The sequence below is a fragment of the Cynocephalus volans genome, chromosome 3, assembly GCF_027409185.1.
Source record: "Cynocephalus volans isolate mCynVol1 chromosome 3, mCynVol1.pri, whole genome shotgun sequence".
Taxonomy (NCBI): Eukaryota; Metazoa; Chordata; class Mammalia; order Dermoptera; family Cynocephalidae; genus Cynocephalus; species Cynocephalus volans.
The window spans coordinates 142,886,716-142,958,804 of NC_084462.1; the positions used below are offsets into that span (position 1 = coordinate 142,886,716).

A 72,089-nucleotide genomic window follows, 5' to 3' on the forward strand; every position below is an offset into this window, starting at 1 on the left:
AGCTTTCAGTTTTTCCCCATTCAGGATGTTATTGGTAGCAGGCTTGTCATAGATGGCTTTTATTGTGTTAAGATAATTTTCTTCTATACCCAATTTTCTGAGAGTCTTTATCATGAAGAGATGTGGAATTTTGTCAAATGCTTCTTCTACATCTATTGAGATAATTGTACAGTTTTTGTCCTTGATTTTGTTGATGTGATGTTTCACATTTTTTTATTTGTGTATGTTGAACCATCCTTGCATTTCTGGGATGAATCCCTCTTGATCATGGTGTATAATTTTTTTTATGTGTTGCTGTATTCTGATTGCTAGTATATTACTGAGGATTTTTGCATCTATGTTCATCCCAGAGATATTGACCTGTAATCTTTTTTGTTGTATTTTTGTCTGGTTTTGGTATCACGGTGATGCTGGCTTCACAGAATGAGTTTGGGAGGGTGGCCTCTGTTTCAATTTTTTGGAATAATTTGAAGAGAATTGATATTAATTTCTCTTTAAAGGTTTGGTAGAATTCAGCAGTAAAGCCATCTAGTCCTGAGCTTTTCTTTGTTGGAGACATCTGATTTCTACTTCAATCTCTTGCTTGTTATTGGTGTGTTCAGGTTTTCTATTTCTTCTTGGCTCAGTCTTGGTAGTTTGTATGCGTCCAGAAATTTGTCCATTTCCTTGAGGTTTTCAAATTTGTTGGTGTAGACTTGTTTATAATAGTCTCTAATGATTTTTTGTATTTCTGTGGAATCAGTTGTACTGTCTCCTTTTTCATTTCTGATTTTTGTTATCTAATTCTTCTCCTCCCACTTTTTTAAACCTAGCTAATGGTTTGTCTATTTTGTTTATCTTCTCAAGAAATCAACTTTTTGTTTCATTGATTTTTTGAATTGTTTTTGTGTCTCTATATCATTTAGTTATACTCTAATCTTATTTCTTTACATCTGCTAACTTTGGGATTGGTTTGTTCTTATTGATGTAAGCATTTATTGCTATCAACTTCCCTCTTAGTACTGCTTTCGCAGTATCCCACAAGTTTTGATATGATTTGTCTTTATCTTTGTTGTTTTCTAGAAATTTTTTTATTTTCTTTTAAATTTCTTCTTGGACCCATAGGTCATTCAGGAACCTGTTGTTTAATTCCTATGTATTTGTATAGAGTCCTGGGTTTTGCTTGTTATTAATTTCTAGTTTTAATCCATTGTAGTCTGAAAAGATGGTTGAGCTAATTTTGATTTTTTAAAAGTTATTGAGACTTGATTTGTGACCTAACATGTGGTGTGCTTTGGAGAATGTTCTGTGTGCTGATGAGAAAAATGTATATGCTGTAGTTGTTGGATGAAGTGTTCTGTAGATATCTGTCAGGTCCAATTGTTCTAAAATGTAGTTTAAATCCTATGTTTCTCTGTTGATTTGTTGCCTGGATGATGTGTCAAATGATGAAAGGGGGATGTTCATGTCCCCCACTATTATTGTATTGGGATCTGTCTCTTTCTTTAGTTCTAATTGTGTTTGCTTTATATATCTGGGTGTTCCAGTGTTGCATGCATATGTATTTAAAATTCTTATGTCTTCTTGCTGGATCAATCCCTGTATCATTATATAGTGGCCTTCTTTGTCTCTTTTTATGGTTTTTGGTTTAAAGTCTATTTTACCTGATATAAGAATAGCTACTCCTGTTCATTTTTGGTTTCCATTTATGTGGTATATCTTTCTATCCCTTCACTATTAGTCTGTATACATCTTTACTAGTGAGATGAGTCTCTTGAAGACAGCATAGAGCTGGTCTTGCTTTTTGATCCAATCCATCAGTCTGTATCTTTTGAGTGGGGAGTATAATCCATTTACATTTAGGATTGTTATTGAGAGGAACTGTCTTATTCCCAGCATTTCATGGCTTTTTGTTTAGGTGATCTGAGCATCATTTGTTCCTTTCTTCTCCTTTGATTATTGGTCTTCAATGTTGTAGGGATTTTTGAGGTGGTAATTTTTAGTTTCTTGTCTTTCTCATTTGCATTTGTGTTTTACTAGTGGGTTTTATTCTTACTTGTGTATGCATGGTATGAGTATTGTTTTTCAGATTCCAGATGCAGGACTCCCTTGGAAATGTGGTGATGAACTCCCACAGTTTTGTTTGTCTGGAAAGTACACTATTTCTCCCTCATGTCTGAAGGATAGCTTTGCTGGGTACAGTATTCTTGGCTGGCAGTTTTTTTCTTTTAGTATTTTGAATGTGTCATTCCATTTTCTTCTCACCTGTAGAGTCAGCTGAGAAGTCTTCTGTTAGTCTAATGGGGTCTCCCTTATAAGTGACTTGACACTTTTGTTGCTTTTAGTATTCTCTCTTTGTCTTTGAGCTTGGCCAGTTTGATATAATGTGTTTCAGAGAGGATCATGTTGGAATGAAACTGTTTGAGCTTCCCGTATCTTTGAGCTTCCCATATCTGAAGATCTGTATCTCTCCCTATACCTGGGAAGTTTTCCATTATTGTTTCATTGAATAGATTTTTGATGCCTTTAAATTTCTCCTCCCCTTCAGGAACTCCCATGATTCAGATGTTTATGTTCTTAATGTTGTCTGCTAGCTCTCTTACAGGTTCTTCATTTTTAAAATTTTTCTTTCTTTCTTTTTTTTTTTTTTTGGTTTGCCTGGGTTATTTCATAAAGACCATCTTTGAGTTCAGAAATTCTTTCTTCTGCTTGTTGTAATCTGCTGCTTAAGCTCTTGGTTCTATTTTTTATTTCACTGAATGTGTCTTTCAGTTCCAGGCATTCTGCTACATTCTTTTTTAAGGTATTAATCTCCTTGTAAATTTCATCCTTCATATCCTGGATATTTTTTCTCATTTCACTGTGTTGTCTTACAAAGTCCTCTCTTATCTCATTGAGTTTCCTCAAGATAGTTATTTGGAATTCCTTTTTAGTCATTTTAAGGGTTCCCTGTTCTGTTCTGTAGGGTCTGTACTTGAGAGTTACTGAATTCCTTTGATGGTGTCATATATTCTGATGTTTCTGTATTTCTAGTATGTTTCATATTTCTATGTTGATTTTTGGCCATCTAATAGATCAGTTGCTTCTTCTGTTATTCTGGAGTGGACTTTGAGGAGAAAGACACCTTCCTCTTTTTCTAAGCTCTTCCAATGACTCTCCTTGAGTCAATGAAGACAAATATGTTCTGGGCCACCTGCATGGTGGTCATGGATACTACTAAGGCACCAAGCCGTCCTTGTAAAAATATTAGCTATGGTGGTGGCTGTTGTGGACCACCTCCGTGGAAGCTGTGTTAATCCTTATGGCAGTGGCATTGCAAGGAGATTCCAGCCTTCTGCACAGGTGGGGCAAGGCTGGGCAGGTGGTTGGCCTGCTTGGTTGCCTTCCCCATTGGCAGTGGCATAGAGTGGCATTATGCCTTCTGTGTGGGTGGGGTGTGGGTCTCAGTGGTTGGCAGGCCTGTTCTGCCTGCCTTGGTTCCTTCCACATCAGCAGTGGTGTGGTGTGGGGGTCTGGGAGTGTGGCTGGCCTGTTCTTCTGACTACCTGGGTGCCTCCCCCATTGGTATTGGAGCAGCACAGGGTCTACCAAACATTTAAAGGAGAATTTACACCAATTATTCTCAAACTCTTCGAAAAAAATGAAGATGAAGATATACCTACAAACTCATTCTATGAGGCCAGCACTACCCTCATACCAAAACCAGAAAAAGTCACAGCAAAAAAAGAAAACTGCAGACCAATATCCCTAATGAACACGTACATGTAGATCCTCAACAAAATACTAACAAATAGAAAACAGGAACACATTTAAAAGATCATACACCATGATCAAGTGGGATTCATCCCAGGGATGCAAGGATAGTTCAGTATATGCAAATCTATAAACATGATACATCAAATCAACAGAATGAAGGAAAAAAACCATATGATCATTACAATAGATGCAGAAAAAGCATTTGATAAAATCCAACAGCCCTTCATGATAAAAACACTCAACAAATTAGGTATAAAAGAAATGTACCTCCACACACTAAAGGCCACTTATGACAAACCCACAGCTAATATCATACTGAGTGGACAAAAATTGAAGGCTTTTCCTCTAAGATCTGAAACAAGACAAGGATGCTCATTTTCCTCACTATTATTCAACATAGTACTGGAAGTTCTAGCCTGTGCAATAAGGCAAGGGAAAGCAATAAAGGGCATCCAAATAGGAAAGGAGGAATTTAAATGTATTCATCTGTTTGTGTTGCTTATAACAGAACACACAGAACTGGGTGATTTATAAAGAAAAACGTTTCTGAGGCTGGGAAATTCAAAGTTCATCTGGTGGTGGTGACAGTTACCCAGGGGTTTCACATTGCAAGATGCTAGAAGCAGAAAGAGCAGAGAGCAGAGAGACAGACTCTCCCTTTCTTTTAAAGCCCTCAGAACCACGCACCTTACCACCATTTTTAATCCATTCACTACTGCATGGTCCTACAATCCAATCACCTCTTCAAGCCTCCACCTTTCAATTACTATAATAAGATTTCCCACCCTCTTAACAGTCACAGTGGGGGCTAAGTTTCTAATACATAAAACTTGAGGGACACAATTCAAGCTTCAGGGAGTTTTGGAGGGACACAATTCAATCCACTACATCAAACTATCCCTATTTGCAGATGGCATGGTCCTATAAATAAAAAACTCTAAATACTCTAGCAGAAAATTACAAGAATTAATAAATGAATTCAGTATATGGTAGGATACAAAATAAACACACAAAAATAGATAGTCTTTCTACACACCAATGTTAACACAGCCAAAGAAGAAATCAAGAAAGCAATCCCATTCACAATAGCTACTAAAAAGAGGAAATACCAAAGAGTAGTTTGACAAAGGAGGTGAATGATCTCTACAATGAAAACTATAAAACACTGTTGAAAAAAACTGAAGGGGACACAAATAAATGGGAATATATCCCATGTTCATAGGTTGGAAGAATTAACATCATCAAAATGCTCATACTTCCCAAAGCAATCTATATCCTAATGCAATCCTTATTAAAATATTAATGACATTCTTCACAGAAATATAAAAGATGATCATAACATTTGTATGGAACTACAAAAGACCCTGTATAGCTAAAGCAATCTTGAACAAAAAGAACAAAGTTGGAGGCATCACACTTCCTGACTTCAAAATATACTATAAAGCTACAGTAACCAAAACAGTATAGATTTGCATAAAAACAGACAAACTGACCAATGGAATACAATAGGGAGCTCTGAAATTAACCCACACACTTACTGCCAACTGATTTTAGACAAAACTGCCAAAAATATACAATGGGGAAAGGACAGCCTCTTCAACAAATGGTGCTGGGAAAACTGAATGTTCACATGCAGAAGATTGGAATCAGACCCCTATCTCTCACCATACACCAAAATCAATTCAAAATGAATCAAACACCTAAATTTAAGACCCAAAACTATAAAACTACTAGAAGAAAACATAGGAGAAATGCTACATGAAATGAGAGTGGGCAGTGCCTTTTTGAGCCAGACTACAAAAGCACAGGTAACTAAAGCAAAAATATATAAATGGAACTACATCAAACTAAAAAGCTTCTGCACAGCAAGTGACACTGTCAATGAAGTGAACAGAGAACTTATAGAATGGGCAAGTGTTGCCAACCACATATAAGACAAGGAGCTAATATCCAGAATATATAATGAACTTAAGGCCTGCTGCCAAAAAAAAAGTGTGTGTGTGTGTGTGTGTGTGTGTGTGTGTGTGTGTATTTATTATCATTATGAACTTAAATGACTCAACAGCAAAAAAACAAATAACCCAATTTTAAAAAATGGACAAAGGACTTGAACAGACATTTCTTAAAAGAAGACATACAAATGGCCAACAGGCACAAGAAAAAATGTTCATCACCACTAGTCTTCAGGGAAATGTAAATTAAAACCACAATAAGATATCTTACTCCATAACGGCTATTATCAACAAGAGAAAAAATAACAAATGCTGGGGAGAATGAGGAGAAAAAGGAACTCTCCTACATTGCCAGTGGCAGTGTAAATTGGTACAGCCACTGTGGAAAACAGTGTGAAGGTTCCCCAGAGAACTAAAAATAGATCTTCCCTATGAGCCAGCTATCCCAATACTGGGTATATACCCAGAGGAAATGAAATCAATATATCAAAAAGACACCTGTACTCTAATATTCATCACAGCACTACTCACAATAGCCAAGAGATGGAATCAACCTAAATGTCAATCAAGGGATGAATGGATTTTTAAAAAACCTGGTATATATACACAATGGAATACTACCTGGCTATTTGAAAAAATGATATCCTATCATTTGCAGCAATACAGATGGAACTGGAAACCATCATGCTAAGTGAAGCAAGTCAGGAACAAGAAGACAAATATCACATGATATCACTCATGTGTGGAATCTAAAAAAAAGGAAGAAAAAGTTGCTCTCCTAGAAGTAGAGAGTAGAATAATGGTTATGGGAGGCAGAGCAGAGAAAGGGGGTAGGGAGGAGGAGGAAAAATGGTGGATTTATGGGTACAAAACTATGCTCTCTACCCTAAATGAATCATTTTGCAGCATATGTATGTATTGAAATAATACACTGTACCCCACAAATATGTACAAATAAATGTTAAAATATTTTGAATTAAAAATAAGAAAACTACAGACCAATATCCCTCATAAACACTGATGCAAAAAATCCTGAACAAAATAATAGCAAATTAAATTTAGGAGCATATTAAAAAGATTATACATCATAACCAAGTGGTATTTATTCCTGGAATATAAAGATGGTACAACATGTGAAAATCAATCAATGTAACATACCACATTAACAGAATGAAGAACAAAAACCTCATGATCATCTCCATTGATGCAAAAAAAAAGTGACAAAATTCAACACTCTATGATTTAAAAAACACTCAACAAACTAGAAATAGAATGAGACTACCTCAAAATAATAAGAGAGGTGAAAAGCCCACAAGGAACATCATACTCAGATGTGAAAGATTGAAAGTTTCTCCTCAAAGATCAGGAATAAGGCAAGGATGCCTGCTTTCACCAATTCTGTTCAGCAAAGTACTGGAAGTTCTAGCCAGAGCAATTAGGCAAGAAAAAGAAATAAAAGTCAACCAACTTGGAAAGGAAGAAGTAAAACTATTTCTGTTTGCAGATGACATGATCTTATGTGTAGAAAAGCACTAAAAATTTCACAAGAAAAAGAAAACTGTTAGGACTAATAAACGAATTCAGCAAAGTAGCAGGATATAAAGTCAACACATAAAAATGCACAAATCAGTTGCATTTTTAATAAAATAACAATGAACAATCTGAAAAGAAAATTTAAAAAACAATTTCATTTGCAATAGCATCAAAAAGAATAAAATACTTAGGAATAAACCTAACCAAGGAGGTTATACTGAAGACTTGTACATTGAAAACTACAAAACATTGCTGAAAAAAATTATAGAAGACATAAATAAATGGAAACATCCTACATTCATGGATTAAAGACACATGTTTAAGATGTCAGTACTATTCAAAATGATCTACAGATTCAATGCAATCCCTATCAATATCCCAATGACTTTTTGCAAAAATAGAAAAACCTACCATAAAATTCATATGGAATCTCAAGGGATCCCAAACGACCAAAACAACGCAGAAAAAGAACAAAACTGGAGGATTCACACTTCCTGATTTCAAAACTTACTACGAAGCTACAGTAATCAAGCTACAGCAACCAAGAAGTAGAAACAACCCAGGTGTCCTTCAGGATGAATGGATCAGCAAAACATGGCATATACATAAAATAGAATATTATTCAGCCCTAGAAAGGAAGGAAATTCTGATATATGCTACAACATGGACTAACCTTGAGGATGTATTACTAAGTGAAATAAGCCAGTCACAAGAAGACAAATACTGGAGGATTCCACTTATATGAGTTACTTAGAGTAGTCAAAATCGGAGAGACAGAAAGTAGAAAAGTGGCTGCCAGAGGCTGGGGGGAGAGTGGAATGGGGAGCCATTGTTTAATGGGTATAGAGTTTCAGTTTTACAAGATAAAGAGTTATGGAGATAGATGGTGGTGATGGTTGCACAACATTATGAATTTAATACCATGGAACTGTACATTTAAAATAGTTAAAATGGTCACATTTGTTTTATGTGTATTTTAACAATTAAAAATGGGGGGGAATTAAACTTAGTAACAAAAAAAGTCATTTGAAAGTAAGTTGCAGATACATATTTTCTAATAAGAACATTCTCTTCTGTAACCATAATACAATTATTACACCTAAGAAATCTAACACTGGTACAAGAATATTATCTAATATATAATGTTCAAAAAATAAAAATACAAACTGTAATGTTACTACACAGAATAAATATAGTGTTAACATTTTGGCATTTCACTGCAATCCTTTTATATATCTATATTTTGACATAGAAGAACACACACTATACATAATAGTGGGTTTCTAGCTTTTTAATTTTTTTCAACTAACAGTGTACAGTACAAATTCTATGATGGCATTAAACATGCTTTATAAAAATAAAAAGTGTTGTATTTAGAAGCAGAAATGCTGATCTTCAAACAACCTGAGTGTGAGTCACAGAATATTAGGACAGGCCTGTCCACCAGTGATATAGATTTGATTGCATGTGACTTATGTCAACTTTGGAGAAATCAAGAACAAAACATAAAGCAAGGCAATGGAAATGTTTCTAAATGAGCCATTCAGCCTCTAAGGCAAGTTATGTGGCAGCAAATTGAAATTCAAAGGGAAAGCATCAACATGCCAGGTTTACCGTCTTGAAATTATACATTACTTATTCATTCATTCCTTCAAAAGATCAGAAAAACTTTATTTTTATAATTGTAATAATGCCACTTCAAAATTACTAGCATTATCTGGTCATATTGCAGTGATGAAAGCTCAAGTCGATCATCTGGTCAGGCCTCTGAAATTCTAATACCTACTCAGTTGAAATAAATAAAAAATTAATTTGTACATTTTCCACTCAGCAAAAAGGATTTACAACTCTGAATCAGCAGGGTAGTAGAAAGCTTACTGCTTTTTATAACATAAATCTATACATTCCAATCTGCTCTAGTCAGTAGCATTTACAACTTATTTCCTGACTATACTTAAGTGCATTAATGCTATGATATACAAGTAGACAGTTATTTCATTCCCTAAGCTTTAATTTTAATATAAATTACACTGTTGAAAATTTTAATAAAACAATGAAAATAGTCAAATAGTGAACTGCCTTAATATCTATACTTAATCAAACACTCAACTACAACCAAGTTACATGATTTCTGCATAGTGATGGTATAATTGCAAAATAGTTAAGAAAGTCAATATAATTTAAATAAACTTTCTTCAGTCAAGTGTTTCAAAATGCTGCCAAAATTTCAATCTCAAAGATAAATATTTCCATCAAAATGGCAGAACAGGACTTTACAGTGCTCATTTCCTTGCAGAAACAACTATTCACACAAGAAAGTAACTTCACAAGAGCTAAGGAATCTGGGTGAGAAATTACAGCACCTGGGCAGAGCACAGAAATAAGAAAAGATGCATTGTAGTAGATAGGAAGGTTTTGCATTACACGTCACCCCTTCCCCAAGCCCAAGCTTTGCAGCACACAGATACCCTCTGCATGGGGGAAGGAAAGTGTAGTGAGCATTCAACTTTGCTGCAAACCCCAGCACCGCGCCTACCACAGTGAATAACAGTGCCTGGCTAGCTGGGCAGCCCCCGGCTCCAGGCCGCCAACCCAGGCTCTAGGCCCATCTGTGTGTACCAAGGCTCCAACTCTGCCCCAGCACCAACCCAGTGCTCATAACCCAGGCTCCAAGCTGGCCAGGTTGCACTCATATGGGTATCGTCAAAAAGACAAAAGATAAGTGTTGGTAAGGATGTGGAGAAAAGGGAACTTGTGTATATTATTGGTGAGAAATGTAAATTAGTACAGGCATTAAGCAAACAGTATGGATGTTCCTCAAAAAATTAAAAATAGAGTTATCATATGATCCAGCCATCCCACTATTAGGTATATATCCAAAGGAAATGAAATCAGTATGTCAAAGAGATATGTGCATTACCACATTCACTGCCACATTATTTATGATAGCCAAGATATGACATCAACTTAAGTGTCCATCAACAGAGTAATGAATAAAGAAAATGTGATACACACACACATACACACACACACTAGAATAATATTTAGCCTTGAAAGAGAGGGAAGTCAAAAAAAAAAAAGAAGGAAATCTTGTCATTTGCACATTTTCGACAACATGGATGAACCTGGAGGACATTATGCTAAGTGAAATAAGCTAGGCACAGAAAGAGAAATACTGCATGATCTCACTTACATGTGGAATCTAAGAAAATCATACTAATAGAGGGAGAAAGTAGAATGGTGGTTGCCAAGGGCTGGGGTATGGAGTAAATGGGGAGATGTTGCTCAATGTGTAGATCTTAAATGTTCCAATGATTAAAAAAAGGTATATATGTGAGGTGAAGGATATATTAATTAGCTTGATCGTGGTAATCTTTTCACAATGTAAATGCATATCAAAATATGATGTTGTACACCAAATATATATATATGTATATCATTTTTATTTGTCAATTTTAACTCAGTAAAGAAAAAATAATTATTTTGAAAAATATAAATATTTCCTCTTTAAGTTTTGTTATGTTTTCCTTAAAATTTGTATTTAATCTGATTCAATAAATTAATATTAAGAATTACAGGATTACTTCTTTTGGAAAGAAGACAAATATGCCCTGACTTATTCCCAAATATTTACTCTCTATATCTAAAATAAAGTCACCTCGTTGAATGGATAATTCAGTACTGCTATGTAAGAAAATAATGGTTAGCAGGTGGGACACCAGAGATGTTGAATGGAACATATATAATTATCCCAGATTTTATGGATTTTCCAATAATTTTTAAAGGCCATCTTAAAAAAATAATACAAATAAAGACTGAACAATAGTATGAAACAAAAATAGCAAACAAGCATTAGCTATTGGCTCTCTCCTCAAAACCCAAACCTAAAGGCATCACAAAATCTGAATAAAGGTTAAGGTATCTGTCAAACTAATATAAACAGTATGAGAAAGCATAAGGGCTGATTACCTGTACTAGTCAGGGTTCTCCAGAGAAACAGAATTAATAGGAAATAGATATAGATGATATAAATATAAATATATAGAGATTTATTATAAGGAATTGGCTTACCTGATTATGGAGGCTGAGAAGTCCCAGGATGAGTCCAGAGGACTGAGAACTAGGAGAATTGATGTGTAAGTTATAGTCCAAGTAAAAGTCCAAAGGTAGGAGAAGGCCAATAACCTAGCTTGAAGACAGTCAGGCAGAGAGTGAATTCTTCCTTACTCAGCCTTTTTGTTCTATTTAGGCCTTCAATGTATTGGATGAGGCTCACCCACACTGGAGAGGGCAATCTGCATTACTGAATTGACCAATTCAAATGTTAATCTTACCCAGAAGTACCCTCACACACATACCTAGAATAATGGATACTCCCGTGGCCCAGTGAAGTTGATACATAAAATTAATCATCACAACACCATTTTTGGGTGCTAGTAGTGGGATGAATTTTCAGGTATGCTCTTTTATCTTACCCTGGAAGTAGCAGCAGTCTGTTGTTGGTGTGAAATAGCAAGAAAATATCAGGGTCTGAAGAGCAATTGAGAAGTACAAGAAGGTTAGCTAGTCCCTGAGCATTCCACCACCTCTACTCCCTTGTACACCTAGTTTTCAAAAACAACTCTCAAAAATGTTCATACCTACTCGATTAAAATAAAATAAAATAAAATAAAATAAAAGTGGGCAAAGGACCTGAACAGACATTCTTCAAAAGAAGACATACAAATGACCAACAGGTATATGAAAAAAAAATACTCAACATCCTTAATCAACAGGGAAATGCAAATTAAAGCCAAAATGAGATATCACCTCACACCTGTTAGAATGGCTATTATCAAAAAGATGTTTATTGCAACTCTATTTACAATAGCCAAGAGTTGGAACCAGCCTAAATGCCCATCATTGGATGAGTGGATAAGGAAAATGTGGTATATCTACACAATGGAATACTACTCTGATATTTAAAAAAAAAAAAAAACATGCATGAACTTAGAGAAAATTATGTTAAATGAAATAAGCCAGGCACGGAAAGAGAAATACCACATGTTCTCACTTATATATGGGAGATAATAAAGATAAAAAACTAAATAAACAAATAGAGAAAAAAAGACACATCACAATAATTCCTTGAACTTGTTAAGAGAACAGATATGATGTTGATAGGGATGGGAAATGGGGAGAGAGAGGGAGCAAAGGGAGGAACTGGTAAGGGCCCATGAAAATCAACTACACTGTGTAATGATAAATTTTTAAAAAATAAAAAATAAAATAAACTACTCACCACCCTAAAAAAATAAAGTGGGCAAAGGACCTTAACAGGTATTTTTCAAAAGAAGACATATAGATGACCAACAGGGATATGAAAAAAATGCTCAACATCCCTAATCAACAGGGAAATGCAAATTAAAACCAAAATGAGATATCACCTCACACCTGTTAGAATGGCTGTTATCAAAAAGATGGAGATAAGCATTGGCCAAGATGTGAAGAAAAAGTAATGTTTGTAAACTGTTAGTGAGAATGTAAATTAGTAAAACTGTTATGGAAAAGTGTACGGTGGTTCATCACAAAAATAAAAATAGAACTACCATGTGATCCAGCCAACCCATTAATGGGTATATGTCCAAAGTAAATGAAATTAACATGTCAAGGAGATATCTACACTCCCATGTTCATTGAAGCATTGTTCACAATAGACAAGATATGAAGTACCTAAGTATCCATCAGTGGATGAATGCATAAAGAAAATACGGTGTGTGTGTGTGTGTGTGTGTAATATTATTCAGCCTTAAAAAGGAAGGAAATCCTGTCACTTGCAACAACATGGATGAACATGGAGGATTATTATGTGAAATAAGCTAGGCATAGAAAGACAAATACTGTATGATCTCACTTATACGTAGAATCTAAAAAAGTTGAACTCAGAAACAGAGTAGAATGGTGGTTACCAGGGTCTGTGGATTGGGCAGAGGTGCTGAAGAGATGTTGGTTAAAGGATACAAAACTTCAGTTAGACAAGAGATCTAGGTTAAAACATGGTGACTATAGTTTTTATGATAATATTATTACATACTTGAAATGGCTAAGATTGTAGATTTTTAAGTGTTCTCACCAAAAAAACTGGTAAGTATGTAAATGAATACATATGTTAATTAGTTGGATTTAACCACTGCACAATGTATACGTTTCAAAACATCATGTTGTACACCATAAATATATATAACTTTTGTCAGTTAGAATTAATTAAAACTGCCTGAAAAAAGCTTATATCTAGTCAAACATTCATATAAAGGCAAAGTCAAAAATGTTTTGGATAGATTAGGTGAAAAAATAAGGTACAATATAAAGTATCCTATAATGTGTGTGTGCTACCTTAATTATAAAAGAAGGGGAAAATAAAGAATGTCCTTATTTTCTTTCTATGCATAAAAACTCTGGAAGAACATAAAAGAAGCTAATAACAAAGTTTACATATGAAAGGTGTAGGAAACTGGTAGATACAGGGAAGAGGAGACTTTTCAATTTTTACCTTCCTGTGTGTATATGTTTCCATATATTACCTTTAAATAATTAATTTAATTTTTAGAAAATAAATAAAAGAGGAAAATAAAGATGTTCCCAAACCTAAAAGGCCTCAAAAGTTTTACCACTCAAAGGCCATCTTGGAAAACACTCTTGGATGAAGTTACTTGAGCAAAAAAGAATATATCCAGGAAGATGCTATGAAATATGGAAAGTAAGGAAGACTATATGTCAGCAAGTCCTAAAGTTTACCATTATTCAAACAAGTAAAGAAACAATCAAAATACACATAATATGTGACTAATTATTTCTTGATATCCAGTCTTTTCTTCTTCCTTAGTAATAAAACCCTGGGTGATACGCTCATCAAAATACCATTACTCAGCTTCCCTTGCATTTAGGTAGAGCCATGTGATAACTTTATCTGACCAATAAAGACATAAGCCAAAATGTTAAGTGGGACTATAAAGGGGAGTATGTGCTGTGATTGTCAGAATGGCTCTAAAAGCAAGAGCCAACCATACGCTACCTATAACATATATACTTTAAATATAAAGATGTAGGTTAAAAATAGATGGATGGAAAATATATCATGAAAAGAGTAATAAGAAGGCTCAATATCAGATAAAATAGAATTCAAGAATAAGAGTATTATTAGAGATAAAGAGAGATGTTTAATAATGATAAAAGGTTTAATTTATGAGGAAATTATAACAGTGAACCTAATAATAAAGTTTCAAAAACATGATACAAAAATAGACAGAATTAAAGGGAGAAACAGACAAAAACACAGTCATAGTTTTTAGCAGCCTTTTCTCAGCAGTTGAGAATTAACATAAAGATGATCTGAACAACACCAGCCACCTGAACGTAACTGACATTTATAGACTACTATATTATATCCAACAGCTATAGAATACATATTCTTTTCAAGTGCACATAGTTTGCTTAAAAATAAAGAACATATGTGGGTCCATAAAAGTCTTAAATTTAAAAGAAAGTAAATCATACTCTGAAAGATCCCTATGGAACTAAGTTAAACATCAATAAAAATAAGATATTTAGGAAAACTCCAAACCCTTGAAAATTAAATATACACAAGGACCAATGTAACAGAATAGAGAACCCAGAAATCAGATCATATACCTACAGCCATCTGAACTTCAACAAAGACATCAAGAACATACAGTGGGAAAAGACTGCCTCTTGAATAAACGGTGCTGGGAAAATGGGACATCCACATGTAGAAGAATGAAACTAGACCCATACCTTTCGCCATGTACCAAAATCAACTCAAAATGGATTAAAGCATTAAATATATAAAATACCTGAAATATATAAAATTTCCTAAATACCTGAAACTATAAAACTCCTAAGAGAAAACATAGAGGAAATACCTCAGGAAGTAGGACTGGGCACAGACTTTATGAATATGACCCCAAAAGCACAGGCAACAAAAGGAAAAACAAACAAATGGGATTATATCAAACTAAAAAGCTTCTGCACAGCAAAAGAAACAATTAACAGAGTGAAAAAACAACCAACAGAGTGGGAGAAACTATTTGCAAAATATACACCTGACAAAGGATTAATATCCAGAATATACAAGGAAGTCAAACAACTTCACAGTAACAAAACAAGTAACTTGCTTAAAAAATGGGCAAAGGAGCTGAATAGGCATTTCTCAAAGGAAGATATAAGAATGGCCAACAGGCACATGAAAAAATGCTCAACACCACTCAGCATACAGGAAACGCAAATCAAAGCTACACTGAGATATCATCTCACTCCAGTCAGACTGGCTATTATCAAGAGGACTGAGAATAACAATCCCGGCAAGGATGCAGAGAAAGGAGAAACCTCCTGCACTATTGATGGGACTGTGAAATGGAGCAGCCATTATGGAAAATGGTATGGAGGTTCCTCAAACAACAACAGATAGAACTGCCATATGACCCAGCTATCCCACTGCTGGGTATATACCCAAATGAATGGAAGTCATCATGTCAAAAAGAAACCTGCACTCCCATGTTTATCTCAGCTCTATTTACAATAGCCAAGAGTTGGAACCAGCATAAATGCCCATCATCAGACAACTGGATAAGGGAAATGTGGTTCACAATGGAATACTACTCTGCTATAAAAGAAAGAATGAAATACTGCCATTCACAGCAACATGGATAAACTTAGAGAAAATTATGTTAAGTGAAATAATCCAGGCACATAAAGAGAAATACTGCATGTTCTCACTTCTATGTGGGAGCTAATAAAAAAATAAATAAATAAAGGAAAAAAGAAACTTTTCTTAGCCAATAACATACAAAATAAATAAATAAATGAAGTTTTCTTAAATTCTATCATTAGTTAGGTCAACCTTCTTATAAAAGTCTTTGGGATGGCTTAATTTAACACAATTGTGATATGTTATGGACACACACAATACCAATGGGGTATGAAAAGGTTTTCTGTTCACATAATAAGGCTTTCTGGGGACAGTAGGGCAGGCCTCCCAAAGTGGTCTGAAAATGGCTTGAGAAAACAGAAGAAAGGAGACTGGCGTTGGGTTTTTATGATTGTTAGAGGGTAAAGCAGGGGTGTGTTCCCCTACATGGTTTAAACTTTCTGCTGGCACCTAAGGAGAGAGCAACGAGGATTTCATATCAGCTTGACCAAATGTGGAGCAGAAGGAGAAAAAGAAAAAGTGAAGTTTGCAATATGTTAGCAGTCACACATCAAAATAAGGAGTTATATTCTTTATTACTCAATAACACCATACAACTAATTCGAAAAGCACAGAATACAAGGATATTGAACAATATGTTTATATAATTTCATCAAATTTAAATATCTTCATTTAAGCTATATATAATTAATTGACAAATACTGAATATGAAATATAAAGATTAAATTGGTTTTTGTTGAAGACAGGAAGCAAAATTTTAAATATTCTTCAAAAAGGATTTAAACAAAAAAAATATTAACAGGATCACCACTGTACAACAATCCAATTTTCAGAAATTACTCTAGCCCTTCGTATTTAATTTTTTTCCATTAAAGGTATTAGCATAACTGATAAAATCGGAATTTTACCAATTGTTGTATTAGAAGAAAATGACATAGACTTTATTTACTATCAATAACATAAATTCTTTGAAATTATTATTAGAGTACCACTCTGTATGCTGCAGCAGTGAAGCCTAACTGAAACCCAGTAATTTTAAAATAATTTTTTAGTAGCTAAAGTATACTTCAGCACTAACTACACAGTTACCACTATAAGGTCTTCTGATGGCCTAAAAGAATTCTTGTTTTTATCAAAGCACCTACAATACTACCAGAATCAAAATTAGGTTTCCAGGAAGAAGCAGGCTTAATATTTACAATAAAGATTAATGAAAAAACATCAAATTCTATTAAGATTAACAAAAGTTCTACCTCAACACGGCTTGCAAAATTAAATCCAAAATAAAATAATGACTTAGTTAATGCCACCAATAAAAAGGAAATATTCAATATTTCAATATTGAAATAAATATAATTGAATAACATAACTATGGTAACCAATTGTTGCTTTAATCAACAAAAGAAAGTAGATAGTCTTCATGTTTTAAGTAATAATGTAAATTTATTCCCTATATAATTACAGAGCAGTAAAATAATTCAAGAAATTAATAACTAGTTCAAAAAAAAGTAAATTGTGTTGCCTTTTGTGAGGAAGATGAAAAACCCTTTAAAGAAGGAGAAGGTATTGAATTTTGATCCTGTTCAAATGAAAATGGAAAACTAAAATCATCTTTTCCAGCTCCAAATGCATGAGTTGAAGCCTCTGATGGAAAAGAAAACGTAAAGGCATCTTCTCCTTCTGGTTTCCCAAATAAGTTTCCTGAGGAAGATAAATATTACAAGATCATGCTATTCATGTTGTATAAAATTTGCATAACTATCGAATTACAATACTGCATACAATAGAGTAACATTGAATCATTTATCTATTTAGCAGATATTTAATTGTGCTCCTCTTATGTGCAAGGCATTGTCCTTAGTACTATGGAAAGTTAAAACACACTCAAACTTAAACCCTACTTTCAAATAATTTGAACTCGAGTATATAAAGATCTAATATACAGGGTAAAAAAGTAGGATAAAACACTCAAATTAAGAGAATAGAACTGAGGCACAGACACAGGTATGCATAGGAACTATTAGGGTAACAGAAATGAATTCGGCTTGGCAGGAGCACTGAGAAATAATATGTATTAAATGGGAATTAATGAAGATATGCTTGGAAAGATTGTTGAATGTACCCCCTACAGAATTTAGACTTTATTAAGTAGGTAACAAGAAGCCATTAAAGGTTTTCAAGCAGAGATATGACATGATTTGGACCACTTTATAAGGATTACCCAGGAAAGAATATGTGGAAAGGCTGGAACAGGAGAGTAAAGAAGTGAGGATACCAAAAGGAAAAGAAGTCTATTGTCCAGCAAAGAGATAATAAAAGCCTTACCTACAATTGTAGTCAAGGGAATGAAGGAAAAAATGCTGGATTTGGAAGATACTGTTTAAGTCCAATTTATTCAACTATTCTCTGTTCATGGCATTGTTCAAGGAAATTGACAGAATACTAAAAGGAGTTCTATGGTTTTAAAATAAATTTTTAAAATCAACTTTACATACAGAATTATTTGGTTGATGACTCCCAGAATTGCCATTAAGGAAAAATACTGCTTTATATTATATTATTTTAAAACTATAATTATAAAAATATATTTTCAACATCTGATAATTTAAAATCAGCTATTATTAAATGATTTAAAATCTACAGTAATCCAAAGACTTACTTGAAAAAAGTCTTTTAAAGCACCTATATTTTTTCCATAGTGAACTAATCATCTAGTACATTAAGCAAAAGAATTTACTTTGTGACACTCTGAAATTTTGTCTTTTTTTTTCTTTGTATACACACACTTCTTAGTAAAAAATTTTCATGTTTTTAAACATGTCAGTTATTTCACTCTGAATAGAGCTGAGCCAGTAGAAAGATGGATGGACGGACAGATGAATGGACAAACATATTACCAGATACTTGTGTTCTTCCTCTTTCCCTTTTTCACTTTATTTTTCCACTGACTTACGGACACATCCATTAGATTTAAACAAAACTTTATAACCGAAATCAGACATTTCACCACTTCTACTGCCACCATCCAGCCATCATCAATTCTCACTTCAATTCTTTTAATAGCCTCCTAACTATCTCCCTTGTTTCCCTACAACAGCCAGAGTAATTCTTTAAAAACCTGTCAGATCATTTCAGGCTTCAGCTCAAAACCCTCCAATGGCTTCCCATCTCACTCAGAAAAAAACCCCAAAGCATTTAAGAGTCTACAGGTTCCACATGATTTGCTCCCCCTCCAATCTCTCTGATTTAATGTCCTACCAGTTACTCCTTTATTCCACTCCATACAATTTGCCTGCTGTTTAAGAACATTAAACAGCAGGTAAATTGTAAAATTTGAGCATTTTTCCACCTCAAGACCTTCTCACCCTTTGCCTGAAACACTTTTCCCAGCAGCTTATACCTGTACCTTCTTCAGGTCTCTGCTTAAATGGTGCCTTTTAGTGATGCCTTCTCTGACTTTTCTGTAACATGGCAACCACCTTCCCAATCCAAGTATTCCTTATTCCCTTTACTCTGTTTTACTTTTCTTCATGGTATCTATCACCAACAGTTAGTAAATAACTAATCTCAAGCCCAGGCTGACTCAGGCCCACCAGAAGAATGATAGAGTATGACTTTTCACAGCATTGTTTTCTTAGAAAATACAGAATTAGGGCAAATGTAGAATACTGTGTCTGCCTACTCTCCTGTGTGAGATTGTACCTGAATTAAAGAAGCTGTGAATTACCACATCAAGACCTTAGGCCTCATAACTAGAATGCTTTAAAAGACTGGTGGGAAACTGAGGCTGCAGCTTTTATGTTAAGGTGACCTACATGCACCATGCCTCTTGTAAAGCAGCCTGACATGTTCCATGTGGGTGAGGTAGCAAAAGAAAGCTTAGTTGCGTAGCTGGTAGGCCTCTCAATAAGACAAAGACGCATACCTGCTATTATCTCCTATCCTGTATCTTTCAATAAAGCAAATGCAATATTAGATAAAAAATTGTAACGTGAGTCTGACTCCCAATTCAAACCCATAAAAATTGTTTAGTGCACTACCTGACATATTACACATTGATTTGTCTACTTTCAGTCTCTCCCACTAGAAGGAAAACCCTATGAGAACTTTGCATTCTTGTCCACTGTTTTATCACCAGAGCCAAAAGCAGTTCCTGATATAAAATATAATATATATAATATTTATACTTATATGTTGAATGAATTAACCTATCAAGGGACAAAAGAAGAAAGAAGATTGAATAAAAACTAAGCACCAGAGAGATAGGAGGAAATCCAAAAATTCCAGAAAAAAGATGAGAATACTCAACAATAACAAATGCCGTAAAGAGACTGAATATGATAATAAATGCAAGATACACATAATGTTTAATAATTGGGAATTCATTAGTAATCTTGGAGAAAGAAGTTTTGGTAGAGTAGTGAGAAAAGAAACTAAATTGTTAAAAAAAAATTAGTGAATGGTGCAGAGGTAACTAATTTTTAAAGAAACTGAGCACATAAAAAAATCAGAGACAAACTAAAAACTAACAAAAAATTAACATGTTTTTAAATGTAGGAAATTTCAAATCACTTACCAATTTCTTGTTGTGATGAGAGAGGATTTATATTTCCTGCAGAATAACGGTCATTGAACTGAAAAACAATTTCCATTAAATATTAGTTGTGAAATCAGTAAAACAGTAGAGCATTTATGTTTGAATCTAAAGCCTAATTCTTCTAATATACAGAATCAGAGTACACATAAAGAAACTTTCTATATTGCACACTATTGTACTAAAAGAGATCTAACTTCAAAACCTATCATTTACTTATATTAAAATAAGGCCTGTTGATTTGATTCTGGCAATAGATAAAATATTAACAGGCATTCATTCTGCTTTGGGTTTGCTTTGTTCTTTTTCTGGCTTCTCAAGGTGGAACCTAAGGTCATTGATTTTAGACCTTTCTTCTTTTCTATTAATTTATTTAACTTATTAATTAAATATTATTTAATTAATTATCATTTTGCTTTGGCTTTGGCAGCATCCCACAATTTTTGATAAGCTGAATTCTCATAGTAATTTGGTGCAAAATATTTTTGGGTTTCTCTCATGATTTCTTCCTTGATCTATGGCCTACCCATATAGGATTTTCTGAGACAGAGTATTGGTATTAAGTTCTGATTTAATTCCATTGTGGTCAGAGAACATACTCTGATTTTAATCCTGTTAAATTAATTAAGACTCATTTTATGGGCCAGAATATGGTCTATCTTAGTGAATTTACCATCAGCATTTGAAAAGAATATATATGCTACAGTTGTTGGATGTGGTATTCTATAAAGGTCAATTAGGTCAAGAGGACTGATGGTGCTATTCAGATCTCATAGAAGATCTTTACTGATTGTGTTGTCTAATTCTATCAATTTTTGAGAAAGGGATGTTAAAAACCTCTAACTACGTTTGAGTTTTTATCCATTTTTCCCTTTAATTCGGTCAATTTTTATTTCATGTATTTTGAAACTGTTATTAGGCACGTACACATTTGTGATTGTTATATCTTCCTTATGAATTGATCTTTTTATCTTTTATCTCTAGTAATGTTCTTTACTTGCAGACTACCAAAAATAATATATATAGCCACTGTGACTGTGATCTTCTTAGCCTTACAGTTTTCATGATATATCATTTTCCATCCATTTACTTTCAACTCATGTTTGTCTTTATATTTAAAGTATGTTTCTTATGGGTCTTGCTTTTTTCATCCACTCTTACAATCTCTGTCTTTTAATGAAGAGTTTAGCCTATTCATATTAATGTAACTATTAAAAAGTTCATATTTTTTAGTCTAACATTTGGCTATTTGTTTTATGTTTGTTCCCTTTGTGTTTTGTTCCTGCTCTTTCTTTTCTACCTTCCTTTGTGTTAAATATTTTTTTTAGAATTCCATATTAACTTATTACCAATCTTATTTTTAAATATTGTCTTGATTATCCTTGACCCAGAAAACTTACTAATTATTTTGCCAATCTCCTTCCCCAACCCCACCAACACAAAAACAAAACAAAACAAAACAAAAAACTGAAGATAAACAATCTGGCCACAATTCAAATTGGATTACGTTTATAAATCATTTGGGGAAGAAATTTTCCTCCTATACAAGTACTTTATTTATCATGTAGCCAACAATTTTTTTCAATAGTTTTGTGGCTTTCTTTATTCAAAATATACAAGTTTTCTGTTTAGGTTATATATCTGATTTTGCATATTTGTGTTATTATGTAAATGAGGGTTAAGTAAGTATAGTCTATTTTTTCATGCCCAGCACACTTCTAGGAATTCTTGTTTTTGAAATAAGCATTTAAATAAAAATTGAGAAAAAAAGTTGAATACGTGAAATACTGTAAAATGGACAGTAGTATATCATCTACCAATAAATTTATAATTTCAACAATTTAATATAATGTGGGAGATACAGAAATAAAATATTCCAATCTACATAAACTTGCCTAAATGTGACTTATTTAAATGAGCAACAATAATATAATACTTCCATTACATTGATATTTACATAGCATTATTAAGTGGTTGGTACTTTTCTAAGTGTTTTATGTGTACGAACTTATTCAATACACAAACATTATGGTAATAATAATTATTTCCACTTTACAGAAAGAAAATGGAGAGTTACTTATCCAAAACTGCATACCCAGTACACACCCAAGTACCCTGGCTTCAGATTCTAGGTCTAACCACTACACTATTATCTCTACTTTTCAAATAAAGCATGTTTTAATTTTCAGTTTTAATAGCTAAATACAGAAATAAGCACTTTATCATGGTTTGTATCACTGAACAGTAGAAATCAATATTGGAAGGAAATTCTTTATGTCTTTTAAACTTAACCAATGATAATGTTGCTATGTACACACATGTAGTTGAAAAGACCAACTTATAACATGGAGCATTTTTCACATTGAGAATATGTAAAATTCATTTAGAAGTAAGATACATTAACTACAAAGCCAACCTCATTTTTTAAATGCTTTTAACTGCAATTTAAATCATCCCTATCCTGAGATTTTTTTTTTTTAATGAATGGATATCAATTTGGGGCATCTGAAGTTGAAGACAAAAAGATAATAGGAAACTTTGCTATACTATCAATACTCAAAATTTTTTAAAAAATTGCCTCTGGACTTCCAATCAAGACAGCAGAATAGACGGTACCTGGTATCACCCTCTCCCAGAGTCAACCAATTTACAACTCTTAAAAAGCAACCAACTGACAAGCTGAGGCTGCCAGAGCTCAGAGGAAGAGGAAGAGATACCTACTGAGTTCATGAAGCCAGGAGAAGTCACAATGAGAGAAAGAAAAGACCACTCCGACCATTTTGGGCTCCAGCCATTTTAAGGCTGGCCCTGGTGAGCACATGGAGTGGGAGTTGACAAATGCTGCAGCTGTGTCCTTCGAATGAGGTTGTTTGGAGGTTGCAGGGGAGAAGAGGGCCTTGGTGGCCCCCAGGCCAGCAAGACCACTAACAGGGTTCTCATGGGCCTACACAGGAGCGAGGGGCCACAGCAATTGGAAAAAGGAGCCACTCAGAGGCTAATGAGTCACTGCAAGTGACCGGCGCATGGCCAGTCCCATGGGAAGTGTATGGAGTACGGGCGGAAGGAGAAACGGACCCATCAGGGGAACATTGGGGCATAGCATGGACAGCTGATCTGCCCTCCAATCACCACAGGCCCACTCAGTGGAAACTAGTCAGGAATAAAGGACTGCAAAGGGTGCAGTTTGCTAAAAAGACACAGGCCCAGATCAGTGTTTCCACACAACCTAGGTGTACTGGACCTCACAAAACCCAGAAGTGCTTCCAAGGTCAACAATTAAAACCTGAGCTGCAAAAAAAGCCTTTCCCAGAGAATCAGCAGAAAAGCAGGGCTCAAGTGCTAGGCCCCACAGGAAATTCCCCCATTTTAGAAGTAAGCAAAGGATAACAAATTAGTTCCAGTGCAGAGTTTAAGTGGTGGGAATAGTGAATAATCCAACACAGAACTGAAAGAAAAAACAAAAAACCCACAGATCAGAGACAAAGTTCTGATGTTAACCAGTAAAGGTCTAACACCACCAAAGAACATCTGTAAAACCTAGAAGGACCAGAAGGCCCCTAGGCTCCCAAGTCGGGGTAGGGGAGAGCCAAGGGCCTCAGCCACATCCCCCCAACATCTTTATCCAGCCCGGTGATGACCACCAGGCTTCCACTGGAAGCACTCTGGGCTCAAAACTGGGGTGGTGAGAGGCCAAAGGCCTCAGCCACGTGTTCCCAACATCCACATCCAGCCCAGCAACAACTACCGGACCACTGCCAGAAGTGCCCTAGGCTTCTGGGTGGGGGGGGAGTTGAGGGCCTCAGCCATGCCTCCCGCTGACATCCGTATCCAGCCCAGAGGCGACCACCAGGCTGCTAGAAATGCCCCAGGTTCCCAAACCAGGGCAGTTAGGGTCTGAGGGTCTTGGCCATGCCCCCCTGACATCTGCATCCAGCCCAGTGACAACCACTGAGTAGCCGCTGGAAGCACCCAGGGCTCCCAGGTTGAGGGGGCCAAGGGCCTCAGCCACAACCCCCAAAGTCTATATCCAGTCAATCCACGACCAAGCTGCCACCAGAAGCCCCCTGGTTTCCCCACCCAGAATGAGGGGGATGCCATGGGCCTTGACTACACCCCTGCTTCATCTTCCTCCCACCCTATCCCCTTTTCCCTTCCACCTTCCCCTTGGCCCAACTGCTCCACAACAACATCTTAGAACGTAAAATAATAATAATAATAATGATAATAAATTAATTAAATTGATAAATAAATAAATAAAAATTGCTTTTGTTGGTATTCTGCCTCAAGACAATTTAAGACTAAAGAACTAAAATTACTCAAAGTTCCAGTGTACAATTCTTAAAAATAAAACCTTAGCTTCTCATATTACCTGATCTGATAGGACTTCTGAATCAAAAACAGAAGAATCAAATAAATTTAATCCAGGTGATCTAGAAGTATAACTCATAAGAAAAGAAAATCCAGGTGATTCCTTTTGTGTTTGTCCTTCGGGTACTGCATTTTTATTTCTGTTACAGAGAAACAAGAAATCACAAAATGTTAAAAATCTATTATTAAACACTGCAGACTGGTAAGCACCGTAAGTAACAACACAAAAGTGAGAACTAACATAGTGGGGAGAGGTAGGAAATAGTTACTGAAATAACAAATGTATAAAGAAAGAGGTGCAGAATAATGTTTAATAAAGTAGAATAATTAATTTGGGGATATTAATTATAAATACCTAGTGAGAATATATTGTCAGGCTCTATTCTAGGTACTTCCACAGGCATAACTTACTGATTCCTCACAATAACCATATGAAATAGGTACTATTACTGTCACCTCCATTTTACAGTAGAGGATTTTGCAGCAAAGAAAGGCTAAATGATTTGCTCAAAAGAATAGTAAATGCCAGAGTTGGGATTTGAATGCAGCAATCCAGATTCAAAGTCCAAGCTTTTAACTCTGACACTATATTTTCTTCAAGATCTTGAAAGTCAGTCAACAAGATTTTTAGTCTTGGTGAGAAGCCAGCTACTACAGAATATAGTACTGCTATAAGGGAGTTAAACTTAGCCAAGACAGTATATTACTCAGTGGTTAAAAGCATGAATTCTAGAGCCAGACTGACTGGATTTAAATCTCAACTCTAACACTGATTACTTGTATCACCTGTTATTCTGTTTCTTCATCTATAAAATAATGATAATAATGTACCTACACCTCATAAGCTTGTTGTGAATATTACACGAGCAATATTTATAAAATTCCGAGAACAGTGGCTTGTGCATAGTGCTACATATAGTGTTTGTTAAATATAACAGAAGTCTGACAGTACTGCCATGACTATCTCTATGACCATGAATGAGTCACTTAACTTTACAGATCATAATTTTCTTTTCCATGGAGAGAGATTTCAGTATATGATCTCACATTCTTTTACAGTTCTCAGATATGATGATGAGTTCCACTTCGAACTTTCTGTGCTTGAGTCAACAGCATGACATGCATATATAAAACTCCTAGCAGCGATTTAAAATACAGAAGTAGAACACAGGTGAGAGACCTCTAATGAAATGAAATCTGACATGTTTTAGAGGCACCTCAGGGTTCAGTGTTAAGGAAGAGACTGAACTAAACAAAAATGTCAAATACAACACTATTTTCTTGGCTGAAAACTACAAATCTGTGCTTTCCAAATTTAAACAATCATGTTAGAAATATTTATGCCTATTTTATGACAAGATGGCTGGCTACAGGAGGCCAGCCCTCTCCTCTAATGCAAGAAAGTCCAAAGCAATAAATAGATTGTCACTTGAAGAGTAGAGTGTCTGGGGGAAAACAACAAATCCAGCTAAACAGTGAGGAAACCCTCCCAAGACCTGGAATCTCAAGGCAACAACATATAAGGACAGGAAAAACTCTTGACCAGGACTGGCCTGGAGACTGAAGAAACCCTGCACTGCCAGGACAAGGTAGGCAGGGGAGGGCTGATGGCTGGGACTCCCACCTTAGATGCCTGTAAACCAAGCTGCAGGATAATCACATGGCCCTTGCAGACAATGAGCCCAGCATGTGAAGCAGCTAAGAGCCCATATGACCCTGTTTTCCCAGAGGGGAACTACATACAGAGTCACCCCTCCACACTAGGTTGTGGGCTGCCACTGGACATTGCTATTTGGGGATTGAAGCTGAGAGAGCTCAGAGTCCTGCTAACCCAGTGGCCCTGCACATCCTGGCAGAGGGCACAGGTAGAGCAGACCAGCTGCATAGTTACATGCCCTTCTTCTTCCTGGGAATGGGGAACTGCTCTTGCCAGCGGAGAGTAGGGGAAGTGCTCTGGTCATCTGAATCCATGCCCTCCTTCCCCCATCAGCTCACAGCACTCAACTCAATGCTCCACACACGCTCCAGTGGATAGCAAGCAGGAGTTGTGCTGGCCCCTTGCAATGGCTGCTGGGATAACACAACCCCCCTCCTCTGGGAGCTCAGAGCTCCTCCCAACTCAATGCCCACCCCAGTTGATAGTGAGCAGGGGCTGTGTCAGCCCATTGCACTAGTTGCCTGAATCTACACCCTCCTACCCCCAGGGACCAGAGGTCTTCCTGATACATCGAGCCTGCCCGCACCAGTAGAGAGTGAGCTGGGGGTGTACAAGCCACTAGGATCAATGCCACGTCCCCCAGGAGCCCAGTGTCCCTTCTGACACAGCGGTCCACCCGCACCAGCTGAGAAGATGCAGGGAGCAAGCTGGCACTTACTACCATACCTACCCAGAAACAAACGTACATAGCCCAACCCAACTATCAATATACAACACTTCTATAGGTATGAGTCTCTCCACTGAAAAACCACTCCAAGAATTTTAAAAAGTGACTACACTACCAGATACCCAGATATCAACAGAGATACAAGAAGCATAAAAAAATCAGGCAAACAAAACACCCCCAAAAGACTACAATTCTACAGTATGAGACCCCAAACAGGAAACTGGTGAATCGCCTGAAGAGAAATCCCAAATATCAATACTAAGGAAATTCAACATGATGGATGAAAAAGTAGATAGAAATCACAGTGAAGTAAAGGAAAAAAAAAAGATTCAGGACATGTACCAGAAATTCAACAAAGAGATACAAAAAAATAAAAATGAATCAAGCAGAAATCCTGGAACTGAAAAATTCATTCAATGAAATAAAAAATAAAAACAAGAGCATAAGCAGCAGGATAAAACAAGCAAGAGAAAGAATTTCTGAACTAGAAGACAGGATTTATGAATTAATACAGTTTGACCAAAAAAATAAAGAAAAAGAATTGTAAAAAATGAACATAACAATGACATCTTTCTAATAACCTTATCATACAAACATCTGTATTATGGCTTTATCAGAAGAAGAAGAGAAAGGGAAAGGCAACAAAAGCCTATTTAATGAAGTAATAGCTGAAAACTTCCCCAATATTGGAAGAGATACAGTCTCCCAGATTCAAGGAGCTCAAAGATCCCCAAACATTCAATAAAAAAAGACCTCCCCAAGACATATTACCAACTGTCAAAAGTCAAAGACAAAGAAAGAATTGTAAAAATGGTAAGACAAAAGTGTCAAATCACTACCAGGCTAACGGCAGACTTCTCAACATAATCCCTACAGTCAGGAGACAGTGGGATGACATATTCAAAGCCCTAAAAGAAAATGACTGCCAACCAAGCAAAGCTTTCCTTCAGAAATGAAGGAGAAATAGAATCCTTCCCAGACAAGCAAAAACTGTAGTAATTCATCACCACAAGATCAGCTCTACAAGAATTCCTCAAGGAAGTCCTGTATCTGGAATCAAAAAAGCAACATATATCACCATAAATACACAAAAAGGAATAAAAACCCTAGTAGATCAGATATGCAAAAGAGAAAGGGAAAGAAGATGTATCTTATTACTACAAGAAAACACCAAACAGCAAAAACAAACCATAAAAGGGACAGAAAAGAACAAAAGAAATATAAAACTACCATAAACTATTAATAAAAATGGCAGGAACAAGGAAAGCAACACTTTTCATAAACAACTCTGAATGTAAAAGGATAAAATTCTCCACTTTGAAGATACAGACTGGTTAAATGGATTAAAAAACTACACCCAACTATATGCTGCCTGAAAGTAACTCACTTCAACTATAAAGACACACATAGACTAATAGTGAAAGGCTGGAAAAAGATATTCCAGGCAAATGGAAACCAAAAACAAGCAGGAGTCTCCTTACTTATATCAGATAAACTAGACTTCAAACCAAGAATATAAAAAGAGACAAAGAAGGACATTACATAGTAATAAAAGGATCAATGCACCAAGATGTAATAATCTTAAATATGTATGCACCCAAAATCAGAGCACCTAGATATATAAAGCAACTGTTACTGAATCTAAAGGAAGAGATAGGCCAAAACACAATATTAGCTGGAGACTTTAACATGCCACTCTCAGCAATGGACACGTCATCTAGACAAAACATTAGCAGAGAAATATTGGATTTAAACAGCACTTTAGATAAAATGGACTTGACAGACATTTACAGAGCATTTCATCCAACTCTGGCAGAATATACATTCTTCTCTCAGCACACAGATCTTTCTCCAACACAGACCTCATACTAGGCCACAAATCAAGTCTCAAATTTAAAAAGATTTAAATTATATCAACTATATTTTCAGACCACAATGGAATAACATCAGAAATTAACAACAAACAAAATATTCGAAACTATACCAAATACATGGCCCTTAGACAACATGCTCCTGAATGACCAATGTTCAAAAAAGAAATAAAGCAGGAAATCAAAAAATTCCTTGAAGCAAATGAAAATACAAGTGTAACCTACTGAAACCTATTGGATACTGTAAAAGCAGTACTGAGAGGGAAGTTTATTGAAATAAATGCTTACACCAAAAGAACAGAAAGACTTCAAATAAACAACCTAATGTTGTGTTTCAAAGAACCAGAAAAACAAGAACAATCCAATCCCAAAATTAGTAGAAGAAAAGAAATAATCAAGATCAGAGCAGAACTAAATGAAATAGAGACCAAAAAAAAAAAAAAAAAAAAAATCCAAAAGTTCAACTAAAATTGGTTTTTTGAGAAGAAAAACAGACAAACCATTAGCCAACAACTTTGAAAACCTGAGGGAAACAGATAGATTTCTGGACGCATACAAACTACCAAGACTGAATTAAGAAGAAACAGAAAATCTGAACAGACCAATAATAAGCAATGAGATTGAAACAGTAATCAGCAGTCTCCCAACAAAGGAAAGCCCAGAACTGAATGGCTTTACTACTGAATTCTACCAAACCTTTAAAGAGGAATTAATAGAAATTCTCCTGAAACTATTCCAAAAAAATTGACAGAGGCCATTCTCCCAAACTCATTCTATGAGACCAGCATCACCCTGATACCAAAATCAGACAAAGACACATCAAAAAGAGAAAACTACAGCCAATATCCTTAATGAACACAGATGTAAAAATCCTCAACAAAATATTAGCAAACAGAATACAACAGCATATCAAAAAGATTATATACCATGATTAAGTGGGATTCATCCCAGGGATGCAAAAATGGTCCAACATAATGCAAATCAGTAAATGTGATACACCAAATCAACAAAATCAAGGTCAAAAATCATTTGTTTATCTCAATAGACAGAGAAAAACCATTTAACAAAATTCAACATCCCGTCATGATATAGACTCTCAATAAATTAGGTATACAAGGAAAGTATCTCAACACAATAAAAGGTATATGTCACAATCCTACTGCCAACATCATCCCGAATGGGGAAAAGCTGAATGCTTTTCCTCTAAGAACAGGAACAGGACAAGGATGCCCACTCTCACCACTCTTATTCAACATAGTATGGGAAGTACTAGTCAGAGCAATCAGGTAAGAGAAAGAAATAAAGGACATCCAAATTGGAAAAGACAAAGTCAAATTGTCTCCATTCACAGATGACATGATCCTTTGTATAAAAAAATCTAAAAGCTCTACCAAAAAACTCCTAGAGCTTATAAACAAATTCAGCAAAGCTGGAGGATACAAAATCAATACACAAAAGCAGTAGTATTTTTACACACCAACAACAAACTAGCAGAAAAGGAAATCAAGAAAGCAAGCCCATTTTCAGTAGCTACCAAAAGGATAAAATACCTAGGAATAAATTTAACCCAGGTGGTGAAAGATCTCTACAATGAGAACTACAAAACACTGAGGAAAGAAATTAAAGAAGACACAAAAAGATGGGAAGACACTCCATGTTCATGGACTGGAAGAATTAATGCTGTGAAAATGTCCATACTACTCAAAGCAATCTAGAGATTCCATGCAATCTTCATCAAAATACCAATGACAGTCTTCACAGACATAGAAAAAACAATCCTAACATTCATGTGGAAAAACAAAAGACTCAGAACAGCCAAAAGCAATCCTGAGCAAAAAAGTAACCCTGGAGTCATCATATTATCTGACTTCAAATTATACTAAAAAGCTATGGTAACCAATACATCACAGTACCAGCATAAAAACAGAAACATGGACCAGTGGAACAGAATGGAAAACCCAGAAATCAACCAACTTACAACCAACTATCCTCAACAAGGCACCAAGAACGTACATTGGGGAAAGGATAGCTTCTTCTGAAAATGATGCTGGGAAAACTGGATATCCATGTGTAAAAGAATAAAATTAGACCTGTACTTCTCACCATATACCAAAATTAACTAAAAATGGATTAAAGTCTTAAATGTAATACCTGAAACTATAAAATTCCTAGAAGAAAACATAGGGGAAACACTTCACGATGTAGGACTGGGCAAAGACTTTATAAGACTAATAAGTCCTCAAAAGCACAGGCGGCAAAAGGAAAAATAAACAAATGGGATTATATCAAACTGAAAAGTTTCTTCACAGCAAAAGAAACAACAGAGTAAAAAGACAACCTACAGAATGGGAGAAAATATTTGCAACTATACATCAGACAAGGGATTAATATCCAGAATATATAAGGAACTCAAACAACTTAACAGTAAAAATACAAATAATCCAATTAAAAAATGAGTGAAGAGCTGAATAGACTGTTCTCAAAAGAAGACAGTCAAATGACCAACAGTTATATGAAAATATGCTCAATATCTCTAAGCATCAGGGAAACACAAATCAAAACTACACTGAGATATCATCTCACTGCAGTTAGACAAGCTATTATCAAAGACAGAGAATAACAAAGTGCTGACAAGGATGTGGACAAAGGGGAACCCTTTTATACTGCTGGTGGAACTGTAAATTAATATAGCCATTATGGAAAACAGTATGGAAGTTTCTCAAACAACTACAGATAGAACTACCATATGAACCAGCAATTCCACTACTGAGTATATACCGAAAGGAATGGAAATCATCATGTTGAAGGGATACCTGTACTCCCATGTTTATTGAAGCTTTATTTACAATAGCCAAGATATGGAACCAACTTACAAGTCCGTCAACAGACGACTGGATAAAGAAAATATGGTATATATACACAATAGAATACTACTCAGACATAAAAAAAGAATGAAAGTCTGCTACTTGCAACAGCATGGATGAGCTTTGCAAGTTTATGTTAAGCAAAACAAGCCAGACACAGAAATATCCTATGTCCTCACTCATAAGTAGGAGCTAAAAAATAAACAAACAAAGAAGAGAGAGAGAAAAACAACAATCACAGTAATACATTGAACTTTCAGAAGGAAAGAACAGAACTGTGGTTACTAGAGGTGGGAAAGGGGGAGGGAATTTAGTGAGAAATTGGTTAATAGACACAAGGAATGATTATGTTTTGTAATGATGAACATGCTAATTATCCTGATATGATCATCATACATTGTATGCAGGTAATAATATTCAACTCTGTACCCCACAAATATGTGTAATCAATTATGCTTTAATAAAAAAATGAATGATTTTTTAAAAAATATTTATGCCTAAAGAGGTTACTTAACAGAATGTCAATTATTGCTTAAAACACTACAACATATGGAAAAATGACTGCTGGGATATAATTCAGTTGTAAGTCCACAATCTACCATATCTGACAATAGCTTTATAGCTTGACATTCTTAATTTTTCCATAAGTTTTTTATCCTTTGGAAGATCTTAAATCTACATAATATTACAGTGGATAAGTACTCAGGATCTATGTCATCTTTAGTTAAATGTTGCAGGAAAAATGGGGAGGAGAGTCTATGAAACAAGAATGGCAGAACATTAATTGTTCAAACAGGGTGATGGGTACATGAAGATTTATTACACTACTACTGTCTCGCGCCTTTGTATGTCTGAAGTACTCCATAGCAAAAACTTCTTAAAGTTATATAGGTTATTAGGCATCTTACTATTCCTATCAATTATTTATATAATGCAATATACATATAATTTAATTATAATTATTAATTAAAATCCTACATTTCAAACAAGGGGGTTTTAGGGAGCTGTATTTTCTTCACAGATTCAGGTGTTTTCTCAGCTTCAGTAGTTCTTAAAAATATAGGAATTTCAGGAGTTCGTGGAAAATTCTCAGGTCTTTCTTCTACTTCATCACCATTATTTTCTATTGGCTTCCCAAAATGTTCTGTGTATACAGCCTGCAAATTTGAAGTAACAGAAAATTATAAAAATAAATGTTACTGCATTAACAAAAGGACATATATAAAAATGTGTGATGTGGAAAACACCATATTAATCTATGTTATCATTTCACAGACAAAACTAGTAAAATAAGAATAATTGGTGAAAGTTATACTAAAGTATGTACAGTGTATCCAAAAAATAAAATTATAATTATTTTTAATTTTCGAATTTTTCTTTTCTTTCCAACTCCATCTCTCTCACCCCTACCTGAAAAAGTAAATGGCAACCAGAACATACTGAAATTAATGAAGAAGAATGGTTAGGAATGGCATTTCTTTTAAAATTTCCACATTGTGCTCTGGGTGAAGAATTGTATATGCTACCTCCTTGAAAGGAAAAAGTAATTTACTTCTAAGCTATCTTGCTCTAGTTTGCTTATTATATTTTAGCATTTTTTTTTTTGCCCTTACAAATTCATTATGCTACTTTCCCTACAAAGATTGAGAACCTGAATACTAATTTTCCTTTATATCATTTTGTAGGCTAGAAATGTGATTTCTCAAATATTCTTATTATACCAATCTCATTACAGAAAGAATTTGCATCCTTTCACCAAAAAAATTTTAATTGTGTTTATCACCTGTATTTCTTTACAGCAGAATACTACTATGTTGTTTCCATTGTTTTAACCCTTAGTAGCTAGGGTAAACTTGATTGTCTACATCTATCATCACTGAAGCTTTCTACTATTAAAAAATACTTTCAAGATATTTTTATGGCATCCATTGGTCTTGAATTGCCATGGTTAAATCATTCAGTCTTACCAAAGAAAAGCGTTTTCTTCAATCACGATTTAGTTGTGGTCTCAATAGATATTGCCACTTTTTAATGACAATTTTTTGTATATTTCCATGTAAACTTTTGTGGCTTCATTTTTTAAATCTGAAAAATAAAATCTGTAAACCCCCTAGAAACCTGATTACCAAAATAATATCTCTCATAAATGATCTTCATTTTACTAAATCTGAAATTAAAATGAACACAGAATATTTTAAATTGGAATGTTTTGCTTAGAAATTAGAAACCAAACATTTGACTTACTTGTGAAGTACATTCCGATTCTCTCAATTGTGTTACTGTCCCTTTATCTCCACACTCAGCATCTGTTTGTTATATAAGAACAATTTTTCTCTTTTTGCAAAGTTATTGTAAAATAAAACATATTAGTTTAGCCATATGAAATTTCCAATATTTAAGTGTTTTTAACCTACAAAAATAGCAATTTAATGTGATTCCACCCAATACATACATATAGCAGATTAAAACATAATATGAACAGTTTAACAAAGAAAATCACAGAGAGAACACCCATGTAATCACCATGCAGGTAAAGAAATAGAACATCATGAGCATTCCAAAAAAAATTCCGGACTTCCAGTCAAGATGGCAGAACAGACGGTCCCCAGCATCACTCTCTCCCACAAATCAACCAATTTACAACTGTAAAAAAGCAATGACAGCCAAGCTGGGGCTGCTAGAACTCAGGGGAAGAGAAGGAGAGACCTACAGAGTGCATGAAAGTGAGAGAAGCCACGATGAGAGAAAGAAAAATCCATTCTGACAGTTTTGAGCCCCGGCTGCTTCCAGGCTGGAGCTGCTGAGCACTCCGAGCAGGAGCTAGCAAAAGCTGCAGCTGTGCCCTTCCAATGAAGTTGCTTGGAGGTGGCAGAGGAGAAGAGGGCCTTGGTGGCCCCCAGGCCAGCAAGACCACTAATAGGGTTCCCATGGACCCACACAGGAGTGAGGAGCCACAACAACTGAAACAAAGGAGCCACTCAGAGGCCACTGAGTCATTGCAAGGGACTGGAGCATTGCCTCTCCCATGGGAAGTGTTTGGAGCACAGGTGGTGGGGGAAATGGGCCTACTGGAAGAATACTGGGGCATAGCAAGGACAGCTGCTCTGCACCCCAATCAGCATAGGACCACTCAGAGGAGACTTTTCAGGAATATAGAAGCACATGGGGTGCAGTTTGATGAAAAGGCTCAGGCCCAGACCAGAGTGTCTACACAACCCAAGTGCACCAGATTTCCCTATAAAGTCAACCATTAAAACCTGAGCTGCACAAAAAGCCTTCCACAGGGATCCAGCAGCAAAGAAGCAATTTAGCTAAACCACCTAGCTCAAGTACTGGTCCCCACAGGAAGTTCCCCTATTTTTGAAGTAAGCAAAGGACAACAAATTAGAGAGAGTTTAAATGGTGGGAACAGCAAATAATCCGACACAAAATTGAAAGAAAAAACGAAGTACCTGCAACCAGAGACAAAGTTTGATATTAACTAATAAAGGTCTCATTTCACCAAAGAACACCTATAACACCTAGAAGGACCAGAAGTCCCCTGGGATAGCTAGCCAGAAAGGAGGGAGGGCCAGAGGCCTCAACAATGTCCCCAGACACCCACAACCAGTCAAATGATAGGGGACAAGGGTCCCGGCCACACGCCCCCTGACATGCGCAATCACCCCAGCAATGACCACCAAGCTGCCACAAGAAGTGCCACAGGCTCTCCTGAGCTGGGGAGGTGGGGAGCCTCGGGCCTTGGCCACACCCCCCAACAGGTGCAGCCAGCCCAGCAACAACCACCAACCTGCTGCAGGAAGTGGTTTGGGCTGTCTTGAGCCAGGGTGGTTGAGGCCCTCAGTCCTTAGCCATGCCCCTGACACCCACAGCCAGCCCAGAGATGACAACCTTGGACTTGGCCACCCCTCCCCCATCACACGCAGCCAGCCCAGTGAGGACCACCCAGCTGCCACAGGAAGTGCCCTGGGCTCTCCCCAGCTGGGGTTGTGGGGAAACGAGGGCCTCAGCCACGCCCCCCAACTCATGCAACCAGCCCAGTAATGACCACTGAGCTGCAGCAAGAAGGGCCCCTGGTTCCCAAGCTGGGGTGGTGGGGGGTGAGGGCTTTGGCCACACCCCCCTGACATCTGCACCTAGCCTGGCAATGACCAAGCCACTGCTGGAAGCCCTCCAGTCTCCCCTGTGGGAATGAGGGGGGTGCCACAGGCCTCAATCCCATCCTTTCTCCTTCCTCCTTCTTCCATCCCATTTCTTTCCCCTTTTCCCTCTCCCCCTCCTTCCCAACTGCTCCACAACAACATCCTAGAATGTAAAAAAATTAATAAAATTACATAAAATAAAAAATAAAAACTCCTTCCTCAATTTAAAAAAAAAAAAATCCCAGTCTTCATTCTCAGAGATAATCACCTAACTCACAATAATCATTTCCTTAATTTGCTTTACATAGTTTTATCACCTAATATAGCTTATTTTTCCTGTTTTAAAATGTTATATGATAAAATATTTGTGCTCTTATGTATTGCTTTTTTGTTTAGCATATGCTTATGAGATCCATCCATATTGTTGCACATAGATGTAGTTTTCCTATTCTTATGTAAAGCATCCTACTGTACAAACACAATGCAGTACAGTATATGAGCATACTTCAAAAAGTTCATGGAAAACTTTGTATTATCTTTCATTTCTATTTTTCCACAAACTTTTGGACTGGCCATCCTGAGCTATCTTCAGGAAATCATTCAATCTCACCAAACAAAATTATTAGCTCCTATTATAATTTAGGTATGATATCAATTATCATTTTTTGACAGTTCCTACCAATAGTTATGAAAGTTCCTATTGTCCTACGTTCTCATCAATACTTAGTATTGTCAGACTTCTTGAATTTTGCTAATCTGGTGGATACATAATGATATCTCACTGTGATTTTATTTTGCAGTTCTGTGATTTGCTGAGCATCTTCTCGTATGTTTATCTACCACAAAAGTTCCTGTTTTTTGAAGTGCCTATTCCCATATTTTACACATATTTCTAATTGGGTTGTCTGCCTTTTTCTTCTAGAGAAACTACTCTTTTGACAGTTTTATGTACTACAAATATATCCTCTGGCTTGGTGACTTGCCTTCCACTCCTCTTATGGTATCTTTTGATGTACGGCAATTCTAAATTTTAATTTATCCAAATTTATCACTCTCTCTTTTATGACTGAGCTTTTTAACTCTTTTTTAAGAAATCCCTATCTTGAAGTCATTAAGATGCTTTTCTATTTGATCTTCTGAAAGCTTTATAGTTTTTGCCTCTTGCATTTAAGTCTTAACTATAATTTTTTACCATATATTAATTTCTTCAAAAATGAGTTTAGAGATCATAGAAAAGAGTCTTTTTTTTCTTCCAAAATAATTCTTTGCTTTCTTGGGTATGAAGCCTCACCATATGAGCCCAACAGAGGTAGAACTATGCCAGGTATATGCATTTCCCCATAACTCTGTATCAGGGGTGCATTGTTATTCCTCCTCGTCTAACACAGTCAGCTTGGCATATATACAGAATTATAAACAGGTGTAATAAATCACCTGTATAGGTAAGATATAATGTTTCTTCCAGAAGAAAGCAGGAAGAATATGCATCTGTGTGGAATAAGCTTATTGTATTGGGTGAATCCTATACTACGAGTGAGAGAAACAGACTCAAAGTATATTATATGGCCCTTCTAAATATACATATATTTACAGAATTTTCATGCTGTCAGAATGAGGCATTTTTAAAATTTCAAATAAAAGTCAGTAATCAGACAAGAAATAAAAACTTTTATATAACCTAATAAATGAAATAATTGTTATGCATTACTGGTTTACCAAAATATATATGTATGGTACTTCTTAGGAAAAATATGAACAAATAGCTGTATACATACACTCACATATACATATGTTTATATAAATATACATACATACATATGTGTGCATATGTGTGTATATAAACGTAGATGTGTATATTTATGTGTGTGTATGTGTGTATATATATATACATATATATATAGGTACAGAGAGAGAGGTAGAGAGAGAGAATGAGTGTTTTCAAGGATGTTTCAAAGTTGCAACAGCTGGTAGACTTTGGAATAATAAAGTCATACATACAAGGGTACTTCAAAAGCTTATGGAAAAGTAGAATTAAAAGATAAAACGCATCTTTCCATGAACTTTTTGAAGTACCCTCATATATCCTGTGACCATTCTGTGATTCTAATAGTCCAAGACAGTAAAACATTAATGTAAAAGAATATAGTAACATTATTTATAATAGAAAAACTAGGAACAAAATATTCAATGTGAGAGAATGGCTAAATAAATTATGGCACAGGCATACAATGGAACATTATATAGGGATTACAAATAAAATCCATTTAATGACATGGAAAAATAACCTCAATAGCACATCAAGTGGGAAAAAAGGGGTGCAAAGTTATAAACACAGTATGATTCAAATCTGGGGGGAAAAAGACTAAAACATAAATATGCATAAAAAAAGACTAAAAGAATATACATTAGTATCTATGGTGTCAGTTATGTCTAGGTGGCGGTATTGTTTCCTTTTATTTTTCTTTGTTTTCCAAATTTTCTACAATGAAATGCACTTGTTTTATACTTAAAGGAAAATGTATATTAAAGCTACATATGCATGGTCAGTTGACCAGAGATGCAAACAACACAATTTATTTGAATAGTATAAAAACCTGATATAATTTGTTACCCCTACTTCTAAGGAAAAATATGAACAGCAAATACCTGTATCTCCTTTTTCAAACCACTGATTGTAATTTGATTGTTTCTGTGGGGTCAACAATCTAAAATGCAATAAATATAATTTTTATATTATTTATTGAGTTGATATTCATAAATTATTTCAGAAATTAAAGTATATTATTTTTAAAAGTTACCTGAATTGCATAAAATTTTGTGAACTTTTAATAGCCATAACATGTGAATATTTTGAATGGTTATTCACAGCAGAGTCATTAAATACCTAAAGGAAAGAAATTAAGCAATAGAATTGGCTATACAAAACAATAAAAAATTTTTGCTTGCTGTAACCGCTCAGGGGTCTCTCATGAAGCATTTCATCCTCATCACCATTATCAATATCAACAACCACAAACATTAACTGAAACCACTACATATAAAACAAGTCAAATACTTGGAAACAAAAAAAGTTTAAAACTTTCAAGGATTTTAATGTTTTTGACAAGCATAACTATTCATGGTATTATTTCTACATTTAAGGTAAACTTTTCAAAATTTTATCCTATCCATATTCATGACAAATGAAGTGAATCTTACCATTTTTTCATCTGATAACCTGATTTCTGTGTTCCTCTATCCTCTATAACCTCTCAAATTGAACAGAGGAAAGCAAAACAACATATTAAAAGATTAAAGCCTGAAACTTTCCTTTCTATATACATATGAAAGAGCTGATATTTCATTTTAACTTTAAATAAATTATTCAATATTAATATCTAAAACACTGCTTTGTTAATGTTTGTTTCAAGGCTTTCATGCTCCCTGAGTCACTCATTTTGAAGAGTCTCTGTTTTTGTTATTTGACCCAAAATGAAAATATCCTTGTTTTAACAGGGAAGTTTATTTCATTTATTTTTGTTATAACAGATGTTGGTCTTATTTCCATCATCTTATTGTGCTTTTAGATTATAAAAAAAAGTATCAATCTCCCTTAAAGAACAAGTGATGTTACCGTTTTGATGTACGTTTTAAACAATATACATATTTGTATCTGCCTCCTGGTACAATATATGTGTTTGTTATCTGCCTCCAATCTGTACAAGTGTTTCAAGTATTTGTTTACAGTAAATGCCAATAAGTGAATTGCTGGATAAGTGCATTTCTATTTCTAATAAGTACTGTGAACCAGTCCTCCAAAGGGGTTGTACCAAATTACATCCCATTATTTTTGACCTTACTAGATATTATCAAACATTTTAATGTCTGCTCATCTGATAGGTGAAAACAGTTATCTCAATAGTTTAATATGCATTTCTCTATACTCCTGGGGTCAGGCATCTTGTTATGTTTAGTGACCCTTTGACTTTCCTTTCTGTAAATTGCCTTCTTATCTTTTGCCTGTTTTTATTCTCTTTATTAATTTGTAAGAGTTACTATATATTTATGTATTGTACATTCTGGATACCAATCCTTTGCCTATTCTGTCACTGTCTTTTAACTTTGTTAGTATCTTTAGTCATATACAAGTTTTTGATTTTGATGTTGTCCATTAATCAGTTTGTCTTTTCCTGCACCACACACACAGATATAATTACTGTGTTTTTATAATATTTTTAAATGTCTGGGGTGATAAAAATATTCTGGTATTAGACAGTGGTAATGGTTGCACAACCATATGGATATACCAAAAATCACTAAGTTTACACTTTCAATATGGTGTGTGAATTATACCTCAATGAAAGAAGTAAAAAATAAATGTTTTGATATCTAGAAGTATAGATCCTCCTCTTTATCATTCTTTTAAAAATCTCATTTTTTAAAAAAATTTTATTATGTCGATATACATTGTGGCTGATTATTGTTGCCCATCACCCAAACCTCCCTCCCTCCTCCCTCCCCCCTCCCCCCCAACAATGTCCTTTCTGTTTGCTTGTCGTATCAACTTCAAGTAATTGTGGTTGTTATATCTTCTTCCCCCCCCCCCGTTTTTTTTTTTTGTGTGTGTGTGTGTGAATTATATATTAATTTTTAGCTCCCACCAATAAGTGAGAACATGTGGTATTTCTCTTTCTGTGCCTGACTTGTTTCACTTAATATAATTCATCAAGTCGAAGGTATACCTATTCCCCAATGTTCATCGCAGCACTCTTTACAATAGCCAAGAGTTGGAACCAGCCCAAATGTCCATCATCAGATGAGTGGATACGGAAAATGTGGTACATCTACACAATGGAATACTACTCAGCTATAAAAACGAATGAAATACTGCCATTTGCAACAACATGGATGGACCTTGAGAGAATTATATTAAGTGAAAAATCTCATATTTTTAATTATTTGAAATATTTTATTAATCTATTAATATAATGAATCATATTGACAGATTTTTCCTAATGCTGAACTATCACTGAATTTCTTGGGAAAACCAAGATTAGTCATAATGTACAGCCATATCTCAGTATCCGCAGGGGATTGGTTCCAGGACCCCCAAGGATACCAGAATCCATGGATGCTGAACTCCCTTATATAAAAAGCCACAGTATTTGCATAGAATCTATGCACATCCTCCCATATACTTTTTTTTTTTGACCAGTAAGGGGATCACAACCCTTTCTCAGGGTCCTCTGCACCACGCTCAGCCAGTGAGCGCACCCGCCATCCCTATATAGGATCCAAACCCGCAGCCTCAACGCTACCAGCACTGCACTCTCCCAAGTGAGCCATGGGGCCAGCCCCCTCCCGTATACTTTAAATCATCTCTAGATTACTTATAATACCTATTACAATGTAAATGTTATATAAATACAGTATTCATTGTTTTTTGGTTTTTTAATCTACACCCTTTTAATTGACACATAATTGATTATATATATTTGTGTGGTACAGAATTGAATATTGATAGCTGTGTACAATCTGTGATAATCAAGTCAGGCTAATTAGCATATTCCTCATTACAAAACATAATCATTCTTTGTGTCTATTAACCAATTTCTCGCTAAGTGTTGTTTTTTATTTGTATTATTTTTTATTGTTATATATATATATATATTTTTTTCCCTGAATATTTTCAATCCACGGTTGGTTGAATCATTTGATGCTTAACCTGTGGCTATGGAGGGCCAACTGTATTCTTTTAATGGCACACTCATAAATTTGCTTTGCCAGTTACTTAATATTTTTACATCTATGTTCATTCTTGAGACTGACCTATAACTTTTCTTTTCTTTCACTAACCTTGTCCTTGTTATCTTGCTATACTTCTAGATATCAAAACATTCATTTATTTTTACTTTTTTCATTGAGGTATAATTCACATGGATGATTAGCCATCTATGATTTGTTGGATAGTTTCCAACTTTTTCTATGCTTTGGAATAAAAAGTTTATTTGTTGTACAAAAAAATTACTTCAACAATTTTACCTCTCAGGGGACATCTGCAATGTCTGGAGATATTTTTGATTGTCATAACTTGGGGGTGAGGTGCTACTGGCCTCTAGTGGATCACAAGATGAACCCACAACAAGGAATTATCCAGTCAAAAATATTAACAGAATAAAAGTTAAGAAATCCTGATCTAAATCCTTAAAGGTTTGGTGGAATTCACCTGAAAAACTGAGTCTGGTATCTTCTGAAGAGTGAGTGTGTGGCAGAGAGAAGAGAGACAGAGGTAAGGAAAAAACAGTGAAATAGGTATTTGCTTACATTTCAGTTTTTCCACCTTTCTCAGCCCAATTAGCAATTTATACTGTCCTAGAAAATTGTCCATCTCACCTAAATTTTCAAATTTATTGGTATAAAATCATATACTCATATAGTATTTTCTCAGGACTTAAAAAAATTTCTTCCATATATGTAGTGATACACACTCTTCCCCTCTTCATCTTCTTAACTTTTCCTTCTTCGGGGGTGGAGGAGGATTCATTTTTCTTTATACTTGCTGAAATTTTATTTTATTGATATTTTGAAATTATTAGTTTTGGGTTATATTGACGAGCCCAACTTCTTTACTCCATTAATTTATCCTTTTCTCTTTATTAACCTCTATTTTCTTGCATTTATTATTTTATTCTTTTTACTTTTGGTAGGGTTGGGCAGCTGGCTGGTATGTGGATCTGAACCTTTGATCTTAGTGTTACCAGCACCACACTCTACCGAATGAGCTAACCAGCCAGCCCCTTCTTTTCGCATCTTTTTCTTTTTACACTTTTTGAGTTGAAAGTTCAGCTAATTTGTTTTCAATCTTTCTTACTGAACCAATTTGGCTACATTCTGTAGCTACTGGTTTATAGTACTCTATGAAATCATTTTTAAATTCTATTTTTATTTCTTTTATAACCTAAAAATAATTTGGAAGTGTGTGAATTTCTTTTTCCTAAGCAAACTAGTTTTTTTGGTGAAGGGCTACCATATGGTAAGTGAAGATAGCAACTTTTCAGAATTGGTGGAGATGGCTTTTTGATTCTAGTAAATAGTCAATTTTGGTGAATGCTGCAAACAAAAATTTAATTGCACTCTGTGTATAGTGGGCACAAAGTTTGCTAACTGTGCTATACAGATCCCCTACATTCTTACTTATTTTTTATCTACTCGATTTATTCCTGTGGCAGAAACTGCCAGTTGCCTATGCTATCCAAAATCTTTCTGCGTTCTGCTTTTAAAAAAAAGAGAGAGAAAGAAAAAGAAAAGAAACAAACAAACAAAACACCTATAATTTCTCAACCTCCCCTGTAGATAGAGGTAGCCGTGTGACTAAGTTCTAGCCAATGAAACAATATCATAAATTGTTTAAGGAACTCCCAGGAAAGATCCTTAAAAATGGGGCAGACTCAGCTAGCCCTTATCCCCTCTTTCTTTCCTCCCTGAAAGGCAGATATGATGGCAAATTTACAATTAGCTTCTGACCATGAGGTGACCTGGTGGTAAAAGCTTACCATGAAGGGTAGCAGGAAAAGAAAGCAAAGATAAAGCCTGAGAAATAATGACATCGTCAAGATAGTGCTTTCAGCCCTGAATCTGAATCACCTACTTTAGAATTTCACGGCAGGTAAGAGAAAAATAAATGTTTATCTTGTTTAAGATGCTATTATTTTGTTGGTTTGGTTTTGTATTGCTTCACGTGTAGCTAAACTCAACTCCTAAACTCACAATCAGTACTTTTTTTGAGAGAGCTATACTAAACACTCCTGTTTTAACTGTGGATTCAGCCATTCCTTTGGAATTCTATCAATTTTTGCTTTATATATTTTGAAACTATAATTTGGTACATAATGGTTTTTATTACTTCTTGGTGAATTGCTCTTTTTAAAAATATGAAATACATTTACCCATTAATGCTATTCATCTTGAACTCTATTTTATGTAACATTGCTATATCTGCTTTATTTTTGTTTCCATTTGTCTGATATATATTTTCCATCCTTTTATTATCAGCATTCATTTGTCAAGTTGCTTCAGCTGTTCTGTTTTAATAATATATAGCTGTATTTTGTTTATATATCTCACGGACGTACTTCTGTCTTTTATTGGGATTTTAATCCAGTCACATTTTTATGATTACTGATTTGTTCAGAACTATTTTGGACATCTTATTTACTTTCTATTTACAATGCTTTCTAGCTGTTTAATTTATCCCTCCATTCCTGTCTTTTACTGGACCAATTAAATTTTCTTTATCTTTTTTCTTCTATTATTTTAAAACTTGCACATTCTATCTCTCTTCTGGTAGTTATCCTTAAATGTTTAACATATATGCATTAAATTATTACATTTTTGCAAAAATGCATAGATTTAATCAGTATTCTTATCTCCTCCTTACCTCCATCACTAAAAAAACAAACAAAAAACACTTTAGTAAACTTTTGTTTTCCTCATTTATCTTTCCACCTGCAACCCATATTGGTATCATCTGGAATTTTAGTACCAGATTTAAAAATTTTTATAATTAATACATATTTAGACTTAGCAAGTTTCACTAATTACTTTGGTCACTACTACCCTATATCTGTGTGTATTAACTATGAATTAATGGAAGAACAATTATATTTTTCATTGAGGATTTCCCTCTGGACTATTTTCAGCAAGAATGGGGAAAGATAAATATGTGCAAGCAGTTAGCTTTCTGGGAGATATGCTCCTTGTTATTCATGGGCATCAAGAATTATCCAAGGTAACCACCTATCTCTTATCCAAGCTCCCATATTCACTGCCTCCACCTAGAGACAGTCATCATATTGCTGATGCATGGCCAAAGGCAGAGAGGACATAGGATGAACAGGGGTTAACTAAACTAACTCCCACTAAGGTAATCCAACAAATTACCCTATTCACTGTCCCTGAACCTCTATCTTGTGGAACATTATTCTCCTATGCATGTCCCAAGCTATAATTTCCCTCTTCATTCCAATCCTGTTTTCCTCCCTCCGGGATTTCTCACAGTTTTTGATCTATTAGGTACAGGGCTTGGTATTTTTAAATATCTTTTCCATTATTTTTAGGGGTAAAGGAGCAGGTTACAGTGTATGTTCAGAATGCCATATTGAAATTCCTCTAAATTTGTTTAGACCCTGAGGCTGATTTAATGTATTTATAACATACACAATACACACAAAAATACACACACACGTAACTGTGTCCTAAGTGCAGTACATTCATTATCTTATTTAATGCAAGCAATCATTTAATTTATACTATGAAAAAATAAATACCTACCTGTCTATCATCTTCTTTTTGTCTGAAGTCTATATTGGCAAGCTTTGACTGCTTCACAGAACTTTCTTCTTTTTTATCTAAATTATTAAACAGCACTACTTAAAATCAATTCTGGACACAGAATCATATATCATCCCCAACATTTAACCTAACCTTGTAATTTAGAAAATTAAGTCTACATGAATATTTAGTTAAAATATAGATTTATGAAATTATTTTAAAACTCTTAATTCCTCATTACACAATAATTACTACAAAACTATGAATGCAAAATGACAGAATGACCATCTGACAAAACTACACCTTTATAATGAGTAATCAAAGAAGACAAAGTGGTGATATTAATGATGGGCAGAGGGAGGGGGATATCAGCCAATGTAGTTATTCTAATACAATATAGTTAATCTGATCTGCAGATTCACAGAATAAAACAGGATTCAAATATAAAGGTACTTCAAAAAAATTCATGAAAAGATTTGTATTATCTTTTATCTATTTTTCCATGAACTTTTTGAAGTACCCTTGTATCTCAGTGAACAAGTTACAAATACTGTTAACACAAGTCTGCTACCCACTTAAATCTCACATACTGATAATACAACTTCTGAAATGAAAAAAATATAATTATTTATACTCCTCTGATAGTTGTGCAACCAGACCAGAACACTTTTTAAAAAAAATATATCACATTAATGATTTATTTTACAAAGAGAAAAAAGTTAAGTATAGGAGACATCTTGTTTCCTCACAGAAAGAGAGCCTATAGGTCTCCAGTATTGTTTGTTCTTGCTTATACCAAATGATAACTAAAATTGCTTCTTCCTATTTTTTCTTCTGTATGTTTGCATAGAAAATGAGGTTTCTGAAAAATAAACAGATACCGTACCTGTAACTCTTGGTTCTGAAGATTGCATCTTTAATTTCTGAGATTCGTAAGAAAGAAATAATTGGCTGCTTTGAGGGGTTTTACTGAACACAAGCACATGTTCGTCTTTTTCAAAAATTCTAGAGAAGAGTGAATTACATTATATATTAGCTAAGTAAAAAAGTTAACATTTTAAAGCTAGAAGGGATATTTAGATATTACATAATTAAAACCCACATTCTGCGGATGGTAAAAGTGAATTCCTGAGAATTTAACAGACCTGCCCAGTATTATTAAATTACTTGGTGTCAGAGCAAAAACACACTTTTCCTGATTAAGTCCTATGTTCTTCTCAGTATAACACACTCTTATTTTTAAAACATAATCATTTTAAAAGACTTTTAAAACATATCAAAATCATTTTAAACCAAAACTTTAACCACAAATAGCAAGATTTAGATTCCAGAGTACTTTAAACTTTAGAAAGATTTATTCAGAAACAAATAAACTAGCTTGAATACAAAAATCATTAAAGCAGTATTATAATAATAATGAGTCTTTTAAGTTTTTTACTGGCAGAATTATTTCATTGAATTTCTCCTAAATCAAAGAAAAAGAATAAACACTATAAAATATATATTAGTAAACAACTAACTAAATATTTACATAAGTTCCTCTCAATACAAAGAATACTTGTGATATTAAGCAGTTGCCACTAAAGTGAAATTCTGCACATTTACTTATTTTTTCTATCAATTTTATTATAAAATTAAAGACATACTGTCATGGATGTGATACATGGGAGTGAGAGAATCAAGAAAATAACAGATCCAAGGACATGAGATCAGAGAAATAAACTTGGTAGAAGTGTGTGCTAAAAAATCAGGATAAGGGCAATTAAAAAGGGAGTAAGCAGAAAGAAAAAACAGAAAGTTGACCAGAAAAAGCAATAGTAATACATTTATCTTTCTGTCACACAATAACAAGGCAAAATCAATGCTTTTTTTAATGCCTCTACTTCTGATGTCTATTTTATCACCATTAGGACAAAAGACAAGGAAACATACAATCCCACAATTTAGAAGCATTCTTTGGCTCATCTTCACTCTCTGTGGCAAAGGAAGAACTGGTCAAACCAGTGACAGAGTGATAAAAAGGTAAATACCCTGCTGTCCCCACCACTGTTTCTCCTGTTTCATTACTATTGCTGCCCCATAACGGAAAACTATATGAATTATACAACTGACTGCTACCCTATTTCTCTCTAAATTATCCTTGGCCTTACTAAATAATAAGCAGATTTGAGTATTCCTAATATTTAAATACTTAATGTTTTTCATAAAAAATTAATATCAAATAGCATGCATGAAAAAATTATATAGATACTGTGTAAACATTAGTGGCTTGGGATAGAATATAGAATCAAACTTTTAGACACATAATATCTATCTGTTCATATAATATCCAATTTTAAAGTTTATCTATACCTTTCTTTTTCATTCAAGTCCCTTCTCTTTTCTGTATTTATGTTCTTTTCTTCCAGAGTTTCTGAAAGATTCTTAGTTTCATAAAGTCTTGCAATCTGCTAAGAAGAAAAATGGGAAAGCAAAACAAAATAATTACCTGCAAAGCAGTAATGAACATACATTTTATCTTAACTAATGTATATATTTTTTTCTATATAATCACAGGATTGATATTTTGGTAGTGTTTACTACTTTTATCGAAATTGGCTAAAACAGCATCAAAATTAACAATAAAGCATACCCCCTTAACTTTTTCTTACAGCTCCATTAGCAAATGTAGATTTCACAGAACTTCTGTCTTTTTAAAAAAGGACAGTCATAAGCAAAGTAGACATTGATTCCCTATGTAGGAATGTAGTTAACATATATTTTAAAGGAAATGGCATAATTTCTTCTCATTACTAAAATTATATTACTGTCATTTGGTACCTCATACCTATGAAGGATAAACATACAATCTTTAACAGAATTTTCAAGAAATTTAGAATTTTTTTCCTCAAAATTTGGAAGTGACTTTGATGGGTTTTCATACCCATGTAAATGAAAGCTACAATTCAATTGATGACACTAAAAATGTGTTCAAAAAAATCTTAATGGCTAAACGAGTTCTAGCTTAGTTCTCTAAAGATTAAAAATTATAGTCACAAATTTTTCAAGATTAAATTCTTTAAACTATTTACTGTCTTGTTCCCTTTTTTGAAAACACTGTTGTAGCTCTTTTAATGCCTCTAAATTTTTGTTACTAAGCTACATCTTGTTCTTTCCTCATCATCTTTCCTCAGACTCCAAAGAAAGCTAAACTATTCTCCAAAACTCAGAGTTTAACACATCCAGTATCTAAAACACATTTTGGCTCCAAAGGTAATCTGAAGCTAATAGAGCGTCTTAAAGCTTTCTCCACATTTGGGCTCTTAAAAATAGCTCTTCTAAGACTGTCAACCGGCATACCATTATATTTACACATTAATACATACATTGGAAACTTATTACAAAATATATACCTGGTTTAAATAATTAATCTCTACTTCCACTTCATCTACTTCTTTTTTCAATTCAGATGAATTTTTGGTAAAATTGTTGATATGTTTAAGAATATCTTGTGTTTTACATCTCAAATTAACCCTTTTTATGTTAAGGAACTGTGTCATGAAGGTAAATTTAACATTTATAATATATATTCTGTATCAGGAATAATTGACATTATATAACATTATTTATGTGTATATTCTATATAAGCAATGAGCAACATTAATAACAATATCTGAAAAGATACAAGACTAATATAAACATTTGGCAGACTAACAAAGATAGTATATTGTTTAACTATGCTATATACTGAGCTTAAAAATAACATTTCATACAAAATATTTGTTAGAATTTTTTTCTTTCAGTTAAATATTTTCACAGGGTGGTTTTTGTTTTTTTCATCTAAGTCCATGTGTCATTTGGCATGACTAATAAAACATTATCAATTCAGGTCCAAATTTAATGTTTTATATTTCCATTGTTTATTTTTTCCAGAGCCAACATTAAAAATCCACCCAATTTCCTTTTCTTGCTCTATATGGTATACCCTGCAGAGCTCAGAAGAGAGACAGATCTTCTATCTGGCCTTTTTGCTTGAACTGGATTTATCCCCAATTTCAAGTAGAGAATTTCTCAGCTATTAATAGACATCCTGCATGGTTTATTGGCTAATATACTTTCCTAATTTACTCTACAATCCACTTAGGAGAATTTAAAAATGAATAGAATAGTGACAGTGAACAAAAACTCCAGAGAAAGGAGAAAGGTCTTTCCATCTTGCCTTAAAAATAAATGATTTATATGCTACAAAACAAAATTTCAGGCGAATATGATTTATAAGGCTATGTTGTTTTAAAAATATCAATTTAAAATGAGAGATATAGATCTCTAAACCTTAATCTTCAATTCTTCCTACTTCCATTCACCTCTTCTTGTTTGTTATGCAACCTTACATCTTATCTCATCCCACATCCAACTCCCTAAACCTCTGCTGGACCTTTGGGAACTATCAACCTCGGCTCCCTCCCACTGAGAAGTTAAAGCACAGATGGGCAGCAAAGGAATGACTAAAAGCAGAACAGGCTAAAACCAAAACATGGAGAGAGCAAGCAGCAGAGGAGTTATAAGGATGGTTTAGGAGGAAGCAGACAGGTAGCAAGGTAGAATGCTGAGATAAAGAAGACGTAGTACAAACAGTAGAATTATAATCTGATAGGAAAGTATATGAAGAATTGCGGATGTTGAAAGAGAAATTCTCAAGTTCATCATCAGGGAAGATATCTCTGACAAACAGGTGAGATTTAGACCAAACAAGAATTGCTTAGGACTTTATTACAGTGGTACTAATTAGAATTACTCATTTACATGTCTATCTCCCCTACTAAACTGTGAGTTCCTTGCGAGAGAGCTCTCTGTATCTTCCTCAGCATCAATACTTGTGACTCACATCCTTACCACCTTCCATCCTAACAAGTAATAATCAAATTGATTTAATCAGAACTTTCTTTGGTAAGACAGAGCAAAATGACTTTTTCATTGATTTAGTTGCTAAGATATGGTAATTTAAAGTCATATGTATCAGGTGTCTTCAAAAAGTTCATGGAAAGATTCATATTATCTTTTAATTCCATTTTTCCATGAACCTTTGAAGTACCCTCATATATCATTTTATTCTCAATAAAATTGCTTGCTTCTGATCTCATGGACATATATGAAAGGTAGTCCCAAATGACCTTTCAAGGGACCTCTAAATCTATGAATTAAACAGAAAAATAAATCAATGTGACTCTCACCAGGGAAACACAATAACAATTAAAATACAGAAATAATACTTATCTAATAAAAAGTATTAGAAATATTATTGTGGATACATGTGTAATGTCCATTTAGTAAGTGATGGAAAGGGAGCAGGCACTGAAAAACAAGATCATAGTTTAGACGGATTAACAGTTTTCTTTTCATTACAAAGATACCATAATTAAAATAATATATAACAAAAATGTTAATACCTAGAAATTTCATAAAAATATTTTCCTTCATTTTTAGTTGTTCAGTACATGCCAACACTCTGTTTTGAATTTCTTCATGTTCTCTTTTCTTCTCATAGTACTCGTGTGAAAAGGGTGTTTCTGAGTATTTTAGTTGGTATTGCTTCAAAACATCTTTATACTGATATATATAACCATCATACATTTTTCTGTTAAAATTTTTAAAAAGTCTATATAACAAGAGTAGATCTAAAAACTTTATATCACTTAAAGTCTACTAAATTAAGCATAAAAGGCAAGTCAAATATCTACTTATCCCTGCTTCCCTGAATATTGTCTGCTCTGAAAACTTTCCTTAACTCCACCATACTTCTCAAGTATACTCTTTTTTACTACCTGAGTTACTCATTCCTTAATCTTCTTCAATTTAACTTCCACTCTTACCATTTTAATGATACTATTCTTCCCAAGATCACCAATAACCTAATTTGTCCATCAGAAAAATCTCTTTTTAGTGCTCATTCTGACTCTGTAGAACCTGGTTCTTCTGATCATTTACTCCTTCTTGAACCTATATCTTCCCTGGATTCTGAGCCTCTACTCTCCCCGGTATAACCACACCTTTTTAATCTCCTTTAATTTTCTTTAGCTAAAATTATAAAATGAAGTCACGTTCTATGTGTTAGAACCCTGGGTTCACAATCATTCACGTATACACTACAACTCTTTATGAATAAAATTTTAGCACAGTTTGGAAGAACTCCTCCAGTCCAACTCAAGCAGTGGTGGGATGGTCATCTACTTTAGGTACAAGTCTTGAATGGTATAGTTAATTCCTGCAAAAGGATATTAACGCTTCCTTCTTCTTCAGCCTGTGCTTGAGCTACAACAGGAGTCAATTTATAGGGCCTATGGACCAAATCAATTCTATCATCTGTTTTTGAATGGTTCGTGAGCCAAGCATGGTTTTGCTTTCTAAATGACTGAAAAAAATCAAAAGAAAAATATTCCATGGCACATCAAAATTGTATGAAACTCAAACTTCAGTGACCATAAATAAAGTTTTTTATTGGATCATAGCTCATTCATTTCCATATTGTCTAAAGTTTCCTTGTGCCACAACAGCAGAATTGAGTAGCTACAACATATACTGTATGGCCCACAAAGCTTAAAACATTTATTATCTGGTCCTTTACAAAATAGGTTTGTCAACCCTGATCTACGCTGAAAATGTTCAACCCAGTTCTTACAGAAAATATATTCTAAATCCTCTTTATACCCACTTCTATCAAATACTTAGCTTCAGGAAATAATATTCAAAGTAAATTATTTGAAAATATACAATCTTTACATTCACCAAGATTTCATTTCTCACCATACTACATGGGGGAATTTCTTAAAAGATATTGTAATGATTATCTTACCTTATCAAATGAGAAAAGAACAAGCATTCATAAACTACTATTATAATGAAAAGAAGAGTAAGGATAACAGCTTTGTACTGGTCAGCAGGTCTAAATCTTAAGAATGTTTTAATTTTTTAATATTACTAAACTCTGTCCCCTTTAGCAAAATAAAGCTGTTGAGACTAAAACAAACTCTTATTCATCTAAATGTATATCTTTTAATTTAGACCACATTTCTTATGTAATAACTTGGGAAAATGGTCCAGGGAGCAAAGAAATACCTATAAGGAAACTAAGCTGGTGTCATATGTTCATATTGTATATTCACGCCCACTCTTCTATTCATGCCCATATAGAAACTCTGGCAGAGCCCAGAATAGCTATGTTGTGGTTCAAGAAGAGCCGTTATTATCTCTGTGTTGCATTCATCACCCATAACATCAACAAATTCTTTTCCTCTTACAAATGCCTGGTACTTAGTCATCAGTTCCATTAACCTATGTGGCTGGTTTAGGAAAGAAATAGATAGGTATTTTCACATTAACACCTCTGGTTAGCTAAGAGAAGTCATCTACAACAAACATTATCAGGGATGTATATATGAGGGAACTTCAAAAAGTTCGTGGAAAAACAGAATTGAGAGATTATATGAATCTTTCCATGAATTTTTTGAAGTATCCTTATATTTGGATTGGTTGGCTTTAGACTCTCACAGAATCATTTTTAAGAATTAATGTTTCATAGCCATTGACTTACATTGAGAAATGTTATAAGAGGCAGGTATATATATATAGGGTTTGGGAATGGGGGTGGTAGTCATCAAAAATACTGACTACCATGTTGTAAAATTTCCCCTTCCTGACGACCCAAGGGACAAATTTCTCTCAAGCTTCAAGAAAAACCTCTACCTATCCTAAGCAATTGAACTGCTTTTTAAATGAATACTCTGAATCCCAAACTGATCACATTTCCACAATGCCTTGACTATTAGGAATTTCAAAGCCTAATTTCTGCCTACATCTAACAAACGTGCAAGACAACGCAGTATGAATTTCTAAGTTGATCAAAGGCTTCATCTTCCAGTATTATCCTTACTTCACTGTAGCCTTGATTTTTATATCTAGTTGGTTTTTTTTTAACACTGTTATATTTTATACAAATTATCAAATCCTTTCTGGAATTTGGAAGCAGGGTCTATAAATGAAAATGTAACAGTCTCCTTCACTAATTCTACCCTCTGCCTACTCTTTGGTTGATGGTACACTCTAGCTTTCTCTTCTTTTTGCTCCATACATCTCCTTGGGCAATCTCATCTATTTCCATTATTTCAAATGCCATGAAGTCCAAATCTATTACTTTAGTCCCTGCCTTCTCTTAAGACTCATCTTTGAATATAAAGGGTATTGCATTCTAGATATGGGAACTAAAAAGTTGAGCTCATAAAAATAGAGAATAGAATTGTGGTTATTGGAGGCTGACTAGATTAGGGTGGGGAGGGGAATAGGGAGAGGCTGGTTAATGGATACAAACTTACAACTAGATAGGAAGAATAAGTTCTAGCATTCTACAGTAATGTTAGGTGGCTAAAATTAATAATTATTTTGTTTATTAATAAATATACAGTAACTTATTATATATTTTCAAATAGCTAGAAGACAGGATTTCAATTATTCCCAAAACAAAGAAATGATAAATGTTTGAGGTAATGGATAATGCTAATTACCCTGATTTGATCATTACACATTGTATACATACATCAAAATACCACTCTGTACCCCATAAATATGTACAATTATTACTGGTCAATTAAAAAATAAAACTGTTTTTAAAAACTCCCTCAGAGTTCAAAATTCCTACACTTTTCTTTTCTTATTAATTTTTTTTAGGTGGCTGGGCAGTATGGGGACCTGAACTAATGACCTTGGTGTTATAAGGCTGTGCTCTAACCAACTGAGCTAACCAGCCAGACTCAAAGTTTCTACATTTTTCAATTAACATTCTTACATAGCATGTCCTGGTAATACAATTTTACAGAATTGATAAACTTAAATTAATATATGTACTGTACTTGTCTTTTTCAATAGTTTCTTGATAAACAGTAAGTTGCTCCTGTATATAATCTTCATGTTTATGAAAAACATCACATGTTGGCTTCCAGCTATGGGAAAAATTATATTTGTAATTAGCATCTCAGAATGATAAAGAACTTGACAGAGATAATAAGTAATGAATGTAATCATTTAAAGAGAAATTAATCTTTCTTTTCCTGGAGAAAACAAGCTTACATCAGGAAAAAAATTCCCATCTCTCATGACCACCACTACCACCACTCATGTGCTCATATGCTTGAATATCAACATTCACTAATTTTTACATAAAACCTGTTTTTGAACCATAACTATGGAAGGAGCAAATGTGGCCTGGATGGATTACTATGGCACTTCTGTAATACAGTCTGTAACACTCCAACATCAACTTTTCTTTATCATCATATTTCTATGATCTTGGCCAAGAAAGTCGTTTGAAGTGAGCATTCAAAGAACTAAGGTAAGGGCTAGAGAGAGACTTTTTTCTCCTTTGATTCTTAGAAAATTAGATTGTTACACCTCTTGAGCTAGAAAGAAACTAGGTCAAAATAAATTATAAAATCAGATACTAAGAATAAAATGAATATTCATATTGTACAGTTTTTGTTTTATTATTACATAACTTGAAAAAAGATTACCAATATAAAAAATCAAAAATGAATATACACCAAGGCAGCTTTCGTTCTAAGTATTGTTCAAATTATTTCCTCTTTGTTCTATCTATTTTTTATTTTTTCAGATTCAAAAGTATACATGCCTACTTTGGAAGCACAGAAAAGTATATATCACAAATTTATTCCTCATTTCCTATGTGGTTTCTGACTTGTGACATACTTAGAAAGGCCTTCCTCTCTTAAAGATTATAGTTACTTATATTTTTCTAGTACTTTCATGAATTCATATTTCACACTTAAATCTCTTAATGAGCATGTTGAAATCATAAACTAGAGGTATTCATGAATTTGAACATATTAACATCAACAGATGCTATTAACTTTCCTTAGATTCCTACAGAAATTAAGCTTGTATAAAGTACAGTCTATCTAGGACACGGCAGTTTCTAAGGCGAGACTGTCAGTACTTTTCCAGCACCCACTGCAGCTAACTGAGGGAAACCACTGGCAAAACCTACTACAATAAAACCTAAATCAAAATAAAAGTTCAGCAATATATAATTTCTTCCTGATCAGATTGCCAAAACATTTAAACATTGATAATTCCAGCGATGGCAAGAGATAGGAACTGCAGGCAGGGAAAAAATTTTATACCATACATTTGCAGATTGTTTTAATTTTTATATTAGGTTATGTTACTTTTACAATTTCTTACAACCATTGGGGAAAAAAATGTAATGTGGGAAAAAACAAAAAGGCCTATTAAAATTTTGAATAACAGAGTATTTCAAAGCAAACATGATTCTAAAGTATAGAACTTAATACAAAGACAATGGTCCACATAAAATTAAGTACAGAAAACCAATACATTTTTAAAAAATATTTGTAATACATAATAAAGTTCTATTCACATCTTCATTTCAAATGTTTGACTTACACCAAATTTAACTACTAGAATCCAGAAGCCATGTTGAAAGAATTCTTAACATATTGAATACTTCTACTTTGAAAAATTTTAGGCTGAACTTCCTTACACAAAAATAAGATCCTGAAAATCCAAAGATGAAAATTATTTCAAATTTATCTAATAGGAATTTTATATACTGAGCTTAGATTATTCAAAATTCTGTATTTAGACTAACTGGATCTGAATTAGTGAGATCCTATAACCCTTACTTCTATTTTTCTTTTGAATCTCCTGTGATTCCTTTCTACAGGGGTATGTAATAAGGCAATTTAAGACTTGATTCATTATTTTGCTAATATAGAATACTATTTTAAAGCAACAGCACCTTCAACTATAAACTCAGAAAACTTGAATTAAAAAAAATCTAATGACAATCAGTGAAAGTTCATTTCTTTCAAATACTCACTTATTACAGTTGTCTTTTATCTCCTTACTATGTTTACAGTAATGACCAATTTCCTCATCTGTTGTATTTATAATCTCATGTATCTTACAAATAGTTGCTTTGTTTTGTTTAATATCTTCAAAGCATTCTGGAAAGAGAAAATGTGTATTTTCTTAAGTTAGAAATCATAAATTCAAAATAAACAAATACCATAGAAAAAAAGAGATATGGCAACTTACCTAAAAAGAGAATGAAGAAGTGAAATGAGAAGGGAAGGTCCCTATGCTAAAAGACACAGAACCAGAGCCAAGCCTGCTCCTAGTCACAGAAGCTAAGAAGGATTTATGTTTGGGATTAAAGAAAAATAAATGTCCGCTGTCCCTCATCTTTAACATAAGAATGCTAGATTAGGTGACATCTAAGGTCAAGCACATCTTATTATGCTATGAATTCATGTAAACATTTACTAATTTATGATACTAATATGAGACTTCTGTTTTTGACAAATGTGAAATTTCTATTCTACAGTTCCATATCAGTTAATTATTATATGAACCTTCAACTCACTTATCTCTGTTACAATTAAATACAAGATAAAAATTAAACGATTTTGTTTCTTGAAAGGATTGAAATAAATTCTTAATACTCTGTATTCTTTGATTACAGAAAAGATAACCAAATTCTGCCTTTTCAGAACTATTAAGAAATCAATAGTTCTATTTTTTGATAGTTTTTATGTTGAATCTTAAAAGACCACACATTTATGTAATTTGCCTTACCATTTCACTCATATTATTATTTTTCAGAATTATTATTCCTGAAAATGTAGTATTCATAAGTCTTGGCCCTTGATTTTCAGTGACTTCTACAGAGGTAAACTTTCACTCAAATATTTGAAATAACCAGTGTTACTTGAGACTACCTTAAGGGGTCATTTTTGCTTAAAGCAAAATTCTTCATAAAATAATTAAATGCTGAATACAGAAATTTATTATCAAAAAACTGTAGTTAATTCACAACTATTTTGCCTAGAGTAAACAGCTCATTATTAGTCCTACAGAAAACTAGCAGGATAGTTACAATGCCAATTATAAGTTGCCCTAAACAGGACAATTGTATATTATATGCCATAAAAAATTAAAAGAATATCTTTATCATGCAAAATTACTTACTATTAATTCTTTGAATCACATCTTCTTTAGTACTTATGTCTTGTTCATACTGAAAAACTAAAATAAATAATTCTTTTGTGACTTCAATTCATTGTTAAAATGTCAAATGACATTTTATTTCTATTTCTATTTCTTTACTTTCATTTTATACCTACCAAATTCTAGCAAAAGTCTGTCCAAACTGACAAACAGGTTGTCATTCATCTTGAACTCTATGATAAAAGAAAAAAAATGTATAAGAAAAGATTTTCTGGCGTTGTATGCAAAATAGCGTATATTCGGTAAGACCCTTTCAATACAGGATTCTTCACAGAAAAATGTGGGTGGAGCAAGAACTGGAGAGGGGAGAGGCCCTTTCAGCCCACAGCTACAATCCAGGCCTAGTAGTAGGCAGAGCTCTAACAGGCACCTAATAAATAGTTGTGGAATGTCATTGCATGGCTGAAATTTCGGGGGAAGGAGGAAGAGTCCGTCTTCATAATTGCTTACACGTGGTATCGCAGTAAGTCTTTGAATCCTCTGGGGTCCACTGACACCCAGATTTCTCAAAAGGTTATGCCCTTTAAGATAAATCTCTGAAATGTATGTCGCTTCTAGGTGTGTGTAGCAAAATAACGTCCTTCACCAACAACAAGGTAAAACCTAGAGAATCCGTGCGATTTTACATTTACGAATTTACCACCAAAAATCCAAAAAGTGGAGGTTTTCACAGGCCTGCCGGCTCGCGTTACACAGCTCGCCTGAGGCGGGGCTCGTACGTCTCGCTCCCGCAGATCCCGGGGGCTACTCGGCCCTCGCGTTCCGCGGTAGGAACTTCGCCCGCCAACTGCGGCTCTCACAGCCTGCTCCGCTTCCCCCAGCCCAGGCCGCCCCTCCGCACGCGGCTCGCCTCAGCCCACGGCACTCCAACCACGCGGCCGCTCCCACACCTTCGGGCGCGTCGCGGCGCCCAAGCCTCGAGATGAGGCGACGCGCCGGGACGCCCCCCGAATGCGAACCCCGGCCGTTCTCCAAGGCTGGGCCCACGAGAACGCCACCCACCCACCGCCACGGCCCTCACACACATTCCCTCAGAGCGGCCTACGGCACGCAGCTCCCTTTCCCACCCCACCTAACCGACCCCTCTGGACCTGAATGTCCACACCCACCCGCCCTGGGGTCCCAAACTTCACTCAGAGCCCGGAAGGCCTGGGACAGGACGGCAAATCCCGACGCCAAATCCCGACGCCAAGCTGGACCCGCCCCGACAGCGCCCAGCCCCCGCCCCCTGGCGTCAGCCCCGAGAGACCCCGCGGAGCACGCAGCGGGAGGCAGATCGCGCTGTAGAGCGAGATCACGCTCTGGGCGGCGAGACCAGCACTGCGGCCCGCACGCCTTCCTGCCGGGCGAGCGTGGACCAAGCCGCGTGAAACCACGGAAGTGGGTGCTGGATCAGAGGAGGGCCGTCAAGGAATAGGGGACCTGTCAGAGGCTCTCCCGGTGCCTTGAAAACAAGTCTTTTTAAAGACTATTCTTTCCTCTTGTAACATACCGTTCCAATAAAACTGGTATTAATTTGACAGTAAAAAAACTCAAATCAATAACCAAAATTCAATTTTGAATTCAGCATTTTTCAAAACTTTTTGAAAAGCAAGCCTAATTCAAATACATTCTGATTAGACAAATGATGAGACTGACTCATTTGTTCAGTTTTAAATAAAACACATTTTCTGTCCAAAATGTTGTCTTAAGAATTTGTCTGCATATCCAAAGTGAAATAAAGAGCAGAGAAAAAAACTAGTTACCCCAAATTGCCTCAATCCTTCATATATTTCTGGCAGAAATGTTTTTAATCCTAAATGATCTCAATAATTGCCTCAAGTTACCACAACCTAAGTTGTTTCACAGATTATTAAAATGAAAAAGAATCTTTTGGAAGTTTTTCTTGCTTAAGTGCCTCAGATCAGATGTACATAATCAATTTTATTATAATGTGCTGTAATGTTGCTTACTAGTTAGTATTAATAATAGTGAGAAATCAAAGCTAATGAAAGTTTTCACTTTTAATGTAAGAATTCAGCAGATTTATTCTTTTGTGTATGTGCCTGTGTGTGAAAATCTATCTTCTACATTTACTCTTCCAGTTTTATTAAGACATAACTGACAAATAAAAACCGTGTGATTTACAGAGTACAACATATTTGATACATGTATACATTGTAAAATGATTACCACAGGCAAGTTAGTTCGTGTAACATACCCATCATCTCACACATCCATGTGTGTGTGGTGAGAACATTTAAGATATACTCTCTTAGCAAATTTCAAGTACACAATACAGTAGTCACAATGCTGTACTTGGTATCTTATGATTCCCTTCATCTCTCACAAATAATTATTCACAAAGTCTTGTTGATTTTTTTCTCTGATATGTCCTTTGTATGCATCCAGTTAACTCTATACAATTCTTGGTGGTAAGACAGATATGAATTTAACTTCTGGTTTTGTCCTTTGTTAAGTCAAAACTCTGGGCAAGTTTCTAACCTAAGCTTCAGTTTCCTCAAATGCAAAGTGAGAAATGTAATAATTCCAACATCATAGAATGGTTGTGAAGATTAAATAATTTCTATGAAGCCTGTAATTTAATATGCAACTATATTGTCCAGCACATAGTATACAGAAAACATAGAAGCCATTGGATTGAAACTTTCTCAAATTTGAGACACCAAACATATGATCCTATTTACATCTTCATCATTTTATCCTCCTTCTCACCTGTTACAATATTGGAACTCTCTCTCCTCTTACCTAAAGCCAGTTCTTCCACCTGTACTTTCAGTGCCATCTCTTCCTCCTCAGGAATGTTAAAATATCAAATATCTCTTTTCTCTCACGTGTATTTAATTCATCCATTCAATTGGATCCCTCCCATTAGCTTTAAACATGGTCAAGACTCTACCCGTTAAAAACAAAAAGAATGAAAAGAAAACAGAATCTTCCCTAGACACTTCAGGTCCTATTAGTCAACATCATATTTCTCTCACCCCCATATTTCTCTCACAGCCAACCTGCTTTCTAAACAGATGTCTAAACTCAGACTGTGTCCCTCATAACTCATTTCTCAACTTACTACTATCTGCCTTCCAACCCCATTATGGCATAAAATTTGTTCTTATTAAAGATGACAATAACCTCAGGTCACTAAATACAATTAACATGTCTCAGTCCTTACCTGACCTGACCCCTCCACATCATTCAACAGTATTTATCATTCCTGCTTCTTAAAACATGGAATTTATCTGTTCTTTCTCCTATCTCTAGTAATTTCTCTATCTCCTCTTTCAGACTCATCTTCTATTCAGCCATTAAATGTTAAAAAATTTCTCAGGCTCAGTCGTAGACCTTTTCTCATTCTGTACTCTGTGTGCATGGTTTCCAATACAACCACTACACAGGTGACTCACAAATGTATACCTCTAGCCCATACCCCTAATATCAATCCAAGTCAGTAGTTGCAAAATTGGTTCTGGCCAATTAAAAAAAATTTTTTTTTGTTAAAAGGATACTGTGCATCACAAAAATCTCCAGAATAGCTAGAATAGCTATAGAACTCAGAGGCTACACAGCACGGAGCAATGCCCTAACTCACTCTACAGATTTGGTGGTCAAGACAACACCACTATAACCAAGCATTAAGTGCCGCAGGCTCACACCACTACCACAAGCACTACCAAAACTGCCCTGTAAACTGCATCTTAACTTTAATGGCCACTAATTTCAGAGAGAATTCTTCCTAGGGCATACTTCTTTGTGTCATTCATTCCCAACTCAAAACCTTGCATGGATTCATTTGATTAAAGAACCCTAGAGCTCATGCTCAATCTCTTCTTCCTTCCAGACTATTAAGGTAGGAAATTCTCCAAACGTAAGAAGTGGATTTAAATGCTGGACAGTTAAAAAGAAAAAAAAAAAAAAAAAAAAAACTTTCCATGATACCTGTCCTCTAAGTCCCAGACATATATCTAATTATAGACATGGCAAGTTGTCTTAGTCCATTCTTGCTGCCATAACAAAATACCACAGACTGGGTCATTTATAAATAATATAAATTTGTTTCTCACAGCTTTAGAGGCTGAGAAGTCCAAGATCAAGGCACCAGCAGATTCAATATCTGGTAAGTGCTCTCTCTTGGCTTCCAAGATGGCACCTTGTTGCTGTGTCCTCTGGAGAGAAGGAATGCTGTATCCTCACATAGTGGAAGGGACAAAAGGAATGCAAGGGATCACTTCCTCAAGCCTTTTTATAAGGACACTAATCCCATAAGGGCCTAACTACCTCCTAAATGCCCACCTCTTAATATTATTGCATTGGGAATTAAGTTTCAACATGAATTTTGTAGAAACACCAACATTCAAACCATAGCACAGGCCAAAACACAACTCTTGTTTTTCCCCCACTAATGCTGGGCCTCTCTTATTATTCTCTCTTTTTATGAATGGGAATTTTTCAGTACCAATTTGTATACACTAGAAACCTAGGTTTCATCCTTGACAACCTTCTCCTATCATTCCCACATATCCGACCCATCATAAGTCCTACCAATTTTACCTTTTAAATATCGTTCAAATCCATCCATTTCTCTCCATTTCAATTGCCACTATCTCAGTCCAAGTTACCCTCAGTCTCTCACTTGGATTATTGTAATAGCTTCCAAACTCGTATCTACTCTGGCCCTCTAGTCCATTCTCTATCCATCCTGAAACAGAAATTGTTAAGTGCAAATTTAATACTCTCTCTCTCTCTCTCTCTCTCTCTCTCATACACACACACACACACACACACACACACACACACACACACACACACACACCTTAAAACACATCAAGGGCTTCCTACTGTTCTAGGAATAAAGGACAAAATTCTTACCATGGCCTACAGGGACTTTACAGTATTGTCCCTAGCTATCTCTGCATCTTCATATTATGCTAACTTTTTTTCTGCAATCCAGCCTTGTGAACCATCTTTCAGTTCTTAACATGCTCCTTTCCATCACAGGGACATGGTACTTTCTGGCTCCTCAGCCTGGAATGTTCTATCCTTCTTCATTTAACAACCTCCTACTCATTCTTTAACTCTCAGGTCAAGTATCACAACCTCAGAAATGTCCATTATAAACTCATAGTTCATGCACTTACCTTTCCCAGCCATTAATACAGTTATAATTCTCCATCACTTGTGTAATTATTGTATACAACATCTATCTCATCCACTATACTGTAGGCAATATGAGAAAAGGCCCAGTCCCCCCTATACACACACAACAAATAGGTTATAGCAGTAGTTTGTCATAATGGCTATAATCCCAATTCAATTCACAAGCAGTTCCAAGGGAATAAATGCCACTTCATTCTAAAAATAGCCTTCAACAGGTTTAAAGTGTACCAGGATTTTCAAATGTGCATGACTGAATTTACATTTTAATATTAAGACAAACCCCCCTTCTTTGTTTACTCATTTGATCCCCTGGATATGTGCTGGATCAGTGCTGCTTTCTTTCTTGACCAAATAAGATTTATACCTTTCATCACCTCCTCGAATTGTTATATCAATAAAATATGAGAAATTGTTTAACAACTGTTCAGTCCTTTCTTGACAATAATAGTAATGCTAGTGGGTTTCCTTCTGAGCATGGGCAAGCCATATTAGACAAATGCAAAAAATATATATTTTTCATTCTGGCAGATCTTATATACACCACTTAATGTTATTCTAACCCATCCATCGTTTTACTGCTTATTGTACCATTGATTCTGTTTTCAATACAAGTCTGTTTCTCCTCATATATGTCCGCTTACTTCTAAAATCCTATTAAATGGGATTTTAAATTTCAACTTATTCCCTATTATTCTATCACTTATGTCACATAATTCTTTAATTTTATTCCTCCTGTTTGCTCACCATTGTATCCCCCACACCTAGCACAGTGCCTGGCACATAATAAAAGTCAATAGACACACATTTAATCAATGAATAAATGAATGAATGAGAAGCAAGTGCTCAGAAAATGGTTACATCATTTCACACCTGGATTACCATAACAGACAGGGGGTAGACTCTTCCTCTTTTTTTTTTTTTTAAAATTTTATTATTATGTCGATTAGACTCTTCCTCTTTGATCTACCCTACATTCTTCCTATTTCATCCTGATTTTCTTACATCTATTACATTATGTTTCTCATCTAATTCAAAAGAAATTATTATATTTTCCTCTGCTTCAAATTGGAATACCTCTGTACTATGTTAAGACCTTCTATAATTTGACCTCAACTTTATTTTCCCAAACAATCTCTCTACTTTAATCAGGCTGGTTCCCTCACTGATCCATGAAGACAGCACACTTATTTAGGACTCCACGGCTTTGTATTCAAGACATTCCTTTCAACTGGAAAGTTTCTCTTCCTTGACCCAGTCAAGATCTATCTGTTCTCCAGTTTCAGTGTTCAAGTCCCAACTTCCCTAGATAGCCTACCCTATTATAGATATCCCTTTACTCCGAAGTCTATGTCACTTTTTGGACACTGTGTATAGTACTAAGTTACATAGTATGCTAAACACTGGGATCACAAAGATGAAGGAAGACCTTGCTCTCACAAACCTCACCACTGAACAGTGGAGACAGGTAATGATGGTGATGCATACCATAATAGAGATACTCATTTGTGATTGGGATAATATTTGGGGGGACAGTAAATCAATGACCTCAATGACCTTTAGTTCAAAGTCGGCCAGCAGCTCAGAGTCCCAGCAGGAAATAAAGTTCACACTCAGGTGATTCAAATGATAAGACATAAGTGAAGAGACTACATATGGAGTATTGTAGAGACAATGTTTAAGATGTTTCACTCTTGAAGGAAAATGTCTATAAGCCCAGATTCTAGCAATAAGTGCCTGTACAACACTCCAAAAGGCTTATTATGCAACACTCCAAAGGCTGGTCACACACAAGTCAATAACTTAAAACTATCCACTCTTCAGTGGGGACCAGAAAGAATCCAAAGAACGTCAAATATATCCAAGGCCCCACCTGCCCCACCTTGAAGTCATACTTGCCCCATCCCCCATATATAAAGATGCCATTTTAGTAAGGCAGATGAAGGCAAAGGAAATCGAGGAGATTTCACTTTTACCCGAAAAAGACTGAGTTATCTAAAATAAACTTTTTAATTGGTGGTAACTAAGATATCTCTGATTGAGAAGTATAAAATTGTCCTCCCACTACTCCACTGCTCCTGGTATCCAACAGGGTAGAAGCTCCAAAGAAAGATTATGTCAATTATAGAGAAATAAAGACCCATGGCTTTCCAAAGTCATTCTCAGATAACAGAATTCCTCTTTCTTTATAGGAGCCAATACTAAGACATATCTAGCTCCAACAGGGCTCTGACCTCAGGAATAGATACATGAATTGGCCTGGACAATCAGAGTACTCCATCCATGGGTTCAGTCTTTCCTTAAATGGTGTGTGTAAAATGGTAGAAGAAAAATGTCTCTCTGAGCTAGTAAACTCCAAAAACCTTGTAAACCTGGAGCTGCTAATTATTTCTTGCCAGGCAGAAAAAGCCTGCCTTATGATGAAGGCAACACAGATGAAAGCAGAAGTAATATACAGAAGAATCAGCAATCCCTGGACATTTCCACTCTAAGTCAATAGATTCTCTCTTTGTTCAAGGTAGTGTAGGTTGGGTTTCTATCACCTGCTCCTACAAAGTCCTGTTGAATGCAGAAAAGCAGAGATGGTGAAATTTTGTATCACGACACATTCCACTTGAAAATTATTTACATAAAGAAGGAAATAGACACTAATACCATAATAGCAGGGGACCTGAACACCCCACTGTCAATATTAGACAGATCATCTAGGCAAAGAATCAGTAGAGAAACGCAAGATCTAAACAAGACTCTAGACCAATTGGAATTGGCAGATATCTACAGAACATTCCACCCAACAACCTCAGAATATTCATTCTTCTCAGCAGCACATGGATCATTCTCCAGGATAGATCACATATTAGGTCACAAATCAAGTCTCAATAAATTCAAAAAAATTGGAATTATCCCATGTATCTTCTCAGACCACAATGGATTAAAACTAGAAATTAATAACAAACGAAACTCTGGAAACTATACAAACACATGGAAATTAAACAGCATTCTACTTAATGACATATGGTTCCAAGAAGAAATCAAGCAGGAAATCAAAAAATTTATTGAAACTAATGAAAACAATGATACATAAACAAATGGGATTATATCAAACTAAAAAGCTTCTGCACAGCAAAAGAAACAATTAACAGAGTTAAAAGACAACCAACAGAGTGGGAGAAAATATTTGCAAAATATACATCTGACAAAGGATTAATATACAGAATATATAAGGAACTCAAACAACTTTACAAGAAGAAAACAAGCAACCCAATTAAAAAATGGGCAAAAGAGCTAAGTAGGCATTTCTCTAAGGAAGATATACAAATGGCCAACAGACATATGAAAAAATGCTCAACATCACTCAGCATCCGGGAAATGCAAATCAAAACCACACTGAGATACCAGCTAACCCCAGTTAGGATGGCTAAAATCCAAAAGACTCTGAACGATAAATGCTGGCGAGGTTGCGGAGAAAAAGGAACTCTCATCCATTGTTGGTGGGACTGCAAAATGGTGCAGCCTCTATGGAAAATGGTATGGAGGTTCCTCTAACAATTGCAGATAGATCTACCATACGACCCAGCTATCCCACTGTTGGGAATATACCCAGAGGAATGGAAATCATCAAGTCGAAGGTATGCCTGTTCCCCAATGTTCATCGCAGCACTCTTTACAATAGCCAAGAGTTGGAACCAGCCCAAATGTCCATCATCAGATGAGTGGATACGGAAAATGTGGTACATCTACACAATGGAATACTACTCAGCTATAAAAACGAATGAAATACTGCCATTTGCAACAACATGGATGGACCTTGAGAGAATTATATTAAGTGAAACAAGTCAGGCACAGAAAGAGAAATACCACATGTTCTCACTCATTGGTGAGAGCTAAAAATTAATATATAAATTCAGACACACACACACACACACACACACACACACAACCGGGGGGGGGACGAAAATATAACAACCACAATTACTTGAAGTTGATACGACAAGCAAACAGAAAGGACATTGTTGGGGAGGAGGGGGGGAGAGAGAAGGGAGGGAGGTTTTGGTGATGGGGAGCAATAATCAGCCACAACGTATATCGACAAAATAAAATTTAAAAAGAAAGAAAGAAAGAAAGAAAATTATTTACATAAAATTTCCAAGAACCAAAGTCAATTAAATTTTCTTTGTTTAGTTTTTATCCATTGATTATAATCATGCCATGTTTTAAATTTTTTCATATTTGATCCAGGATTTCTTACACAGATTTTGATTTCCCTGGAGTTTTTAACTGCATTTCTTTTTTCCTGTACACAGAAGAATCCTATGTATTCTTCACCATATCATTAAAACCCTTTGGTTTTCATCTTTCCTGAAAAGATGGCTGACTAGAGACAGACAGCCCTCACTGCTTTCTTATGCAAAAAAAAAATCCAAAGCAACAAATAAATAGTTACCTGTAGAATAGAGTATCTAGGAGAAAACAATGGAATCCAGGTAAACAATGAACGAAACATCCCAAGATCTGGAAGCTTGAGAAACAAACAATGAGGGAAACATCCCAAGATCTGGAAGCTCGAGACAGTAACATAGAAAGACAAGGGAAGCATGTGACCAGGAACAGTGTGGAGACTGGAGAAACCCTGCACTGCTGGGACACAATAGGTTGGGTTGCCTGCAGTTGGCACTCCCACCATAGACACCTGCAAATGAGGCTGCAAAGTAACTGTACAGCTCTCGCAGACAGTGAATCCAGTGTGTGGAGCAGCTAAGGGCCTACACTACTGTATTTCCCCAGAGGGGGAACTACAGATGGAGTATACCCACTCTCCCTGCTCCCAGGCTGCTGCTGAATGTCACCATTTGGGGATAGGAGTCTGGTGAGCTCAGAGTCCCACCAACCCAGTAGCCCCACACACCACAGTGAAGATCATGCGGGGAGTGGGCCAGCTGCCTGTATACATGCCCTCCTTACCCCTGTCCTGGGGGAGCTCACAGCCCTGCCTGACTCAGCATCCCCCTCTCCTGCCCCAGAGATCAGTGAGCAGGGACTGAGCTGGTCCTCTGCACTAGTTTCCTGGATCCACATCCTCTTTCCCCAGGAGCTCAGAGCCCACCCAACTCAGAACCCCTGTGCTGGTCACCAACAACCATACCTTTCTTCCCCAGTAGCTCAGAGGTCTGTCTGAGGCAGCCAGCCTGCCAGAACCAGTGGAGAGCATGCAGGAGGTATATAAGTTACCCAGATACACACCCACCTTCCCTGGGAGCCCAGAGTCCCACCTGACACAGTGACCCACCTGCAATGGTGGAGATGGTCCAGAGAACAAGCTGGCACTCACTACCATGCCCACCCAGAACAAAACCTACAATGCCCAACCCAATTATCAATATATAACATTTTTACAGGTATGAGTCTCTCCCTTCAAAAACTACTCCAGGGCTGACCCCGTGGCTCATTCGGGAGAGTGCGGCGCTGGGAGCGCAATAGTGCTCCCGCCGCAGGTTCGGATCCCATATAGGGATGGCCGGTTCACACACTGGCTGAGCGCGGTCACAAAAAAGGACAAAAGAAAAAAAAAAAACTACTCCAAAAAATTAAGAGAAGAGACTGTGCCACCAGATGCACAGACATCAGCACACAGATACAAGAAGCATGAAAAAACATGAAAATATGACTCCTCCAAAAGAAGACAATTCTCTGATACCAGACCCCAAACAGGAAACAAATCTATCTCCAGAAGTGGAATCCTGAATGGCAATATTAATGAAATGCAACACGATACAAGAAAAAAATAGATAGAAATCACAATAAAGTCAAAAAAAATCCACAACATGTACAAGACATTCAACAAAGAGATAGAAACAATAAAGTAGAACCAAGAAGAAACCCTGGAACTGAAAAATTCATTCAATGAAATAAAAAATACAACCAAGACCATACGCAGCAGGCTAGAACAAGCAGGAGAAAGAATTTCCAAACTAGAAGACAGGCTTTATGAAATAACACAGAAGGACCAAATAAAAGAGAAAAAAGAATTTAAAAAATGAAGAAAGCCTAAGGGATCTATCTGAAAACTTTAAGTGTACAAATATCTGTGTTATGGCTGTACTAGAAGGGGAAGAGAAAGGAAAAGGCATTGAAATCCCATTAAATGAAATATTAGCTGAAAACTTCTGAAATACTGGGAGAGATACACTCTCCCAGATCCAAGAAGCTCAAAGATCCCCAAACATTCAACCCATAAAGGACCTCCCAGAGACATATTATATTCAAATTGTCAAAAGTCAAAGACAAAGAAAGAATTATAAAAACAGTAAGACAAAAACATCAAATCACCTATACGGAAATCCCCATCAGGCTAACAGCAGATTCCTCAACATAAACCCTACAACCAGGAGACAGTGGGAAGACATATTCAAAGTCCTAAAAGAAAATAACTGCCAACCAAGAATACTATATCCAGCAAAGCTCTCTTCCAGAAATGAAGGAGAAATAGAATCCTTCCCAGACAAACAAAATCTGCAGGGATTCACCACCACAAGACTGGCACTATGAGAACTCCTCAAGGAAGTCCTGCATCTGGAATCAAAAGAGCAAAATATATCACCATAAATACACAAAAAGGAATAAAAACCCTAATAGATCAGATATGCAAAAGAGAAAGAGAAAGAGAAAGAAGATGTATCTTATTGCTACAAGAAAACACCAAACAGTAAAGACAAACAATAAAAGTGACAGAAAAGAACAAAAGAAATTTAAAACAACCATAAACAATAATTATGGCAGGAACAAGGAAAGCAATACTTTTCACTAACAACCCTGAATATAAAAGGATAAAATACCCCACTTTGAAGATACAGATTGGTTAAATGGATTAAAAAACTACATCCAACTATATGCTGCCTGAAAGTAACTCACTTCAACTATAAAGACACACATAGACTAATAGTGAAAGGCTGGAAAAAGATATTCCAGGCAAATGGAAACCAAAAACAAGCAGGAGTCTCCTTACTTATATCAGATAAACTAGACTTCAAACCAAGAATATAAAAAGAGACAAAGAAGGACATTACATAGTAATAAAAAGATCAATGCACCAAGAAGATGTAATAATCATAAGTAAATATTCACCCCAAATCGGAGCACCCAGATATATAAAGCAACTGTTACTGAATCTAAAGGAAGAGATAGACAACATAATATTAGTTGAGGACTTTAACATGCCGCTCTCATATCACATGCAGTGGACATGTCATCTAGACAAAACATTAGCAGAGAAATATTGGATTTAAACAGCACTTTAGACCAAATGGACTTGACAGACATTTACAGAGCATTTCATCCATCAACTGCAGAATATACATTCTTCTCTCAGCACACAGATTACTCTCCAACACAGACCTCATATTAGACCATAAATCAAGCCTCAACGAATTTTAAAAGATTTAAATTACATCAACTATATTTTCGGACCACAATGGAATAACATTGGAAATTAACAACAAACAAAATGTTGGAAACTATACCAAATACATGGCATTTAGACAACATGCTCCTGAATGACCAATTACCAAAAAAGAAATAAGGCAGAAAATCAAAAGATTCCTTGAAGCAAATGAAAATACAAGTGTAACCTACCAAAACCCATTGGATACTGTAAAGGCAGTATTGAGAGGGAAGTTTATTGCGATAAATGCTTACACTGAAAGAACAGAAAGACTTCAAACAAATAACCTAATGTTGTACCTCAAAGAACCAGAAAAACAAGAACAATCCAATCACAGAATTAGTTGAGGAAAAGAAATAATTAAGATCAGAGCAGAAGTAAAATGAAATAGGGACCAAAAAAAAATTTAAAAGATTCTAAAGATCAAACAAAAGTTAGCTTTTTGGAAAGGTAGACAAACCATTATCTAGACTAACTAAAAAAAGAAGAGCAAAGATCCAAATAACAAAAATCTGAAATGTGAAAGGAGATATTACAGCCAATACCACAGAAACACAAAGAATCGTTACAGACTATTATGAACAACTATATGCCAACAACTTTGAAAACCTGAGGGAAACAGATAGATTTCTGGACACATACAAACTACCAAGACTGAATTAAGAAGAAATAGAAAACCTGAACAGACCAATAATAAGCAATGAGATTGAAACAGTAATCAGCAGTCTCCCAACAAAGAAAAGCCCAGAACTGAATAGCTTTACTGCTGAATTCTACCAAACCTTTAAAGAGGAATTATTACCAATTGTCCTGAAACCATTCCAAAAAAAAATTGACACAGAGGCCATTTTCCCAAAAACATTCTGTGAGGCCAGCATCACTCTGATACCCTAACCTGACAAAGAAACAACAAAAAAAGAAAACTACTACAGGTCAATATATTTGATGAAGATAAATGCAAAAATCCTCAACAAAATATTAGCAAATAGCATACAAAAGCACATCAAAAAGATTATACACCATGATCAAGTGAGATTCATCCCAGGAATGCAAGAATGGTTCAACATAATGCAAATCAATAAATATGATACACCAAATTGTCAAAATGAATGACAAGAGCCATACAATTATCTTAATACACACAGGAAAATTATTTGACAAAATTCAACATCCCTTCATGATAAAGACTCTCAGTAAATTAGATATACAAGGAAAGTATCTCAACACAATAAAAGCCGTGTATCACAAACCCACCACCAACATCATCCTGAATGGGGGAAATATGAAAGCTTTTCCTCTAAGAACTGGAACAAGATGAGGATGCCCACTCTCACCACTCCTATTCAACATAGTATTGGAAGTACAAGCCAAAGCAATCAGGTAAGAGAAAGAAATAAAGCACATCCAGATCAGAAAAGATGAAGTCAAATTGCCCCTATTTGTAGATGACATGATCCTATATACAGAAAAACCTAGACTCTACAAAAAAACTTAGAGTTGATAAATGATTTCAGTAAATTTGCAGGTACAAAATCAACATGCAACAATCAGTAGCATTTTAATACTCCAACAACAAACTAGCAGAAAAAAAAAATTGAGAAAGCGGGCACATTTACAATAGTCACCAAAAAAATAAAATACCTAGGAATAAATTTAACCAAGAAGGTGAAAGACCTCTACAATGAGATCTACAAATCATTGTTGAAAGAAATTAAATTGACACCAAAAGATGGAAAGACATTCTTTATTCATGGATTGGAAGAATTAATATTGGGAAAATGTCCATGCTACCCAAAGTCATCTACAGATTCAATGCAATTCTCATCAAAATACCAATGACATTCTTCACAGAAACAGAAAAAACAACTCTAACATTCATAAGGAACAACAAAAGACATCAAATAGCCAAAGCTATCCTGAGCAAAATAAATAAAGCCAGAGGCATAACACTACCTGATTTCAAACTATT

The 72,089-nt window shown here is 35.1% G+C and overlaps 1 protein-coding gene across 1 annotated transcript; it reads right to left on the reverse strand.

The window, feature by feature from the left end:
* Positions 1 to 17,422: 17,422 nt before the first annotated feature.
* Positions 17,423 to 58,697, reverse strand: C3H14orf39 (chromosome 3 C14orf39 homolog). The gene is made up of 18 exons (XM_063091801.1): positions 58,641 to 58,697; positions 57,648 to 57,704; positions 57,493 to 57,549; positions 56,342 to 56,468; positions 54,336 to 54,425; positions 50,883 to 51,070; positions 50,745 to 50,787; positions 48,849 to 48,969; positions 47,809 to 47,906; positions 46,343 to 46,461; positions 45,457 to 45,533; positions 38,946 to 39,031; positions 38,794 to 38,852; positions 34,250 to 34,311; positions 32,984 to 33,162; positions 24,888 to 25,032; positions 20,501 to 20,558; positions 17,423 to 17,625 (listed from the first exon to the last, which is right to left on the reverse strand). The coding sequence occupies exons 2-18, from the start codon at positions 57,694 to 57,696 to the stop codon at positions 17,423 to 17,425; spliced, it is 1,761 nt and encodes a 586-aa protein (XP_062947871.1). The 5' UTR covers positions 57,697 to 57,704; positions 58,641 to 58,697.
* Positions 58,698 to 72,089: the final 13,392 nt, after the last annotated feature.

What these genes read in the sequence shown, in the direction of transcription:
- C3H14orf39 (XM_063091801.1), bottom strand. Translation starts at nt 57,696, where the DNA reads ATGAATGACAACCTGTTTGTCAGTTTGGACAGACTTTTGCTAGAATTT. An exon ending in CAGACTTTTGCTAGAATTTG is followed by an intron (nt 57,550 to 57,647) that starts GTAGGTATAAAA and finishes TATTTATTTTAG; the next exon opens with TTTTTCAGTATGAACAAGAC. An exon ending in AGATTAATTATTTAAACCAG is followed by an intron (nt 47,907 to 48,848) that starts GTATATATTTTG and finishes TTTTCTTCTTAG; the next exon opens with CAGATTGCAAGACTTTATGA.